The sequence below is a fragment of the Notolepis coatsorum genome, assembly GCF_963971535.1.
Source record: "Notolepis coatsorum genome assembly, chromosome: 1".
NCBI classification, from domain to species: domain Eukaryota; kingdom Metazoa; phylum Chordata; class Actinopteri; order Aulopiformes; family Paralepididae; genus Notolepis; species Notolepis coatsorum.
This window is the reverse complement of record NC_140165.1, coordinates 9559639-9631727: the sequence shown is the minus strand read 5'-3', so window position 1 is coordinate 9631727 and position 72089 is coordinate 9559639.

Genomic DNA, 72089 nt, shown 5'->3' with positions numbered 1-72089 from the left:
AGGTGGTTGGGTTGATACAATGTAGCCTACTGTTTTGTATAATGTGGAAATGTACAATAAAAATACCTTGATCAAAAACAAATAGTTGGCTACCTAACTTGCCACTTTTTGTTGTTTCTAAAGTGTCTTGTCAATTTTGGCCTAAGCAATTGAATGTACTACAGTAGGCTGTGGGGAAGTGTATCAAAACACGTTTCACACTCGTATTCACGCAGTCGCAGACTGAGGCTGTTTGAAGGGCAGGGCCACCTAGCACTTTGGTTGGCCAATTAAAATATTTAAGACACATTTTCGGTCAAATTAGTATTCTTGACCATTGTTACAAAGGATCAGATTAAACCGAATATATATATTTGTTGATTGATATATATTGCATAGTATTTGTATATCGTTTGATATCCCTTGTATATTCCTTGTACATATACACGGAATATCCCTTTAGCCCAGACCATAATATTTCATTCTCCTATTGGACAGCGGTCCACAGGCGCCAGAGCCATGCCTCCGGAGTCAGGTTCAAAGTCACCGTCAAGACATGTCTATGCATGCCCGGCCTTGCCCAGGGATACGCGACAGAAATGAGGTTGGCACTAGTTTGTTCGCCGTGCATATAAATATGGCGCAGGTGAATACAGAAGCACTTAGTCAGAAGTCAAGAGTTACCCAATAAGTTGAAGCCTCACCCACGATACTCCGTGCGGTGAAGTATGGCCTATTTGGCCCCAAATAGAGCATTGAGACCGCGTGCGAATTAATAACTGAATTGTCAGAGTTTGGCGCTATACCGTCGAGTGCGACATATTTCTATTAAGTCAGTAATAGTCTATTTGCGTATAGTGTATCGTGCGGCTAAAGTTCTACAGTGACCAGCATCACCAACGCTTCCTCGTACCAGCTAGAGTGCTTATCCAGGCTGGGCTGCTTTCATGGCGCTTTCACCCGAGGAGACCTAGACGAGAACCGTGTGGACATGTACACTGGATTAATCTACCCGACGACTACATAGCCCTTTGCGGCTGGATTATATTTGCTTTGGTCCTGTGATTTATGGAGCGGAGAATCGCCGACGCCTACACGTGTGGGATTTACCCTGTGAGGAGCCAAGTCGAGTCGGCGCCTCAGAGAGCCTGAGGCCGGCTAGCTTTCTTCACTGTGGAGCTACAGTCTACGGAGAACAGCTGTATTCGTCTGTGGATCAAGAGGCTATTGCACCGTCTCCTGTACTTGGAGTCTCCTTAGTCATCGTTGACCAGACTTTCTACTACCGACAGATCCTCTACCCCTGCTGGCTTACAACCAGGGGGACCCTTCCAGTATCTCCCGCTATATATTACTAGTGTACCATAGATATAATTCCCTAAGATTCAGGTTGTATAATTACCTCCTGCGTAACCAGAGAATGGACATTCATTGTTGATTTGCCTACGCACATTCCTTTGCCTTACAAGTGCATTCAAAGTATAATAGATAAGTATATTATGTACCTTTTGCTGCAATAAATACTTGATTATACCTTTGTGTGGAACCGATTCAATGTGGGAAGTGTTCGTCATATTTATATATCATGTACTGTATGGCCAGTAATTAAAGTACATAAAGCGGTAGTGGTTTAATGATACCATACTTATCAATACAGTCAGGGAATTGTACCCCTCAGTTACAACCATGTTGGCACCGGATTCTCAGTGATAATCCAAACAATGGCTCTGCGAGCTAGTACATAGCTATCAGTGAGGACTTACAAATCCATACCTTTATCATTATCTCCTCCCTGACTGTTGTTGCTTTGGACCCAATCTTTCAATGAGAAGCTGCCTCTCACAGCATTTTTCAGCTGCTTTTTAATGTTCAGTTTTCTTTCTCTCCTTGGCATTCTGTAATCATAGTATATAGGCCAATGCTGACCCCCCTTTTACGTTTACTACCACTCTTAAGTTAGCTTTAAAAACCAATTCACACTGAACTTTAAAGTCCTATGGGTAAATTTTGTGCTAATTATCCCTCAGAGAAGAATTTTTTGACTTCTGCCTTATTTCCAAATTGAGAACACGGGTTAGCATAGAATCAACTAAGCAAGGTAACTTTTTAGTTAGCTAGCTCCTTAGCTAGGCATCTACACTACTAGCCTAGGCTAAAACATGTGATACTGCTATCAATAAAAGCACTTGCAGTGTACATACATTAGTATTTAGTAATGTATCATTAGTAAATCTCAATGGACCTCATGATCGAAAGTGTACGTAACTATCTTCGTAACTACCTTCGTAAGAACAAACTTACGAAAGATCTCCGGAAAAGGTGTTCGTAAATGCCCATAAGTGTTCTCAGCTGTGCTTCCCTGAATGAAGAACCCCACTCATTCTTAAACTAAAAGTGCGTTCTCGTACACCTGTATCACTGTGCCTCCCTCCCCAGTGATATGGACCCTATGCAATTTGCATACAGGACAAACGGGTCCACCGACGACGCAGTCTCCCAGGTACTGCACAGCACCCTCTCGCACCTTGACCGTCAGAAGGGGGGCTATGTGAGACTGTTGTTCATTGACTACAGCTCAGCGTTCAACACCATAGTCCCCACCAGACTGGTGGACAAGCTGATCGAGCTAGGTCTGAGCTCCGCCCTGAGCGCCTGGGTACTGGACTTTCTGAGCGAAAGACCCCAGGCGGTCAGGGTGGGGGGTCAGACCTCCAACACCATCACCCTGAGCATCGGGTCCCCCCAGGGCTGTGTTCTGAGCCCCCTGCTGTACTCACTCTACACACACGATTGTGTGGCCAAGACGACACGGTGGTGGTGGGGCTGATCTCGGACAACGACGAGAAGGCCTACCGGGAGGAGGTTGAGGTACTGGAACGCTGGTGCCAGGACAACAGCCTGCTCCTGAACATTGGTAAAACCAAGGAGCTGATCGTGGATTATAGGAGAGGACAGCAGGAGACGCACACACCACTGATGATCAACGGGGCTACCGTGGACAGGGTGAGCAGCTTTAAGTACCTGGGGGTCCACATCTCAGAGGATCTGACATGGTCAACACACATAGACACAGTAGAAAAGAAGGCGAAACAGCGCCTCTACCACCTGAGACAGTTAAGGAAGTTCAGAGTATCGGGGAAGATACTCCAGTCCTTCTACTCAGGAGCTGTAGAGAGCATCCTGACCGGAAACATCACTGCCTGGTATGGAAACAGCACGGCACAGGACAAGAAGGCCCTACAGAGAGTGGTGCGCTCAGCCGAGCGTACCATGGGTATTGCACTACCCCCCCTGCAGGTTCTATACAACAAGAGGTGCAAATCCAGAGCCTGCAGGATAATGAAAGACCCTCACCACCCCAATAACAGCCTGTTCCAGCTGCTGAGGTCAGGCAGACGCCTGCGAACCCCAGCTACTAGGACAGAGCGGCTTAGGCTCAGCTTCTTCCCCCAGGCCATCAGAGCCCTGAACAATGAACATTGAGTGCTCAGAACATTGAACTATCCACACATAAGCACACATGAACACACACACGACACGCACGCTGTGCACGCTCACACACGAGCAGCCACTTAACACTTTAACATGAGCGGGCACACACTCATGTCGCACACACGCACACTTATGGCCAAAAGGAAAGGACACTTTAAAGTAGTTTCAAGTTCAAGTTTCAAGTTTCTTTAATAGTTGTCATACAGAAGTACAGAATACTTTTGTACAAAATGCTTCTTACTGTTGCGCTCCAGAGACTGTGCAAGACAAGATAAGTATGAAATAAAAACATAGTAAAATTAGAAGTAAAAAAAAGAGGTCACAGTGTTCAGTTTAGACATATGTACAATGTTCGATGCAGAATAGACGTAGTTACCATACAATATACAATACTGTGCAGTGTACTAATATACAATACTATATAGTGCAAGGCAGAAATGGAGAAATGGGACGAGGTGCAATTTAGGTACAATTCACAGTAGGTGTACGAGTTGTAGTGCAAATCCTTTATCAATAAATATAAAGTGTAAGTGTGTTTGTGTGATCTAAAGTGTGGAGAGTGGGTGCTGCAGTGTGTTGTTTGTTTGAGTGAGTGTGTGGGTGTGTGTGCTGTGTGCATTTGATGGTTGTTGCATAGTGATTATTGTTCGTTTAGCGATTATTGTTCGTTTAGCAGCCTGATGGCCTGGGGATAGAAGCTTCTTCTGAGTCTCTGTGCTCGCCTTAAGACTCCGGTATCGCTTGCCTGACCGCAGCAGTTCAAAGAGGCAGTTGTTCGGGTGGCTCGAGTCCTTAATAATTCTCTTCTATATTATTTATTCTATATATATTCTATATATTCTAGAATAACAGGAACAGTGTATTGCACTACCAAAGCTAACTAGCATGTCCCATATGCTCTGTAAATAACTATGTACAGATACCGAGATGTCACTCCATGTTACCTGCTACCTGTTTATTGCACAATGTTTATTTTTTTATTTCTTGATTCTATTATATGTTGTACCACTGTATTGCACATCGTTGCAGGCAAGACCACCCGCATTTCATTGTATACCTGTATGCCGTGACAATTAAAACTCTTGACTTGACTTGGCATACAGATATCTCACCAGCTCCTTATAGGGAATGCAAGGACTGTGTGCAAACTGATTCAACAGGTAGCGCAAACGCAATTTGCGACTGATCAAAATTAGATTAGATAAAAATGTATTGTCATTATGCAGCACAAGTACATTACAACAAAAATAAGTTTGGCATCTAACCAGAGTCCGTTTACATTTAGTCATTTAGCTTCATTCTTCTGTTTTGATTGGCTAGATGTATCTCCATGCCTGACTATAGAATATTTTGACATGGTTTTCTACGACAGATACAACGTTAAAAACTGAATTATCGGAACAAGTACCTCATGCAATGAATTCTATGGTCAGTGTAACTGAGGGGTTACAATACCCTGACTGTATTAAAGATTGTGATATATTAAACCACTACTAGTTATGTAATTTAATTACTGGCCATACAGTACATGAATATATATGATGAACACCCACACAAGAATACGGCATTGACACATAAAGTTCTATTGGAGGGTTATTTATTATTATTAAGCAACGTTAGGTTACAGATTGAGAATTAGGCTCGCGCTTGTATGGCGAAGAACATACGTAAAGTCAGTCAAGAGCATAAGTCAATGAGAATAGTAGGAATACTAGGATGGGTCTAAGCTGACGCCACCTGTGGTATAGCAATTATATGGGCCACACCGGTACCAGCTGGAGACACTGGGGGGTTCCCTCCGGGGTGTAAGGCCGGTAGGGGTAGAGGAATGTTCGGGTACAAAGTCTGGGTCAACGAGGAATAACGAGGCTCCAGATACAGGAGCCGGTGCATGTACTCCCTTGATCAGCAGACAAAGCAATAGTTGTAATCCAATATGCTCGATAGCATTGACGACAGCTAGCCAGCCCCTTCCAAGAGGCGGGCCCGAGTGGTGATCCTCACGGGGGTAAATCCCAAACGACAGTGGAATCAACGGTGCTCTTCTCCAGTGGTCACGGTCCCAAAGCAATATAATCCAACCAGAAATGGTTCTGCATTCGCCGGTGTCGATTCTCCTGTGTACATATCCAACGGTTCTCGCCTAGGACTCCTCGGGTGTGGGCACGGATTTAGGCCGCACAGCCTGGATAAGTGCACTAGCTAAATACACGACGAACCGATGGTAATGCTGGTCACTGAAGAACTGTAGCCGCACGATACACTATAAATGATCGACTATTACTTCACATTAGATTAAGTCGAACTCAACGTTACTGCGTTAAACTCTGACACTTTAGTATTCTATTCGCACGCGGTTCTCAATGCTCTATTTAGCTGCAAGGTTGCTCACTTCACTGCACGTTGACTCGTGGTGAAGGCATTAAGGTTTTGGTAAGACTGAATGAACTAAGTGCTGCTGTTTACACCTGCGCCGTGTTTTTACGTAAGGTGAATATCTAGTGCCAACCTCAGTTCTTGTCTCGTATTACTACGCAGACTCTGGGCATGTACCGACATGCCCGGAGTTGCCTTTGAACTTGCCGTTGGGGGCTTGGTCGTTGGCGCCGGGGGTCGCTGTCCAATAGGAGAGCGAATATTACTCTGGTTTGTACACAGGTAAAGGGATATTCCGTGTATATATACAAATAATATACAAGGTATATCAAACGATACATATATATATTCAGTTTAATCTGACCCTTTGCAACAGCCGCCTCCTAATTAGTCCGCACCTAATTAGTTAAAGCGAAGGCAGATTAATAGTCCTGTCAACTACTCAATGTCTGTTGTGGGGAGTAGGGCAGTCTACAAAGTCAGTGGGTCATGATCGTCATCAAGGGAGTCAGGGAGCCTTGGCAACTCTATCAGCCTCGCCACGGGTCGGGTGTATGTCCGTCCCTGGACAATAACTTCTGCCGCTCTGACCTTTCCGTCGGCACCAGTGATCACTTTGCTTACGCGGCCGGCCGGCCACACAGCTCGGGGTAGTGACTGGTCTATGATCATAACGACTGTGTCCACTTTTAAGTTGTCCCGGTCCTTGACCCGCTTCTGACGGGCTGGAAGGGATGGTAGGGAGCTTAGGAGGAAGCGGGCCTGAGACTGGTTGATCTGTGCTTGGCTGTGTCTCCACATCCTCTGTCTGTTCCTCTTGTTCGGTCTGTACCCCGTCTGAGGAGGGGCCGGTTCCGGCCGCCCCATCAAGAAGTCGTTTGGGGTGCTGGGTTCGAGGTCAGCTACGTCGCTTGGAGCGCAGCTGAGGGGGGTGGAGTTCGGAACTCCCTCTTCTTGGGCCCATGGTTCTCTCACAGGCCTCTCGTCTAATGTCAATAGCCTCTCAACGGGCTGTACGAGAGAGTGGCCGGTGTCGCTCACCTTTGTGTGCAGGCAGCGTGTAAACGTGGGTTGACTGTCAAGTCCGTAGAGGGGGCCCTGGAGCGTCCACCCCAGTCGGGTCTGAACCGCGACTGGGCATCCTTTGGGTCCGATGTGGGCCGCCTCAATTGGGAGAATGAGGTCCGCGTGGTCGGAGCCTATGAGCAGGGTCGGTGTGGCGCCGTCGATGAGCGGTATAGGTAGTTGACGTAGGTGCACGTACTTCGCCATCAGCTGTGGGATGGGGTAGGTGTACTGTGACAGGCCTATGTCGTGGCTGGTGAAGACGTTAGTGATGCTATACTGCTTCTCGGGCTGCTCGACCGCTGCTATCGTGAAGGAGACATTTTCACCCTTTATGGTCTTCCGGTCTCTTCTAATGGTACGGATTGTCATTGTTTCTTTGGCCCCCCGCAGGCCCAACTGGGCTGCGGCGGAAGCGAGAAGGAGAGTCTTTTCAGACCCATCGTCTAGGACGGCGTAAGTGTCCAGGACCTTGTCCTCGTAACTCAGGAGCACTCTGACCACTTTGATGAGCACTCGGGGGCTCCCGCTATGCTGGTCTATGTGGAGCACTCCTGTTGGTGGGTTGCCTTGGATCTTCTGTAGTGGTGCCGACTCGCGGTAGTCCGAGTAGCACCGTGACTCCCAGTGTCTGCTGTAGCAGTCAGGACACCAGGGGGCGGTCCTATGGATCTTCGGTAGTGGTGCCACCGCCTCGGTCTGATACATCACCGTGACGGGCCCACTTTGGTTTCCTGGCGGACGCTTGTTGCTGTCGTGCAGGACCTCCAGGTGGGCGCCGTCGCACCTGCTGCATTTCTTCTTTAAATGGCACTCAGCTGCCATATGGCTGTGCGCGCAGCGGAAGCAGCGGCGGTTGGCTTTGATCCACTGACTCACCTCGTCAGCGGTCAGCTTCTTGAAAGTGTCACATTGGGACAGCCAATGTTCCTCTTCACAGTACTGGCATACAAGCTTCCACTCCCCCTTGGTCGGGGGGGTGATGTGGTTCTTGTGCTGCGGCACTGACTCGGCCTGGTGCATAACGGTCACTGACCGGCGGTTATCGTTGGACCTCCGAGGTCCATCTCTAGGGCTAGAGTCACTCCACACGAATGTGTCCAGTCGTAGACTGCTGACTTCCCTGGCGAGGAAATCAGCTAGGTCTAGGAGGGATGCTTCTGGGCCGTTGGGGTCGCGGTGTTCTCTCTGCCGCCGAAAACGCTCCTTGGCGGGCTGGAGGGAGCTTCTCCAGTATTCGCTCCACATTAGAGTTTGCATATAGTTCATGTCTCCCCTTCTCCTTTTGGGACCCCAGCATCCCCACGAGGGATTGTACCTTGATAGAGAGGTCATCCAGTGCTCTATTGTCTTTGGCTGGGGGGAGGCGGTCGATATCTCTTATTTTTTGTATCACGTAGTCCCATATGCGTCCATAACGCTGGTCGAGGGCCACTAGAGCCGCGGAGTATGGGGTGCTTGAGTTGGAATATGCCAGCGCTATATTATGCGCTCTGGGCACCTTGAGATGCTTGAGGAGGATGGCATATTTGTACGACTCATCGGGGACGTCGGACATCATAGTCTCCAAGCACATGCGTAATTCCGTGTACTGTGCTCTGTCCTCGCGCGTAAAGTTTGGGAACGTCGGTGTGCCAAGGTACGATGCCATGGATGGCTGGCACATTGGTGAGCGTAGGGGAAGAGGCCTCCTGGGCGAGTCTCCCCGTACGTGTTGTCGTGGGTTGGTACTTGGTGGGTACCAGAGGCCGGGTACCCAGGTGCTGTTCCTCGGTGCTGACTGTACGTCAAACTCAACCGTGAGTTGGGTCGGGGGTTTGTAGTGCAGTGACTCGGGGCTGACGTCTGGGCTGTACTGGGCCTCCTGGTCCAGAGTACGTTGCTGCTGGTGGGCTTGACATTCCTCCTCTTCCTCTTCCTCTACTAGATCCTGGAGTCTTCTAGTCAGTCTCTCGGCTACGTAGGCCGGTTCTTCCCGGTGGCTGGGTCTCGTATGGACCGGTCGGGGAGGGGGCTCGGAGACGTAGACAAGATCCTCCTGTTGGCCGGGTCCCGGGTCGCTTCGTCGGGTAGGGGAGTCGGAGACGTAGACAGGATCCTCCTGTTGGCCGGGTCCCGGGTCGCTTCGTCGGGTAGGGGAAGGTGCCCTAGACCCTTGTCGTGATGATCTCCGGGAGCTCCGTGCGGAGAGAGGGGGTGTCGCCCTGGCAATCAATTGTTCTATCATCTGCGCCTGCAGCCGGTCGCGCTCTGCTTCGCGCTGGGCATGGGCGGTGTCGCGCTCTGCTTCGCGCTGGGCATTGGCGGCGTCGCGCTGTGCATTGGCGGCGTCGCGCTGTGCATTGGCGCGGTCTCTTTCAATGTTCTCTTCCGTCTGAAGGCGTCTCTCCTCCAGTCTTATGCGGTCGTCTTCACTCCTTTGTTGCGCCTGGAAGCGCTCTCGTTCGGTTGCAGAGTGTTCGCGTTCACTAAGGGCTTGCGCTTGGAGTTGCGCGTGAAGGCGCTCTCGTTCCGCTGCAGATTGTTCGCGCTCGCTTGCTTGTTGCGCCTGGAGGCGCTCTCGCTCGCTTGCTTGTTGCGCCTGGAGGCGCTCTCGTTGTTCGCGCTCGCTCGTCTGTTGAGCCTGAAGGCGCTCTCGTTCCATGGCAGAGTGTTCGCGCTCACTAAGGGCTTGCGCTTGGAGTTGCGCGTGGAGGCGCTCTCTTTCCGTGGCGGAGTGTTCGCGCTCACTAAGCGTCTTTGCTTGAAGCCGGTCGCGTTCACCCTGAAGTCGGTCTCTTTCGGTGGTGGCTGTCAGTGTGGCGATCAAGGCTTGCGCCAGTATCTTGTCCGCCTCGCTGGGGGATGACACTGACGGAGGTGATCGGCTTCTGACAGGGCTCGTTGGAGATCTGTTCTCCTGGCGCGCCCCGAGGTCCATCTCCTGGGCGCGCTTCTCTTCTCTTGGTTGTGTGTCGGGTTCTGTCCCTGGAGCGCTTTCTTTATCCTGGAGCGCTCCGGGGTCGATCCCGGTGAAGCTGTCTGGAGGTATAGTCATGTCATGTCCCACCTGGTCCCCCCCGTGAGCTGAGTCAGTTTGGTCTGAACCCACTGGGGTCTCTACTGGCAGGGTCGCCTGGTCGATAGGATTTGACATGCTTTGACTATCCGCTTTATCCGTATTTAACGTCTGTTTAGATAAGCTAGGTAGTAGAACGACAGCGTATTCCTCCAGATAGGGAGGTGGCTGACGTTTGCGCTGCGGGCGTTCTAGCTTGGGAGAGCCGCTTGGGGAGTGTTCACCGCTGGCCATGGTTAATATTAATATTATATTAAATATTACACTGATACCCTCCGGCTCGAAGGACCAATTGTAACTGAGGGGTTACAATACCCTGACTGTATTAAAGATTGTGATATATTAAACCACTACTAGTTATGTACTTTAATTACTGGCCATACAGTACATGACTATATATGATGAACACCCACACAAGAATACGGCATTGACACATAAAGTTCTATTGGAGGGTTATTTATTATTATTAAGCAACGTTAGGTTACAGATTGAGAATTAGGCTCGCGCTTGTATGGCGAAGAACATACGTAAAGTCAGTCAAGAGCATAAGTCAATGAGAATAGTAGGAATACTAGGATGGGTCTAAGCTGACGCCACCTGTGGTATAGCAATTATATGGGCCACACCGGTACCAGCTGGAGACACTGGGGGGTTCCCTCCGGGGTGTAAGGCCGGTAGGGGTAGAGGAATGTTCGGGTACAAAGTCTGGGTCAACGAGGAATAACGAGGCTCCAGATACAGGAGCCGGTGCATGTACTCCCTTGATCAGCAGACAAAGCAATAGTTGTAATCCAATATGCTCGATAGCATTGACGACAGCTAGTCAGCCCCTTCCAAGAGGCGGGCCAGAGTGGTGATCCTCACGGGGGTAAATCCCAAACGACAGTGGAATCAACGGTGCTCTTCTCCAGTGGTCACGGTCCCAAAGCAATATAATCCAACCAGAAATGGTTCTGCATTCGCCGGTGTCGATTCTCCTGTGTACATATCCAACGGTTCTCGCCTAGGACTCCTCGGGTGTGGGCACGGATTTAGGCCGCACAGCCTGGATAAGTGCACTAGCTAAATACACGACGAACCGATGGTAATGCTGGTCACTGAAGAACTGTAGCCGCACGATACACTATAAATGATCGACTATTACTTCACATTAGATTAAGTCGAACTCAACGTTACTGCGTTAAACTCTGACACTTTAGTATTCTATTCGCACGCGGTTCTCAATGCTCTATTTAGCTGCAAGGTTGCTCACTTCACTGCACGTTGACTCGTGGTGAAGGCATTAAGGTTTTGGTAAGACTGAATGAACTAAGTGCTGCTGTTTACACCTGCGCCGTATTTATACGTAAGGTGAATATCTAGTGCCAACCTCAGTTCTTGTCTCGTATTACTACGCAGACTCTGGGCATGTACCGACATGCCCGGAGTTGCCTTTGAACTTGCCGTTGGGGGCTTGGTCGTTGGCGCCTGGGGTCGCTGTCCAATAGGAGAGCGAATATTACTCTGGTTTGTACACAGGTAAAGGGATATTCCGTGTATATATACAAATAATATACAAGGTATATCAAACGATACATATATATATTCAGTTTAATCTGACCCTTTGCAACAGTCAGGCCTTGTGCTCTGAATGGTGATAACGATGACCTGACATTGTGATCTAGTATTGACTCACAGCCTACACAATCCAGAGTGGTTGAATAGATTTGATTAATAAAGAATTGAATTGGATTTAGATACATTTAAATAAATTGCAGAGCACTTTAGAAAGAGTCCATTCCTGCAATCTAAAATAGCTACTGCTATACATGCAGTGACCTCAAACTTATCTCTAGTAAACCACTCTTTTGGGAGTTGCATGTGTTTGGTTTCCTCAAAATATAAGTTTGTACAGTTTTATTTTATATCTTGTGGGTTTAGTGCTATATAGATCAACTGTGTGCTTCTGATCAAAACTCAATGTCAAAAGAAAGTTAAAGTTTTAATGTTTCATTAATCAAGCATCGCATGGAGAAATTGTGTACACCATACAATAATTTACAGGAAATGTATTTCTCACGAACAAGTGTATAAAAAGACATTGTTTGAATTAGTGATTATAAAAAGACACATTTTGACAAAGTCAAGGATTACAATTATGAGTCCATCATTTCTGCAGTGTCCTGTTTGTTGTGAGTCAGTCTGTGTGGTGCTGCCCTCTGTCTCTGAGCTGAAAGACTGCGGTGGTGGTGTCTTCTCCAGGCTCCATCTGATGCCGGGGAGCAGGTAACAGCCTCAGGATCCACTGGGTAGGAGCTTTTCCCATCCTCCTGCTTCTTTTCTGACTCCCAGCTTCCAGCCCACCTGCCTGACAGACCGTTCCTCTGGGGAGAAGTCTTTAGTGTCCAGGTTCAGGGAAAAGCTCCAGTTTGTATGAGACTGGCTGGATGGCCACAGAGGCTGGGACACGCTCTATCTGCAGAACTCCACTGAGTGTGTCTGACTCTTAACCACCAAAACGTGCAGACTACAACGTATGACGTATATCATGCCAGTTAGGGTACCTTGTGTATACTGTTTACTTTTACTCTTACTCATAATATATTCAGATTAAAATTCTTAATTTCTTATATTTATTGTAACGTATAATATGACCGAAAGGGCATACAGACCTTCATCTAGTTTATTTTTCTCCAATTTTTATATTGTTATTTCTATTGTTTACGCTGTTTATTTGTTCACATTTTATTGCCTATATTTATGTCTTTCTACCATTACCCTGCCCATACCTCCCCTCAACCCATGCTGCTATGATGCCTGAATTTCCACAAGGGGATCAATAAAGGAATATCTTATCTTATCCTAGTTTGTGGAACTGCTGCATCTTTCTCTGCAGTCGATCCCGCTGGCAGAGAAGAGGTGGGACCTCTGGCCAGAGACTGCAACATTACAATTACATTTAGTCATTTAGCTGACTCTTTTATCCAAAGTGACTTACAAGTTGTGTACAGCAAGTCAGCAGGAAGGGTACAACTCTGGCAGCTAAGTAACATTGTTCATCAAACAGTGTTGAACTTTGGTGCTACAGTCTTGGGTGCATAGTAGTATAGACAGATTAGCATAGTAGGTAGTAATATAGGCAAGGTAGATGACTTCATAGCAAAGTGCATGATAGTAAGACAGTACGAATGTTAGTAAGTAATAAAAAATATATATATATTTCAGATATTGATTGAAGAAGTGTGTCGGCGGTGGAAAACTGGGCGGGTTTTGTCAGTCCTGAATGGTGGGAAGATTGTTCCATCATTGTGGAGCGAGGACTGAGAATAGCCTGCTTCTCTTTGATGACCCCCCTGGAACTCGGGTGGGACTGGGTCTGAGGCGGCCAGCACATTTAGAGTGTAGGGGTCTTGGGGGTGTGTAATTAGAGATCATTGACCAGAGGTAGGAGGGAGCTGTTCCCCTCCTGCATGGTATTCCAGGTCAAGGACCTTGAAGCGTATTTGTGCGGCAATGGGAAGCCAGTGCAGCTCTCTAAGAAATGGGGTAACATGGGCTGACTTTGGTAGGTTGGAGATCAGGTGGGCTGCTGCGTTCTATATGAGTTGAAGTGGCTTGGTGGCAGTAGTCGGTAGACTACTCCTTCTGATGTTGCTCAGGAGGAATCGGCAGGTTCTGGTTGTTGCAGTGATGTGAGCAGAGAAGTTCAGCCGGTCGTCAAGGACTATATCTGTATGAATATATCTGTATACCAGAAACACTTCAACACGGTATATACTATCTAGGGTTTTAAAGTGGAGGGAGATTAATGCATATACAGACATAATTGTTGATTGTACCGGCGGTAGAAAAGCATGATTTGTTTGTATACAAGAATAAATGTTTTACCTTACATTTCTTTTAGAATGTACACTCCGATGGGTGTAAAACTAAGTGTCTTTTTCACCTTCTTAGCCAGGTTCCCTGGTCATTTTGTGCAACTATTTAACAATATCTGCCAAAAAGATCACACAATTTCTGTAATCTTATATCAAAAGCCAATGACTTTTTCCCTCTGTAAAACAAAATATTGTCAGTTCTTACATAGGCTTGTACTACTCACACATTCCAACCAATAATATGGCAACATATTTTTCAACACACTACCCCTCCAAAGCTAGCTAACGCCGGAGCCTTGTGGCCTCACCAGAAAAGTGATGCCTGAAATACTGATATGTGGCTTTTTTCAAACTTATAACAAAATGTTCCATCTAGAAACACAAAACTGCTTAGCTAACTCAGCCTTGTTGTAACCTAGATATTCACTGAAAAACCATTTACTTCATCTAAGGATTTATCCACTAGTTGCAAGGTCTGCACTTGATTTAATGCAGGCTAACACTAGCTTATTTTAGCCAGCACATAGAAGTAGCATCGTTTGGCCTAGAACTCACCTCACCCCTGCCCATTTTGACAACCTAGGATGGCTTAGAGTAGACGACAGAGTACAGCAACTTGCAATGGGTCTGGTCTACAAGATACACACGACTAAGGTACCCATGTACATGTCAAAATACTTCCCAAAGGTCAGTGAATACCACGACCACAACACCAGAGGGAGCTCCACAAATCATGTTAAACCCAGATTCGGCTCAAACAAGGGACTAAACACGTTTTGCAATTATGCCACATCAATGTGGAACGCCCTACCCACAGCTGTAAAGGAATGTAAATTACTACCCACTTTCAAAACCACTCTCAAAGAGCATCTACGGGAGACTGCAATTCGAAACTGGACCCTGTAAATGTCCTAACCAAACCCCCTCCAATGTACAGTAAATGTCCTAACTAGGGATGCTCTATATTGGCTTTTTTTACCTATACCGATATTGTCCAACTCTTAATTTCCGATACCGATATATGCAGGGTCCCCCCCCCCCCCCCCCCCATTTTTTTATAATTTCAGGTAATTAACATTACATATCTCTTGTTGTGGAATTAACACAACATTATGCATACTTTTGACAATAAATAAAATCTGAATTTGTTCTTACTTGCCTGGGTAAATAAAGGTTATAGAAATGTAAAAAAAAAATTAAACCGATACCGATATTTTCCGATATCACATTTTAATGCCGATATCGGCTGATAATATTGGTAGGCCGATAATATCGGACATCCCTAGTCCTAACCCAATAATACACGAGACCCTCTTCTTGGGACCAAGTAAGGTTTCGTCGATAATCCAATGTACAGTTACCCCCCGCCTACCCAACCACCCACCCAACCACCTCCAATGTACAGTTTCCCACCCCCAACTACCCAACATCCAATGTACAGTTTCTTCGTCAAATGTACTCTCTTTTTTAGACTCTTTTTTGTATCACAAACGATACTGTATTTGTAAATCTGGTATGTCATAAATTTATACAGAAGATGTAGCAGTATTGTCTATCTGTATGTCATGTGTGTCATATTCATATATGTTATGATGAATTGAAAATGGGGGACCCTGATGTAAACAAGACGAAAGTCTTTCTCTGGTCTGCATCCCCTTAACAATTGTGTTTATTGAGCTGTACTGTATTGTACCTGTAACCGGGGGGTTACAAAACCCTGACTGTATTAAAGATTGTTTAGATTAAACCACTACTAAATATTATTACTTGCCAGACAGTACAGTTAGTTAAATATGGCAGACACTCAATAGACGGCACGGGGACAAAGAGATAACGTTTACAGTATTTTAATAGCAATATCAATATACAACTGAAATTAGTACGTTGCTCTTTTATGGCGAATGATAGTAGAATGTCAGAGTATCAAAGTCAGTGGGAATGAATAATTCCTAGGTTAATAATACTCGACCGGAACGCTGCATGGAGTGAGATGGCGATACAGAGCAAGCGAGGGGTATAGCTGGAGACTGGTGATTTCCCCCACGGAGTGGTAAGCTCCAGAGGAATTGAAGAATAGTCGGATACTCCTGCTGGTCACTGAAGAAAAAGGGGTCTCGTACGGATCCAGTCTTTGTAATCCAATTGCTTGATAGCAGGGTAATAGCTCTTAATCCAAAGCCCGACGGCAGTGATGATAGCTAGCTAGCTTCGTCCTCGAAGCTAGCCCGATGCAGGTCTTCAGGTGTAGTTAAATCCAAACTCCAATGGTATTAACTATGCTCTTCTCCACGGTACTTCGCTTACACAATTCACTATAATACACCAACAATGGTTCTACAATATTAGGGTCGTATCTAAGGAGCTACTAGCTATCCGTAATAATACACCGCGGGTAGACTTCCACTGCTCACATGTCCAATCGTTCTGCTGTTAGGTTACTCCACACTTCACCTCGTGTTCTGATACTCGTTACGTTAAGTTCACACTACAGCTGCTTGCTAGGTTAGGTTCGCACTTCACTTCACTAAGGTTCACGCGCTTCTCGTTACTGCTGCACACTACGGCTGCTGCGCCTTCCACAATATATACTCAGAGTGATTTCTAGAGCGCAACCGAATTACTTGACCAGAATCAATGCGCTGGCCAAGGGCATGTCTCAACTTGTCCGGACACGTCTTTGAACTTGTCTGGGGGGCGCGACTGCTGGCGCCGCCAGTGTCAAGGGCAGTGTCCAATGAGGCGAGCGAATAATGCTATGATTCAAACGGAAGCTTAAAGGTATATAGCTTATATATATAAATAATATACAAGTTATATGAAATAATAAACGTAGATTCTCAGTGTTAATCTGGCCCTTCAGAACAGTACCCATTCTGCAATCTGTTAATAACATGTTCAATCAATCAATCAATGGCTAACCGTCCTGCCATCTAGCCTGCACAGGAGTCTGTCTGAAGCACACACATTGGTAAGTAGCAAACAAAGATGCCTCTTGGTAAAAAATTATTTATGAAGTAACTTTTACTTACCATGGTGGTGTGTTGGTCTTGTCTCTCATCATGCAATACATTCCTGACAATGTCACTCAAGTAATGTTAGGGAAAAGATGATTGTCTTTAGTAGCCAGAAGCTTCCCTCCACTAAATGAGCCTCACTGCTCACGCATGGCAATACATGTGTGTGTGGTTCGAGGCTTGTGGTTAACCCTTTCACTGCCGCACTACCAAACGGTTAACCCTTTCACTGCGACAATACACAGACGGTTAACCCTTTCACTGCCGCACAACAGCCGGTTAACCCTTTAACTGCCGCACTACAGAAGGTTAGCCCTTTACTATCACACTACCGACGGTTAACCGTCTTCTCCGGAGAGAGACAAGAAGATATATTCCAGTTTCCTCTCTGTGCGTTCAGTAGAAAGTTATCTGGCTGCACGTTAGCCTAGCTTAGCACAATTAATGGAAGCGGACAGTGCCGGTTAGCCTAGGCATTGTCCAACTAACACCTCTCCCGAAAGCTAAACGGCACTGTCCGCTTCCATTAATTGAGGATCCAGAATTATATCAGTTTCTATTATCATTTGTGCATGACAGAGTGGTAGAAACCATCTGGTCAATAGGAAGGTGGTTAAAAAACAGGCTGCTTTTGTATACAAGAATTTGTTCTTAATTGCTTGCCTGGATAAATAAAGGTTAAATAAAGAAATATGAAACACATAGTTACCCATTTAGCTTCCATACAGCATATTTGCAGCTTACAAGCAGAATACATACAATTACAGCACAAAACTGCACAAGCTATACATGATTGCTGATGCTGTAAAACGTTTATTTGCATGTACTTGCATTGTATAGGGCCAGAGACAGCCGCTGTCTGGTGAACGTCTTCATCTAAAACTCTACAACAGACATAAATTAAGCTTTGGACCCCTATTTGATTAGATTTAGTCTCAGGGACCCACCAAATACTTTGTTGTTGGATGTGACTTTGTCCAGAATTCTGTAGCTGAGATAACTGTAGTAAGTGAAACCTATGATCAGGATAATCAGTATATACTGTATTCGCTCATTGGGCTCATTCATTTTTCTGGGGATCCCCTGGAACCCCTGCAAGGACCCCATTGGTCCCCAGACCCCTAGTTGAGAACCACTGGTGTAATACACAAAAGCCACTTTCGTGATATTAGCGAAGAGTCTGGTTCTAGAGATAGCTACCAGCAACGGTGTGGAGTGACATAAAACAAAGTACATGGGGGTTCCTATTAAGTATACTGCTTAGTATAATTACATGAGGTTCCTATTGTTTATATTGCAAACTGTGTTTCGGGATGGGTTCTCTTTCTTCAAGTATTTTATTTATTTAAAGGGGACATGTCTTGCTATTCCTTGCACTATTTGGGCAACTTTACACAATTCCTGTGACTATGGAACACATCTGTAAAGTATTTTTCAAAAAAAATGCATTGTTTTGTATTTCTAATGAAGTACTCAAAAGCATAATTTTTCCACTTCAAGATTTCAAGCTGTTTTTGGATGGGCTCCGCCCATAAGCGCTTTGAGTGACAGTCACCCACACAGCGTGATACATACGAGAGAACGAGGGAGGGAGAGGGAGGAGAGATGCCTCCCGAAAACATACACACACAGTTGGGTTTGTGTGTAAATGCTCCGAGACGAGGGAGAGAGAGGAGAGATGCGTCCCGAAAACACACACACGCAGTCGAGTTTGTGTGTAAATGCTCCCGTTGCTCCGTATCCCTCTCTCCCTCTCTCTGTCGGCACCCGTACAACCCGTTTGAGGAAGTAATTCCACTCGCTCTGTTGTTGAGCGAATTGTTGATTGTGGGCGGTGACTACAAACAGTGCCTTATTCACGTCAGCAAAACAATCAAATCAGAACGGCTTAGTTGAGTGAGGGAGGATCTTGTGAACTCGAGACTAGACTGATGAGTCAAAATGAGGATTAGCGATACAGACCACATTGATACCCCCATTGCTAGGAAACAATGCTAAACACTGGAAAAGGCAATTTTTAAGACACTGGACCTTTAACCTTTATTCAACCAGATAAAACATTAAGAACAGGTTTCTTATTTACAATGTTGATCTGGTCCAAGAGGCCCCAACAGGAGTACATATATATATATATTAAGGCTGTCAAATATATCGCGTTAATATCGCGTTAACTCCCGATTCTATTAATGCCACTAATTTTTTTAACTCAAGATTAACTAAAAAAAAAAAAAAAAAAAAAATTTTTACTAGACTTCACTCAGGTGTATTATTGATGCTCTCATTGATACTATGTTTGTTTCTGAAGTGTGTGTGTGTGTGTGTGTGTGTGTGTGTGAGATATAGAGAGAGAGGGGGGTGAGAGAGATGAGGAAAGGGCAAGAGAGAAAGAGAGCTGGGAGAGTGTGTGTGTGAGGGAGAGAGGGGGGTGTGTGATTAATCAGCCCTTGTGTGTGTGAATGTAACAAGGTCCTAACGTTTTCTTTCCCCTATTATTTCATGCACACTTTATTCATTGTTTTAAATTATTATTTTCTTTTAAGTTATTTTGTGCATCACTCTGTTTTGAATTTGATGCAAATTTGCAATGCATGAGGGTCATCCTTTTGTGTTAAATGGCTGCACAAAGCAAGCATTTGTTGACTCGCATGTTGATAAGAGTATTAAAACTTGGAACTTGAAAAAGATCTGTTTAAGGTAAAATAAAAATGCGATTAATTTGCTATTAATCGCGAGTTAACTATGGACAATCATGCGATTAATCGAGTTAAATATTTTAATCGTTTGACAGCACTAATATATATATATTGTAACAAAGGTAGCAGACAGGGGTAGGTGGAAGGTGCAATATGGTTGTACAAGTAATCAAACAGTCAAATAGCTTTAGCTCCCCGCTGGGCAATGGCCAGGGGCATTTATTTAAGTAAAACAGAAAATGAAGCAAACAACAAAATCATACCGGCTCCCACTGGAGCACAGGTCTAACTGCCTTCACTGTAGTCCAGTCCCTAACTAGGCCGGGCTGCTGTCCGGCTTACCGGGGGTCAACTCACGGTTGTCTGTTTCTCCCAACAGCTCTCTCACTCTCCATTCCAAGACACACACTGAGGCTCTTTGTCTGTTCTCTCTGAGAGGTACGCTGATTGCAGATTGAGAGACAGCTGTGTGTGTGGGTCAGCATGTGTGAAGCTGTCAGTCCTCTTCTCTCCACTGGGAGGAGCCAACAGACAGGAACATAGCAGCCATCAATCACCATTCCCCTCAGTTAACTATAATAAACTTGATCCAAACAATCTGATGGCCCTTCCTAAACTCTGGGCCCTGGGTTGTCAGTTCCACTTCTACTCCCCTGGTTATAATCCACATACTATGGAGGGTAGCGCAGCGGACTAAGCGTCTGCCTACCACCGCAGAGACACTGGTATCGAATCCGGCTGTCAGCAGTGCCTCCGGCTTGGTCGGTCGTCATACTGACACAATTGGCAGTGTCAGCGGGTGGGAAGCCGGTAGGTTGTATCCTGGTCGTTGTAAACAGCGACTCCTACAGGTCGGTCAGGGCGCCTGCACAGTGAGGGAGGGAACTGGGGAAGGTAGTGAGAGTCCTCGCTGTCAGGTGAAAAGAGGCTGCTGGCTGTCTCCACATGTATCGGAGGACGCATGTGATAGACTTCAGGGCTCCCTAGACCGGCAAGTGGGGGGCAAATTTACATTTACATTTACATTTAGTCATTTAGCTGACGCTTTTATCCAAAGCGACTTACAAGTTCTGTACGACAAGCCATCAGGAAGAGCACAACTCTATCAGCTGAGTAACAAATGTTAGTTAGGGTTAGATTTTTTTTTTTTTGCACGCAACGACTAGGAAGAGGAGGGGGGAATTGGCATAAAGACTAAATTGGGATGGGAGAAAAATACAGAAAAACAGGAGGAGAAAAAGTAGATCAAAAGAAAAATGCAATCACCACCAATGAATAGATGTTGGGTTTCATACCAAAACCTTTAGGCTATTCATTTCTTAGGTGAAAAATACTTTCTCCACACCAAACCATGATGTGCAGAGTTTCAAAAAGGTTTCTTAGGGTCACAGTAGTCCTTCCTCATCTCCTCATCGTTAGTCCACTGCTGCCCCTCCTCCAGCTCCTGCAGGGCAACAAGCTGCGATGAAGCAGCTGTCTGAGACAAACCACATCAACATACATCAGCGGTATATGGAGTTTGGAGGTTAAAACTGTGGTTCTCAAACTATTTTGGGTCAAAGCCCCCCCCCCCCATCTGAGATCCATGTTCCATAACACCCCCTTATCTGACGTCCATGTTCCATAACCCCCGCCTATCTGACGTCCATGTTCCATAACACCCCCCCCCATCTGACGTCCATGTTCCATAACACCCCCCCATCTGACGTCCATGTTCCATAACACCCCCCCCCTATCTGACGTCCATGTTCCATAACACCCCCCCATCTGACGTCCATGTTCCATAACACCCCCCTATCTGACATCCATGTTCCATAACACCCCCCTATCTGACGTCCATGTTCACAGAATGTAGAGCTATTATTTTAAAATGTAGACTGCTTATTTTAACTTATTTACCTTTAAGAGTAGTGGGTGATGGGAGAGTTGTGTTGCTCTGAGGACCTCTTGTGTCTGCTGCTCTCTGCTGGTGGAGAGGTCACTGAGACCTACCCTCCTCCATGTCGTGACCTCTTGTGTCTGCTGCTCTCTGCTGGTGGAGAGGTCACTGAGACCTACCCTCCTCCATGCCGTGACCTCTTGTGTCTGCTGCTCTCTGCTGGTGGAGAGGTCACTGAGACCTACCCTCCTCCATGCCGTGACCTCTTGTGTCTGCTGCTCTCTGCTGGTGGAGAGGAATGTTTATGGGTCTCTTTCTTCCAGGATGGCTGCCTGTAACATAGCAACCTTTATTTTGTGCATGAGACAAGGGTTACTATGTGCAAAACAATGGCTGTTATGTGTTGATTTATGAGAAATATAAACAAAAACATAATTTGAAGTCCTGCATTCCATACTGGATCTTGAAAATGATTCACAGTAGAAAAGCAATATTGTGGCAGAGAGGGGGATGAGAAGGAAGCTAGCTGCTATCCTGGAGAATCCCTCCCACCATGAGCTAGTCAAGATGAGAAGCACGTTCAGTCACAGACTCATACCCCCCTGACACTCAACTAACCGCCTCGGCCAGTCCTTCATACCAGCGGCCATCAGGCTCTGCAACAGTGGGCAGGGACCGCTGCCAGACATCCAACTACTAGGAACCTCCATCACTGAGTGTGTCTGACTCCCAACTAAAAGGACAATATATATAACGTATGATGTATATCACGGCATACTTACCTTTACGCATACTTGTGTGTATACTGTATACTTCATCAGAGCATATATTTAGCATTTTAGCATTTTTTGATTATATGTTAGATTAGATTTAGATCATTGGATTATATATATTAACTATATTTATTTATTGTAAGGCAAATATAACTGAGAGGGCGTACATACCCTCATCTTGCACCTTGTTTCCCATATGCGCATGTCCAGAGTTAATTATATTGTTATATTGCTTACACTGCCTTTTTTATTCTATTTTTATTTCTCCACTGTACTATAATTCTATGACCTGTACCATGTCTTCCACTACCTGTACCTCCCCTCCCCCATGCTGCTATGATGCCTGAATTTCCCCAAGGGGATCAATAAAGGAATATCTTATCTTATGCTTTTCCAGTGTTTTACCTACTCTACCACTGCACAGAAATTAGGCCTTTTATTTTGAAAGTGGTTACCAATGGTTACAGGCAGCCGTTCTGTAAGAAAGAGAACTACACAAACATTCCTCGCAAGGCCTCTATTCCTTTCACCCAAAACTCTTGCTCGGCAAAGATGGGAGATATTATCAAATTGTATATTTAAACCGGTATAAATAGTACTTGTATAGAAATGTGGCTATCACAATCTCAATTACCATGTAGCAGCTCACTTTGTAGTGGAAAAACACCCCATTTCCTCTTAGATATCATATATTATAAGTATACGGTGCAGCTCAATAAATTAGAATATCATGGAAAAGTTATTTTATTTCAGTAATTCAATTCAAAAAGCAAAACGCTCATAGATTATATATTCATTACACACAAAGTTAAATATTTCAAGCTTTTATTTGTTTTAATTTGGATGATTATGGCTTACAGCTCATGAAAGCCCAAAATTCTGTATCTCAAAATTACACAATCTTTAAAAGTGGTGACATACATACTATATCAAGTTATAGACCTATATCATTGCTACCTCAATTTTCAAAGATACTTGAAAAAAATTGTAAATAGACTTGATGGCTTTATTGAAAAATATGGATTATTGAGTGACCATTAATATGGTTTTAGGAGCAATAGATCAACATCCTAGCAGTAATAGATTTTGTGGAAAATATATCGACAGCAATTCATGAAAAACAACCCTCAATAGGTGTATTTATTGACTTACGTAAAGCATTTGAGTGACACAATTGATCATTCCCTGCTTTTACAAAAAATGGAACGGTATGGAATAAGAGGTGTCACTCATCATTGGTTAAGTTATTTAGATAATAGGTTTCAATATGTAAATATTAATAATACAGAATCACATCTTAGAAGAGTAACTTGTGGTGTTCCACAGGGTTCCATATTGGGACCCAAGTTATTTATACTTTATTTAAATTATATTTTTACAGTATCGAATATTTAGAAAATTGTTACGTTTGCTGATGATACTAATTTACTTTGTTCAGGGGAGGACATAAAATAATTATTGAAAACAGTAGAAAGGGAATTGATAAAGTTAAAGAAATTGTTTGATATAGGAATAAGTTGTCTCTTAATGAAAACAAAACAAAATGTATGGTATTTGGTGGTGTTCCTACCGACTGAAATTAAACTGAATTTAAATGGAACCGAAATTGAAAGAGTATATGCAACAAAATTCTTAGGTGTGATTATAGATCACAAACTCTGTTGGAAGCCACATATACAATATATCAAAGGTAAATTAGCCAAATCTGTTGGAATTCTGTACAAAACAAGGGAGCTGTTGAACCAGGAATGTTTGCATATATTGTATTTTTCACTTGTTGTGCCATACATGTCATATTGTGTTGAGGTCTGGGGGAATGTTTATATAAAACAAATATAGATCCTATTATTAAACTACAGAAAAGAGCTATTAGATTAATAAATAAAGCTAGTTACCTTGAATCGACAAATCCATTATTCATAAAGTCCTGCACATTAACATTTGTAGATATGATTTACATAAAAACCTTGGAGATAATTTTTCGTGCTAAGAGTAAGAACCTACCAGCTTGTATTCAATGTCTCTTTCAAACAAGAGAAGGAAAGTATAATTTAAGAGGGTTGTGTATTCTTAAAACATGTAAAAAGGTAAGAACTAATGTAAAAGCTAGATGTGTTTCAATCTTGGGAGTTAAATTGTGGAATAGTCTTAGTGACGGGTTGAAGTTGTGCACTTCTCAGGGGAGATTTAAAAAGGTCCTGAAGGATAAAATAATTCAGGAGTACAGTTTTGAGTAAAACATAAAAAAAAATCTTTTTCACTTTGGCGACCGATGGGATGCGTCTAATATAGTGGTTGAGGACCAGGGAATGTAAACAAACGTGTGGGTTTTTGTACAACTATATCTATGCTTTATAGTGTTGCTATCTGTCCATTCTCATTGTCAATTGAGTTCATAAACCGTCCCTTCAAAATGGCTTAAAGAAAAAAATAATGCATCGGTAGGTTGTCATTTTATAGCGCCGTGAATATAAGCTTTATCGCAGATTTTGTCTCATATATTTTCTGGAAAGCTAGTTATGGAGCTAATAGCTACTAACGTTATATTCAACGGCATTTCCGTTTTATATATGCTAAAGAAATAACACAAACTGCATTTGATCCGGGCTGTCCCAGAGCATGTATGCATGAAAGGGGGGGGGGTCGTGGGACGTCGTTTAGTATTATTGATTACCAATACAGTGTCCGTGTAACTAGCCACATTCACAAATCGACTGCTTGCGTGTCACAGCAAGCTCTGATCCGGCTGTAATTTAGGTGAAAAAGGTCTTACCGTGAGCCCGTCGGATACTCCCGGGCATTTCCCCGTTAACGATCGGCATCTGGTAGATCGATATGTCCATTGGCTAATGATAAATCCCATTATTCCATGGTGAAATCTGCGATTCAAAACGTAATCCACAGTGCATTGTGTTGGTTTAGGATCCGGCTACGATGAAACTGAAACTGAATGAAAAAAAAATTTGTTTTTCATTCGCCCACAGGGCATACTGCAGTGGAGCGATGGCGCCCCTAAGAGGATCTGGCCGGTATTGCATGTTCTCGATTCCACAGACTAGGGTAGATCTGCAGAGCCGGTCGACGACCTTGAGCCGGTTATTAAAATGGAATAACGGCAATAACAAATGCCACGGCTATATACGTGCCTCTGGTCCACAACGCATGGCACCGAAACACGTATATACATTTACATTTTACATTTAGTCATTTAGCTGACGCTTTTATCCAAAGCGACTTACAAGTTCTGTGCGACAAGACAGCAAGAAGGGTATAACTCTATCAGCTGAGTAACAATGTTCATCAAAGTGTTGCGTGTTACAGTGTAGGTTAGTTTATTAGGACAAGTGCATGACATTAAGGTTAGTCGGGGTTAGATTTTTTTTTTTTTTTTTTTTTTTTTATCATTTCAGATAATGGTTGAAGAAGTGAGTCTTTAGTCGACGGCGAAAGATTGGACGGGATTCGGCTGTCCTAACTGGGATGGGTAGTTCATTCCACCATTGTGGGGCAAGGACTGAGAATAGGCGGCTTCTCTTTGATGACCCTCCGGGAGCTTGGATAGGAGTAGATCTGAGGCGGCCAGAAGACGCAGAGCGTAGGGGTCTTGAGGGTGTGTAGTTAGAGACCATTGACCGGAGGTAGGCGGGAGCGGTTCCCTTTGCCGCACGGTATGCTAGGTCGAGGGCCTTGAAGCGGATACGTGCAGCAATGGGGAGCCAGTGCAGGTCCCTAAGAAGTGGGGTGACATGGGCTGACTTCGGTAGGTTTGAGATCAGGCGGGCCGCTGCATTTTGAATGAGTTGAAGAGGCTTGGTGGCAGTGGCCGGGAGGCCAGCTAGCAGTGCGTTGCAGTAGTCGAGGCGGGAGATGACTGTTGATTGGACGAGGAGTTGGGTGGCTTCTTTTGTCAGGAAGGGGCGTATCCTTCTGACGTTGCTCAGGAGGAATCTGCAGGTTCTGGTTGTCGCTGCGATGTGAGCAGAGAAGTTCAACTGGTCGTCGAGGACAACACCAAGGTATATATACGTGGACGGTCCTTAAAGTAAAAAGAATGAACAAAATTAAATTATATCTTGCGGCATATTTTAAGTTTTTCTTTCTTATATTAAAGTATATTTTAGTTTTTAAGAATTGTAATGGATGGGCAAAAATAAGCATGTGCTTCAGCCTATTCCTTTTTTCGGTCAGTGAGTTTGGATTTTGTGTGTGAGCTTACTTTGAATATGTACATTTGTGATTTTTTCTTTTCCTTTTGAAAGTCCACACATGTGTGTTTTTGATTTATCTGTAAACAAAGGCCGAAAATAAACTATTCATCATCATTGATCATCATCATCATCATAAGCCCAATACATAATTATTTTCATTTAGAAAGAAATGTCGGCCTTCTGAAAGGTATGTTCATGTATGGTTGGGGCTCCTTTTTGATTGAGCTGCACCTGGTAGAAAGGGTCTCCCTCCCTAGAAGGATTGGCGATCTAGAGAATCTTTTATCTAAGAGGGAGAACTTCTATATTCATTATTTTAATATTCTGTCTCCTTATGGTCTATGGTCATGTCCAGCTTCTTATGAAAGCCCTTTGGGTTCTGATGTTCAGCTGTACAATGGTTCCATCTACAATATATACTGTTTATTTTGTAATATTCTTCTTCTCTCTGTGTATTGGAAGGGCTGGTAGTATTCTTAACTAGCCCACTAGGGGGCGTTTATTGTTTTCTTGCACTCCTCTCTTGTCTCATGATTGATATGCATTACACTATGCTTATTTATACAAATCAATTTACTTAGATCTATTGACATGTTGTGTACCCCCTGAGCCACATCTTATATGAGGCTGTGACAGGGACATTGAAAGCTGCTGTAAAGCTTCATCTTATATGAGGGTGTGACCGGGACATTGAAAGCTGCTGTAAAGCTTCATCTTATATGAGGGTGTGACAGCAGGGACATTGAAAGCTGCTGTAAAGCTTCTTATACAACGGCATGCAAATCTCTCGATTCTGGTTGGCTGAAACAGTCATTTTACACGTATGTATTGCGAATAGTCCACGCTGGCTGGTCCTAGGACCCGCCCACAACCGAATCACTTCACATCACTCCGCCGGATCACAAGATGGGGACAATAATCTTTAACAATGATAGCGTCCTAACGACTAAATATGAAGCGATTCTGTCACGGCGAATGTCTTAGTCATTTAAACAATGTTGGATGATGTAATTGTTGGTTCATGAGTCAATACAGAACAAAAGAAAAATCGCGGATTGATTGATTGATTAATTTGCGATTTTTTTTTCAATTTCTTTTTCCTTGCCTCTGACTTCAGCGCTGGCTCTAGTCTCCACCCACCGCCACACACCCCCACACACACACACACACACTCCTGTCTGCAACAGCGGGGGAAAGTCAGACTGAGAGAGGAGCAGCTGAGTGCTGCGCTGTTTTAAGTGAGCATGGTCTATTGAATTGATTGATTGGTTGATTGCTAATTTTATTACTGTACGCCTGGTTTCCAACTGGTTAAGTTTAGGCTAAAAAAATAAATAAATAAATAGGGCGAAGAAAACTTTTTTTTCCTATAGGGCAAAGAAAACTTTTTATTTTTTTTTAAACTTTGACCAGTCAGCTGGTTCTTTTTGCGTTTATCGCTTTTTTCTGGTCAAGTATGACCGACAGAAACAGGTTGAATGGGGGTACAGATGGGGGGAAAGACACTCTGAGAAAGTACGGCTTGTCCGGGAGTCGAACTCGCTACCCCAGATCCGTGACGCGCACGGTTGTCCCCGACGCCGAAATAGCGTTCGAGGTACGCGGTGAGCTACTGGAGCTCCCCCAAAGAAAACTTTTTAATTTGTTTTACCTACTTTCTATAGAAGCATCTAAGAATGAAGTTTTATAGAAAGTAGGTCTGCATCCCCTTAACAATTGTGTGTATTGAGCCGTACTGTATTGTACCCATTCTGCATCTGGTAATAAAATGTTCAATCAATCATTCCAATAATACACAGTTGGATGTGTTAGTTGGTTGGATGCACTTCCGAGCTGCTTCCACATGAGGCAACTTCTCTCAAACATTCCAATAATACACAGTTGGATGTGTTAGTTGGTTGGATGCACTTCCGAGCTGCTTCCACATGGAGGCAAATTGTCTTTTTTGTAGTTGTGGGAACTACTTTTTCTGGCGGATGGTTTTTTCAATAAATCTTCGATTAATGTGTGTTTATTGTATAGCAATAAGGTTGGATGAATCTGGCAGTTGTATAAAAGCTTTACACCACTTGCAGTCGTGATTTGTGAACAATAAACCATGCCTAGGGGGGTCTAACAACCCTCGGCTGCGCCTCAGGCCTAACGACCACCCCTAGGCATGGTTTATTGTTCACAAACCACTCCTGCGCGTTATGTAATGCTTAAATCTTATATGAGGGTGTGACAGGGACATTGAAAGGCTTCTGGATCTTTGCTGAGTGCTTTGGTCACATCAATAAGCACAGGAGCACATATTAAATGGCGGAGAATGTTCAGCCAGTACACCAAGAATCATCCCTTGATGTGACAGTCTAACATATTATTTATATAAGCCTAAACTTAAATCAACTGAATCAAAACAGCATGCTCATAAGACTGAGTAGACAAAATATAACATATAAGGCTATCCCAGTTGAAAGTGCATGTTATAACTAACAACTGAATTTAAAGATTAGATTAGCCAATAGCTCAAACAGTAACCCTGATGTATGACCGCCCAGCGGGGCTGCCCACGGGACTGTGTGACATAATTCAACAATTCAGATCTATCACACAACGCGAAGTCAAAGAGAGACAGACATCCATCAGCTTTTAACTTTAGGGGCATAAACAGCCACAACAATACTTTTTTTTTAATCTACTTTTTCTATTTTTCTCCCGTCCACAATTTTGTATTGTCCAATTCTACCCTCCCCTGTCTCGAACGTTGTTAGGCCATGCCTCCCACAAGCCGGCTGCAATGTGGACGAAGCCTTGCATCACGTGTCCCCTCTGGTACTCGAGGAGGCAGCCGTCGCATCTTTTCACCTGCACAGCGCAATCTCTCAAAGGCGAGGGTCTGCGTGGGACGGACACGCCGCCCTCGTCACTTCCTGATTCTACTGCGCAGGCGCACCAACCGACCTGTAGGAGTCGCTGTCCACAACGTCCAATCCCCACCCACCAGCTTCCCACCCCCTAATACTGCCAATTGTATTAGTATGAACGACCAGCCAAGCTGGTAGCAACGCCGAGAGCTGGGCTCAAACCCAGCATCTCCTGCGTTGGTGGCGAGCGCCTTGCCCACTGCGCCACCTAGCTGCCCCTCCACAACAATACTTAACAAACTACATACATAGTAGCTTACTACAAAAACCTAGGGGTCCGCAAAGACGACTTCAAACTGGAAATGGTAACAACTGATGAGGTACTCAAAAAACTGAGCGCCCTCCAACCTAACAAGGTCACTGGCCATGACAACATCCCCTCCAAATTCCTCAGAGACGCAGCAGCCGCCATCACCCCAGTCATCACACACATAATAAACCTCTCTATAAAACAGGGACACGTCCCCAAGGACTTCAAAATTGCGAGAGTGACCCCTCTGCACAAAAAGGGCAGCAAATTAGACCCAGGCAACTACCGCCCTGTTTCTATTCTTACCTCCATCTCGAAAGTCATGGAGAAAATAGTCTACGAACAGGTCGAAAAGTACCTGGCGGAAAAAAATCTAATCTACGAATTCCAATCTGGCCTCAGAACGTCCCACTCCACTGACACATGCCTCCTCTATTTGAACGACCACATCAAACAAGAGGTGGACGCGGGCAAATACTGCGGCATGGTCATGCTGGACCTACAAAAGGCCTTCGACACTGTCAATCACTCCATTCTGATGGACAAGCTAAAAGCAATTGGTTTTGATAGCTTATCAGTGAGCTGGATGCAATCCTACCTGGAGGGGAGAGAACAGATGGTAGAGGTAAACGGTACTCTATCCCCCCCCCCTCACAGTGAGCTGTGGTGTTCCACAAGGAAGCATACTAGGACCGCTACTCTTCCTAATTTATGCAAATGACATGTCGTCAGCCTGTGACTGCAACTTGTTCCTGTTTGCGGACGACTCAGCCCTGCTGGTCTCTGACAAGAACAAGTTGCAGGTTGAAAAAACCCTCAGCACGGAACTAGGCAAAATCTGCATATGGCTCGCTGATAACAAACTATCATTACACATAGGCAAAACAGAGTCCATTCTCTTCGGTTCAAATAACAAACTCAGCAAGACCGACGGCTTCTCAGTTACAGTGGGTGACAATATTGTCACAAGGAAAGACGAAATTACCTACCTGGGTTCCATCCTAGAGGCAAATCTTTCCTGTGACAAAATGGCATCCAATGTAATAAAAAAAGTCAACCAACGAACTAGATTCTTGTACCGGATCTCCTCTCTGGTAAACAAGAATACCCTGAAGACTCTGGCAGGAGCACTCATTCAAGGGTACTACGACTATGCGTGCACCTCATGGTACCAAAGCACCTCAAAGGCGCTTAAAACAAAATTACAAACATCACAAAACAAACTGGTCAGACTACTACTTGACCTGAACCCCAGAACCCACCTCACCCCTGCCCACTTTGACAACCTAGGATGGCTTAGAGTAGACGACAGAGTACAGCAACTTGCAATGGGCCTGGTCTACAAGATACACTATACGACCGGGGTACCCATGTACATGTCAAAATACTTCCCAAAGGTCAGTGAATACCACAACCACTACACCAGAGGAAGCTCAACAAATCATGTAAAACCCAGATTCGGCTCAAACAAGGGACTAAACACGTTTCGCAATTATGCCACAACAATGTGGAACGCCCTACCCAAAGCTGTAAAGGAATGTGAATCACTACCCACATTCAAAACCGCTCTTAAAGAGCACCTACGGGAGGCTGCAATTCGAAACTGGCCACCGTAAATGCCCAAAACCCCCACCACCTCCTAATAGACAGTCTCCTCCCCACCGCATGTATATATTCCCTCCCCGCCGTATGTATATTTCTCTCCCACCCACCCACCCCCTCCTAATGTACAGTCCCCTCCCCATCATATGTATACTCTGTCAGGATCTAGGGGTAACAGTACTGTATATTTGAATACCGTTTATGTCACAAATGTATCAGTACTAAATACCTATATGTCCCTATGCCATAAATGTCATGTATGTTGTGTATGTCATAAATGTCTATATGAATTGAAAATGGGGGACCCTGATGGAAACAAGACAAACGTCTTTCTCAGGTCTGCATCCCCTTAACAATTGTATGTATTGAGCCGTACTGTATTGTACCCATTCTGCAATCTGTTAAATAAAGTTTTCATTCATTCATACATCCTCTGGCCTCGGGCGGATCTCACAGCTATGCCCGCACAGTGCAATACTCCAATTCAGCCATTGGGTGGGTGGCGCTGCTGAGCGGTCCTGAGGACCTGAGAGCGCCGCTCTGCGGCTCTGCAGCTGCATGCTTCTCGACCGTTTTGAGGAAGTCCCGCCCCGGCCCCCAGCGGAAACACGTCACGGCCCGCGCTCTTTGTGGAGCTTCACCTCGCTGTAGCTGCTAATGTGCTATAATGCTAACCTCTAATACTGAACATATTAGAATGTAGAGATCGTGTAAAGAACGGACTAACTGCAGCTGCTGAATATATGTGAAGTATTTGAATGGACTAAGGAGCAGTATGAACTAGAGTAGAGTTTGGTCACCACCTTGAATGTTCTGATGTCTGAACGTGAGATGAAGAACCACAAAGCAGGTTTGTTAAATTGATTGATTGATTGAAAAGTTTATTAACAGATTGCAGAATGGGTACAGTACAGTACAGCTCAATACATACAATTGTTAAGGGGATGCAGACCAGAGAAAGACTTTCGTCTTGTTTACATCAGGGTCCCCCATTTTCAATTCATCATAACATATAATATATTATGACATACAGATAGACAGTACTGCTACATCTATACATTTATGACATATCAGATTTGCAAATACAGTACTGTTGTGATACAAAAAGTGTCCAGAAAAAGAGTGTATATACATCTGACGTAGAAACTGTACATTGGAGGAGGTTGGGTGGGTGGGGGCTGTACATTGGAGGGGGGGGGGTTGGGGTAGGGGGGGACACACACACTGTACACTGTACATTGGAATACTGACAAAGCCATACTTGGTAATTTACTGTACAACTGGGTTAAGACATTTGTAGGGGCCAGTTTCGAATTGCAGTCTCCCGTAGGTGTTCTTTGAGTGTTTTTGAAAGTGGGTAGTGATTCACATTCCTTTACAGCTTTGGGTAGGGCGTTCCACATTGATGTGGCATAATTGCTAAACGTGTTTAGTCCCTTGTTTGAGCCGAATCTGGGTTTAACATGATTTGTGGAGCTCGTATTCACTGACCTTTGGGAAGTATTTTGACATGTACATGGGTACCTTGGTTGCGTAGTGTATCTTGTAGACCAGAAGGTCTTTTGGACATTATTCTTACACCACTTATCAACAGGGATATGCTTTGAGGTGACGTTATTTCACAGTTGTCTACCATTCAATGATCTATCCAACAGCTAGACCAGCGTTGCGTCATTGTGGACTTTGAACAGTGAATAAGAACAACAATAAGATGCCCGGTATGGTTCTGTAAACTATGATGAGTCGCTCGCAGTCAAGCAGCTGCTTTCTAGACTCATGTTAGAGCTACTTGGGTAACGTTCCAGACCAGAGCCCATTTATTATAACACTGTGGGCCACGATGGTAAGTCTAACATTATTGCAGTTTGTGTGTAAAGTGACAACAACAAAGACCGTCGGTCATCATATAAGATATCTGACAAATTTAGGAGGTTCATTGAAAATGTCCGTTTCAGTTTAGAAAGTGATCTGTGATGATGAGTGTATCAGAGTGTAGTGTGGGTTTAGATCATGGGCCTTATTCAGGTAAACATCTGGAACAACCCCAACCACCTCCCTTTCTCACTTAACATCAAACCCTAGTTTCTAGGTCAGTGCTCACCCTAATTTACAGCCTGGGATTAACCAGGTTATGGATATTTAAGGAATTCATAATAATAGTTCCACAAGATTCTTTGTATTTGTAAATGTCACATTATTTTGATTATTACGTATATACAGTGGTGGAAGAAGTACACAGTTCCTTTACTTAAGTACAAGTAGGAATACCCAGATAAAATAGTATTTGATATTGAATGTGTTTAAGTATCAAATGTAAAAGTATGCATTCTACATTATGTTATGCATTCCAGTGCTTGGGAGCATCCTCGAACCATTGACCTCTAAAGGTTAAAGTGGAATGTGGTCCAATTATGCTGCTCTGATTATGTTCAACAACTCGACATTTGAAAGTATATCATCATCAATTCTTGCCATGTTTTCTATGCTCTGATACTTATGAGTTCAGATAAATATGTTGAAAGATTTGCAATACTTGACAAAATACTCACGTAAAGTACAACTACCTCAAAATTATACTTAAAGGAAAACTCCAACATTTTGGGAAATTAGCTTATTTGCCATCTACCCTGGAGTTCCGAGTTAGACAAGAAGATACATACCTTTTTCTTCTCTGTGCATGCAGTAGGAGTAGGAAGACATTTGGAACTAGGCTAATGGAGGAACCTACTTCCAGTGACTGACGCTAAGCTAGGCTAACGGTCCGTGTCTTCCTACTCCTAATGCATACACAGAGATTGATTGATTGAACATTTTATTAACAGATTGCAGAATGGGTACAAATACAATACAGTATAGCTCAATACACACAATTGTTAATGCAGACCAGAGAAAGACCTTCGTCTTGTTTACATCAGGGTCCCCCATTTTCAATTCATCAGGACATATGACATACAGATAGACAGTACTGCTACATCTATACATTTATGACTTACCAGATTTGCAAATACCGTACTGTTTGTGATACAAAAAGAGTCCAGAAAAGAGAGTATATACATTTGATGTAAAAACTGTACATTGGAGGAGGTTGGGTAGGTGGGGGAGGGGGGGGGGTGGCTGTACATTGGAGGTGGTTGGGGGGTAGGAGGGGTGGGGTGGGGAACACTGTACAACTGTACACGCAAAACTGTACATTGGAATATTGACAGAACCATACTTGGTCATTTACTGTACATTGGAGGGGGTTGGGTTAGGACATTCGGTTAGGGTTGGGTTGTTGGTTGAAGAAGAAGGATATGTATCTTCTTGTCTAACTCCAGGGTAGATGCCAAATAAGCTAATTTCCCAAAATGTTGGAGTTTTCCTTTAAGTACAGTACTGTTGTGGATAAATAAAGACCTAATCACTCGCAAGCATTCTGTGAAATCCTCTTGAAACATTCCACCCCTCGGTGCATGTGGTCCTGTGAGCAGCAGAGGGCAGCAGCGACCCGGCCAAGGTGATGGAGGCTCTGCAGAAGAGGGTGACGAGACAGGAGAACCTGCTGCACGAGTGCAAAGACCTGGTCCGGACGCACAAGGAGCGCAGCGCCCAGCTGGGCAGCGAGAACGATGCTCTGCAGGAGAGACTGCAGGAGCTGGAGAAGATGAAGGTATTGATGAGGCTTCCATATGAATGTGCAAGTCTTGACTGCATCAATCTGTGGAGTTGGAATCAAAGTTTATGTTTTATCTTATTCATAACAATCAACATAAAAAAAAGTGTTTTAATAATAAACCTGTTGTAAGATCTTTATTGCATATAGTCAGTCATTGCAGACTGATTCAGTCCCATCACATTTGTATTCCTATTGGGCTTTAAATTGCAATTAATTGAATACACTCATACTATGACCAAAATGTAAGTAAATCTTCCCCTAAATAATCTGAATGAAATACATTCTGGGCTGAATGGTGACAAGCCTGTTCATCACCCGATGCACTGCAGTAACTCCCGGCCTTGTTCACTTCACACCGTGTCTCCCACGTGAAACCACTGCACTTTGATCCCGGAGAGCCCTATTTACTAGACGGCGACGACGCGCCGGTGAACTACGTTTGATTAGAAGAGGTCTTGACTCTTGAGGTGCTGCTGCTCCAACAGTGTGTTTAGGCTAAATGATGTTATGCTATAAAAAAATCATGCGTCGCCGGCTTCACGCTCCACCGATGATGTTGACTCCATTATCCCACGTGATGCGGTGGAATGTGGCGGGGGTCTCACGAGAGTCAGAGCCTCCGGATACCCTTGGACGGACTCCAGCGGCTCGTTTCAGCTCGTGTCATGTCCGCTCTACGCTGGCCTTGGAGGGGCACAGTTTATTTCCTTTTTTAATATTTTATTTCAAATGTTTTGCTTTGGTTGGGACGACGGGGGGGCAGTTTAGTTTGGCCATTGGCGCTGTGATGTTTTACAGCAACTGCGTACTTGCGCGGGGCGTTCGATTGGAACGGCTTGTGATAACAGGCAACAGGTCCGTGTCTGTCTCAGTGATTATTAGAGTAGTTACAGTATGTGTTCATGTGTTGTGCACATGTGCGATTGTCATGGTGTTTTTGTGTGTGCGTGTGTGGGGTTGCATCGTTTTATGTCTTTCTGTGTGCATACTGTAGTTTGTGTGTGTGTTTGTGTTGAACCAGGGCACTGTCTGGGAACAGGGTCCTTCCTGTGTCAGGAAGAGCTGAGGTTAACAGGCGCTGAGCCCTCCTAAGCAGCGTGCAGGCAGCCCGGTCCTGCTGGCCTCTGCTCATCCTCAGCCTCCCACAAACAAGCCTGTAAAACAAACCAGCTGTTTACCATTCAGACCTGCACCTCAGCGACGGTGGAATTTATCAAGTGCGGTTTCCATTTATAGTTGTTATATAAGGTTTCATATATATATATATATAGTAGCCAGAATATTGTATTGGACAGTGTCTCTCACGTCATTGTTAATATCAAATGTGCCAAGTATGTCGATTCTCCAGTGTGGGATTTTGGATGATTGTCTGTAGCCTAAATTATAATGAATAGTCCTATATCCTTTAGAATCTTTGACCGACCTTATCATCAGATGTCCGTGGGTTCGGTAGAAGCAGTAGCCTCACTGCAGCCGTAGATCAAAGAGGGGATGTTAAATAAGCCTCTGCGTTTCCTCCCTAGTAACCGCTGGTTACACTACAGCCGTGTCACCGAGGCTTAAGCTGCTCCAGGCCGCCGCCGCTAACCTGGGCTGTAATTTGGGTTGGCATGTTGGTTTAGCTGGGCTTGTACCGAGTGTATGTAGATTGCTGCCTCGCGGCACCGGCCACATGGGTGGTATAGCAACCACCCTGTATGTTAAAGACACTAAAGATTTCTTGCCAATGCGCAGCAGCTTCCCCCTAATTTGATTTAAAGGGCTATTCTGTTGTGAGAAATTTACCGACGTGCTTTCTTGGCTGCATTGGGCCCCCCCCAAGAACCCCCCTGAGATCTCTTATGAACTACAGATGTTATTTCCTTATCTGTTATCAACTGTACTAGGCTAGAGGAAAGGTGAAGAAATGGAGGATGAGATAGCTCACTGACTAGACTGCTGATGTCACCCAGTGGAGTTTCTCAGCAGGCTGATGTGACCAAGCATTCGAGACACTGAACACGTTGGTAAGGTTTGTGTCCGATTTATCACATGTCCCCCTCACAACAGAATAATGGGATTCTTGTTGGTGAAATGCCTCTTGGACATAGCGATGGATTAATTGGTCCTGGATTCTTAAGAGCCTCATGCAAACCGGCTCACTGTAATTAGGGATGTCCGATATTATTGGCCTACTGATATTATCGGCCGATATTGGCATAAAAATGTGATATCGAAAAATATCGGTAGCTGCATCTGACTTGATCATTAATTCATTATCCACACAAAAAAGGATCATGGTAGTTTGATCTTTTCAGTTTGACTATGTTACTGGTCATGGTAAAAGTCATGTATCTCCCTGGTACCACTTTTGTACTTAATGATACCATGGTATGGTGGCATCCAATTTGAATCATGATACAGATGGTAATATGGTATTTCCACCATTCGTTGGTCACTATACCATGATCACTTTTTATAAAGGTTGGAAAGGGCTTCGAAACACTTTATACCTATAGTTCTATAGACTTGGTGCGATTCAGGGGTGAAGTTGCAACATGGTTGCATTTTTCATTTGGTTCGGTTAGCTTTCACACTGCACTTTGTCAACCAAACCTTCTAAACAAAGCCATGTGATCATGCAGGGCAGCTTTTTATTGGACATAATCCCATACCTGCCAACTTTATGCTGTGAAAAAGAGGATTCAAACTTCAAACTGACGGGATGAGCAGGAATAATTAAACATAATGTATGAAGGGGATACAATGTGTAATGGCAATTTTTCATTTCCAATGTCCTGTTTTCTCTTGCCCGTTACTTCACAGGTATGGTAGGGAGTGATCTTACGCTTAGACACAGCAATGATGGATGTCCAGTCGTGATTCCAGGTTTAGGGGTGTTTATTGCTGAAGTTGCAGTTGTACATTCAATTTATTGCCAGTGTGGGTTCTGTAGGAATTATATGGTATTCTATATTTATTTGGTATTTCTTGGCTTCTGGTTGCTGAGCTGCAGCTTCTGTTACTGAGCTACTGTTACTGAGCTACTGTTACTGAGCTACTGTTACTGAGCTACTGGTAAGAACGGTGTGCTCCTCACTACCTGTGTCCTAGTTGATTACTGCACCTGTGACCCTAAATACCTAACCAGTGCTGTCAAATCTAAAACCCGCCACCAGGTGTCCAATAATAATATTACAAATAATAAAAGAATATGCCACCATCATAATGGCTCCTACACAATGGTTCATCAATATAATCTGGCAACATTAGAGTTTTCTGATCTTTTCCTGCCTTTGGTCCGATTTACTTTCACACCTCAAACAAACCTCACCAGGGTTCACTTGCAAGCGAACCGAGACCAACATTTTCAGGGTGGACCCGAGTTCACTTGTTTGGTCCACACCAGAGTTCGAATGAGCTTTCACACCACCCAAAACCAACCGGATTAGGAAATGAACCAGGGTTCAATTAAAGCAGTTAGCTGTGAAAGTGACTTTAGACTGTAGGAGTTCAGGAATTTTGGGTAGGCTATTTGCTAGTTTTGAAATTATGGTATTGAGCTTTCCAATACCAGTTACAATGTGATAGGCACTGATGGGAATAACATTGTTATAAATAACGGCTTTACTTTTTTCAGTAACGATTAATCTAATTATCGTTGCGGGACTCAAGACACACGTCCATGTGTAGCGATCGCTGCCATAACTCAATAATCTACATGATTTGGGCTGTTATTATTATTATACAAACCGGAAATTGATCGCCTCGATCCCCATCAAATAACTGGGATCTTTTTGCTCCAGTGTCATCGCCCAACGGTAAGAGTAGGCTGCCGTGACTTTCAGCGTTTTTGTTTATTATTATCCATGCAAACTGCTCTGATCTATATATCACCCATACTACATAAATCATCTAACGACGATCACTGAATTATAAACGACCCCCCCCCCCCCTCCCTCCGTTCACCCGCGCATGATCAGTCATAACGTTTAGGACCATGTACAGTTGAAATTTTTAATATAGCGTGGATCGGTATCAAACGGCATTTGATAATCTATATATTAGTGTTGTCAAAAATATCGAAGTATCGATACTGAATATTTAAAACGGTTTCGATACTCATTTCCCGAAATACCGATACTTTCTGCAGTATCGGTACCAGCTGGCGAGTGTTCTACCGCAAGTTGTTGACACGCTGTTCAGAGCACGCTTGCCCCTCCGCCTCCTCCAGCCCTCCCCCTCACAGAGCCGTCTTCAGTCAGTTTGTAAACAAACATTTTGTGGATAAAGAAAACAGCAGAAGTGCTGTTTGGAGGTACTTCGGGTTTGAAGTAAACAACGAAGGACAAGCTAAAGATGCCACGATGCCCATTTGCAAGCGGTGTTACAGAGCAGTGCCAACGCGGATCTCCATAAAGAAATGAAAGAGGTTCGTGACAGCTGCTCTTTCAACGTCACTGTGACTAAAGCATTAAACCATTAACTCTAGTTTAATACATGATACTGTAATAAATACGTGAGTTATACCAGTAGCAGGAGAAACTGCTATGTAGCAGGGAAACTGCTATTTATCCAAATGCCCTGAAATAACCAACTGCACAACCGGGGTACAAGGAAATGAAGGAATAACAACTTTATTTCATAAAAGTACCTATACTAAACGATTATACAGAGGACACTGGATCTATTAATTAAGAGGACCAATTGGGTACCGTAGAGCTCCTATTATACAACACCCTCTTATATGAGGCACTGCAATTACAAAACACGGTGTGTCTAATCCCACGCATTAAACACCCTCGGTAAGAGGCACAGCAATTGCACACACCACGGTGTGTTTAATCCCACGCATTAAACACCCTCGGTAAGAGGCACAGAAATTGCACACACCGCGGCGTGTTTAATCCCACACATTAAACACCCTCTGTAAGAGGCACAGCCCTTGGAACAAAAGGCCTAATCAACCACGGCACTTCAGACACCCTCTCGAAGAGGCATTTGCAAAACACATCAAACCATAGTAGTTAATTAAGGAACACTCTTCCGGCAATAATTACCCCCCCCCCCCCCCCCCCCTCGTCTTCCCATGTCCCTCCTCAATCAGTCATACTCAATATCCTACCGGCCTGGCTATACAATAAATAGGGCATAAATAGGGGATAGGAAGGAATAGCCTATATGCAGGTTAAATTAAGAGGCACGATATAATACAGAGAGCATAACTATAGGATACACCAATAACACCATATACAATACAATATACCAATTTACACAGTAGGCCTATACAGTTATAAAAATAGATCATAATACAAAATCCTATACTAAGTGCAATGTGGGTAACAGTGGACTTAACTCGCCGCACGGCGCGACCCCCCCGAGGGTCGGTGCTTGGACCCCGTCCAACTCTCCGGGCGAATGCTCCGGCGAACGGTGGTCTACCAGGTTAGTTGACTTGTAACCTGGCAATCGTACCCGGTGTCCGCGAGGACGTTCAGAGTATAATGTCTTTAGGAGCGAGGTAACTCAGTACCCTCTATGTCCCGTCCCTATCTGTCTCCAGGAGGGTAAGCCTCCCCTCCTCACGCTACCGGAACCTATGGACGGCTGGCTAAATTGTCTTCATCGCCGGTGGATAACTCTCCACGATCGACCCCACCCCCCGGGCCCTAACAGAGTCTGGTTACCGCTTGCGTGCTCCAACCCCGATATCTGAGTCCCACTGGCTTATCAATAGTCTCAGCGTCTCATCCCCGCACACAATCAGTAACACCTGAGTTCAATAATGACAGCCACTTGAGTCCCTGCTCCTGACGTCATAACTCGGCCCATTCACATCACAATACGTTGTCTACTGATGGCGCATAATATCAACAGCTGATTCGTTGTTAGTAACGTTACAGCTATTAGCTAACGTTAGCTACTGCTAGTCGTTCCTCCGTTAGCTCCGTTAGCTTCGCTTAGCTGGCCACCTTTATAATTACTGCATGGAAACGGAGTAACGTTAACGTTTAAACGTTACGTCGAGGTCATACAATACTACAGTCGACATAAGGCTAACGTTACCCCGTTTCCATGAAGTGTTTAAATAGCAGCAATCTTGTTGAAAATGTAACGTTACTAAATGCTCCGAGCATAGCTTCGGAGATCTCTCTCGCTCTCTCTCGCTCTCTCTCTCTCTCTCTCTCTCTCTCTCTCTCTCTCTCTCTCTCTCTCTCTCTTCTCTTTCTCTCTCTCTCTCTCTCTCTCTCTCTCTCTCTCTCTCTTTTATCTTTAAATAAAAATTGAAACTGTTACTAACTGTAATACAAACGGTTCAGTTTGTCAGGTACATGCAACACAGATTACAGTGTTTACATCTGTCTGCTTGAGAAAATACCATGTTCTGCATCGAGGTCATACAATACTACAGTCGACATAAGGCTAACGTTACCCCGTTTCCATGAAGTGTTTAAATAGCAGCAATCTTGTTGAAAATGTAACGTTACTAAATGCTCCGAGCATAGCTTCGGAGATCTCTCTCGCTCTCTCTCGCTCTCTCTCTCTCTCTCTCTCTCTCTCTCTCTCTCTCTCTCTCTCTCTCTCTCTCTCTCTCTCTCTCTCTCTTCTCTTTCTCTCTCTCTCTCTCTCTCTCTCTCTCTCTCTCTCTCTCTCTCTCTTTTATCTTTAAATAAAAATTGAAACTGTTACTAACTGTAATACAAACGGTTCAGTTTGTCAGGTACATGCAACACAGATTACAGTGTTTACATCTGTCTGCTTGAGAAAATACCATGTTCTGCATCTGCAATAAAAATGATTGAAGTGAGATGAACAGTTATTTTTAAATGTGTGATCTAAAGATAAACAAAGGGTTTTAAAAGTGTTATATTTATCTTCTCTTATAGTACCAGAGAGAAGCTGAGGAGAATCAACCAGCAACAAAAGCTAAATTTGTTTAAAAAAAAATATATATATATATATTTTATTTTTATTTATTTTTTGGTATCGAAATGGTATCGAAGTATCGATACTTTTCAAGGTATCGTATCGAAGTCGAAATTCCAGTATCGTGACAACACTACTATATATGCATTTATGCCTATATCTCACGTTCTAGGAATTACTGCAGAAAACGATAACATATTTGTCATGTACAAAGGTCTGATGACCACACAGAACAGTAACTGGAGCCGGCTGCACATGAACAAAAAAACAGCCCCTCTCAGTAAATGCTTTTAAAGCACAGTCCCGGGCAGGTAAAGAAGTAAACACAAGACGTTTTCCAAATAGTAAATTATATATTTATGGTGATAGGGATTAAAACCTCCACCATAGTGCTGGGGAAAAAGGGTAGGGGAGGACAAACAGGATATACATATAAACAAACAAATACTTAGCAAAATAATAATACTGTGTCAGTCATGGGACACAAAAGAAACCACACGGTATCACTTCCAAGTTCAGCTAGCTGAGAGGGCAACCTCCTCACTCCACTCTGAGACGTGGCAGTGATTCAAAAGAGGCGCCCCGTGTGTGTGTCATCTTCCATGCTATATCCACTCATCCAACTGACTGCCCACAGGTGCACCAAGCAGGTGCAATCAGCTCAATCAGGGGGATGAGTGGTATCTGGGAAAAGGAGAAAGAAACAGGATTAGAAGATGACGCATCACACAAACAAAAATAACATAACACATACTAAATATACTAACCTGATGTTACATGGTGTTAAAAATATGGCAATAATGATAATGAACAACCCACGTACGTGACAATATTTATATTCTAGATGGTATTTTTGTATGAATGTGTGAATGAAAAAGTAAAACGTTCCTATATCCTGAACGATAGATAATCGATGTTGAATGGGCCATAGTAATGTCAATTTAGCAATAGAATTAAAATAGTTATAGCCCTGCAAAGAAGGTGAACATCTCCATAGACTTACAATGCTGGCAGAGAATGGTATAAGATGATCAAACTCTGTGGCAGTTAATGTGTTAACTCTTTCTGCGCCAAAAAGGAATAATCTCGTGTTGCGTCGCTGTGCGGGAGCTTAGAGGACTGTATATAAATTTCACCTTAGGGGGTTTGGTAGGATGCCTTAACTGCTAAACTAATTGTACCAAATTACACAACTGAGTGAATAACTTAAAAGGGAGTCACCTAGACTAGAAAGAGCGAGGAAATTGTTTGAATCATAATGCCATTTTTTATATAAACAAAAAGGGGAAAAACATACATACAAATATTATTATCACTTTACAACATTCCTAATTAAATACTATAGCTAAATTTAGATGGGCGCCCAAATGGTTCTATTAAAGTGTTCTGGCCAACGTTGCCGCGGTTACCACTGCAGCAGAGGAACAATTCCCTCTGCAGTATGAGAGAGGTGGAGAGAGTTAGTAATCCTGGTGGTGAGAAAGAACCCGGATGGGTTCTGTAACGAGGAGTAGTCGACCGCTGCGTGGTGATGAGGGCGGGAAGACGCTGCTCGGTCCGATTGGCGCCACCAGTCTGCTCCTGTTGACCAGATGCTCCGCTGTGGTGGATCCGAGTGTCTCCCTCCGCTCTGTAGTGCTGCACGGCGACAGCCACTGAAGACACGCTGGTCCCCTCTGTACAACAGGCTACTGCTAGTGGCTACTACATAGGACTGGTTGTGTCCTTTTACAGAGTCCCTTCGGCACAGACCCTATCTAAATGTCCTCTGGTCTGTGCTATATATTGTCTGTTATGTCCAGTATAGAGCAGCTATCAACGCATTGATTGATTGATTGAAAAGTTTATTAACAGATTGCAGAATGGGTACAGTACAGTACAGCTCAATACATACAATTGTTAAGGGGATGCAGACCAGAGAAAGACTTTCGTCTTGTTTACATCAGGGTCCCCCATTTTCAATTCATCATAACATATATGACATACATGACATACAGATAGACAGTACTGCTACATCTATACATTTATGACATATCAGATTTGCAAATACAGTAAAATTTGCATGAGCATCGGGCTACGTTAGGTATTAGCTCCGAGCTAGCTAGCTTCGGCTAACTGCTAACGATAAATGGGGAATACTATAGTCCGCTGTAATGTGCTAATCCCAGACGTTTACTAAACATCGAATTAGCTGGTTACTAAAACTCACTCTCTCTTGGTGGAATAATGTCCGCTTGGTAAGCAACTTTACATCCTTGGTCACCGTCAAACTATAACGTTATGTGACTCTAACGCTGGATGCATTTCTCCCGTCTCGTTCTCTACAAGTCTGGGCAAGTTCAACGTCAGTTCAACCTCTACAGGAAGTGACGCACTTGCGCTGGAACACTACCACCTCTGGCCCACTAGATGGCAGCACTGTCATATAACATGAGTTGCCAGCAGTAGGCAGACAGTAAACATTATGTGGTAAATAATAACTTAGCTCCCACATATTAAACAGGTTGGTGAACTTAAAGGGGGATAATCTTAGGTCTATTTTTACCTAATTGCAGACCCTTCAGCACAGTCGCCAACGCTTGAGTGCCAAAAACAAGATATCTCGTTTTTAGTTCCTTTGATATTTTCCCTTTGATCCCCATTCTAAACACTAGCTCGGAGCTCCCTGGGTCTCCCTGGCACAGCTGCCTACGTTGGAATTGCAATGACGATCAAATCCCGCCAGGTGGCAGTATCGCCTACCTTTTGAACTGGGGATATCCGTTGTCTTCCAGTACTGACTTACCTCCGTCTGCTTCCGGAAATAAGTCATAGCAATCTGTGGAATATCTGGGGCCTCGGACCTATTCTTTTCCGTATGGTAGCCATGCCCAATATACACGAGTAATTGCGATCCCCATGGGATCGACTGGGATTTATTCATTTAGGAGTACCTTCTGACTGAGGTAAGGTCTATCTTAGGTAACCTGCTGATATTTTTTTTACCTAAACATGCTTCTGTACCGATCAGTGTCGTATTTTACAGGACCTAAAACATGCTTTTAGGTCAGTGGCCTATGCTCCGCAGGGAGTGCAAAGGCTTAAAGGTCCCATGCATTATAAATGGCCTTTTCCAGTGATTAGCATTGTATCCTAGCAATTGGGGATTATATCAATGTGGTCTGTGTTGTTAATTATCATATTGACTCATCAGTCTAGTCTCGTGTTCACGAGATCTTCCCTCACTCAACTAAGCTGTTCTGATTTGACGGTATTGCTGACGTGAATAAGGTACTGATTTGTAGTAACCCCCCGTCTATAGTTGTAGCTAGGGATGTCCCGATCCGATCACGTGATCGGGATCGGGGCCGATCACGTGATTTTCCAAAGATCGGGATCGGCAAAAAATAAAATCGCGATTTCTTTTTTCTTTTTCTACTTTTTTTTTTATTCAACAAACATGACCATGTTCACATTTTAAACTCATACTGAGGCCTTAGTTTTGGTTTTAAATTGCATATCATCATTCATTTATTTATTGTCACACAGAGCAGAAGAATTTTGCCAAAACAAACCAATAGTATCCAGCTCCAGAACGGCAGACCAGCCACACTATCGGACCCAAACGCATTTCCTTTGATTTAATTATACATCAAATGATTTATGTCAAGGATTGGAATGCCTCTCTTGAATGAAGTTAACTTTTCACCTGGATAATGTCAACATTCAGGGTGAATGTAATGTGAGAAATTGGGATTTTTTTTTATCGGATCGGGAAAGATCGGTATCGGTAGATACTCAAAATCACATGATCGGGATCGGATCGGGAGCAAGAAAATGTGATCGGGACATCCCTAGTTGTAGCGCATAGTGTAACCCGACACTTCCTCAAACAGGTTTTGACAGGCAGAGAGAGAGGGAGAGAGAGAGATAGAGAGGGACCGGCGGGACCGTGCAGAAGTGTGTGTAAATGTGTGTGCGTCATCTCTCCCTCGTCGGCGCATTTACACACAAACTTGACTGCGCGTGTGTCAGGGACGCATCTCTCTCTCTCTCCCTCGTCGGAGCATTTACACACAAACTTGACTGCGTGTGTGTCGGGGACGCATCTCTCCTCTCTCTCTCTCTCGCTTGCTCGTTCTCTCGCTCTCTCTCTCGCTCTCTCTTGTACGGATGTATCACGCTGTGTGGGTGACTGTCACTGAAAGCGCTTATGGGCGGAGCCCATCCAATAACCGCCTGAAATCCTGAGGCTGAAAAATTATGCTTTTGAGTACTTCCTTAGAAATATAAAACAATGCATTTTTTTGAAAAAAAAACGTACAGATGTCTTCCATAGACTTCCATAGAATTGTGTAAAGTTGCCCAAATTGTGCAAGGAATAGCAATGCATGTCCCCTTTAAGTAAAACATGCTTTTGGTAACGATCGCAGTTTCAAGTTCAAACGATAGATCTCGCAATCTATGAAAAAAGACTGGATTATTTTGTAAAGGGCGATGTTTAGCATGGAATAGTGCACAAACTACAGTATGTAGAAATTAACTTGTTAGTCAGTGTTGGACTATGAACAATGCCTGTCAAATGAGCCATTATATACTATTGTCTCCATAGCTATAATGCAGAACACACGATGGGTCCGCAAACATAGCTAAAATGGTCAATAACGCTGGAGCCATTGAGTAGAGATGAGAAAACAGCGTGGCGGTCAATGAGTTAAGTGTCCATTTTATTATAATATTCAGATTTATCATAAATAATTGAACATGTATTTTATGTTCCGTTAACTCATTCCCTGCCAACAACGATTTAATACGTGTTTGTCCACCAATCGAATAACGCCAACCATGTGTATATATATTTATATTATATATATATCGTTCTTTCTTTTATTCGCTATTTCCATTCATAAATCATCCAGGAAGGCTGTGTAACCATATGGAATGACTCGGAGATCGCAAAGGTACAATACCGCCGCCTGGTGGTATGCGGCCGATGTTGCACTCCCTTTGTGACTCTGTGTATGTGGCTGTGTATCATTGAACTTCATCCGGGCGGAGTTTTCGAGTAGCCTGGAACGAGGGGTCTACCCGATCGCATTTAATCGCTTTCGCAATAGTCACTTTCTCAAGTAACTAGTTACTTTTATAATTTGTAACTGAGTAACTAATTTAGTAACTTTTTGGAAGAAGTAACGGTAACTAATTACTCTTTTAAAGTAACCAATACTGGTGATATGACATCTTTTTGATATCTGTGTAACGGTTGTGACATCGTCACCTGAAACTTTGATGCCCGAGGGAGTTTCGAACCCGGGTCTCCCACGCCGCAGGCAACAGCACAGGCCGCTATACCAAGAGGTGAATTCACTGCTTTGCAGCATGTCTATCGGTCTTTTGAGGATGAGAGTGAGTTTAACCCATAGCACCGCTACTCACCACAGCCCTTCGTGAGTGCGCTTCGTGGTACCATCCGTTACACTTACCCTCCTTAAACTCACTCCACTCCACCCAAGGCATACGGGTCACCTTAACACTTTCCGTACCGGAGGTTGGGTGCCCCAGAACCCCGTTGCGTGCCAGCCTCCACTTCAATGATAGAGCTCTCATATTTGCGAACGCTGGAATATTCTGGAATACACAAAAAACTGTCATTTTACTTATCCACGCTATAGAAGCGGGCTGAAAAATCGATTATCTCATTTCCTGATCAGCACACACACACGCACACACACACACATAGGGCACACGTTGATATCTCTGTGAAAAAAGCTCTGATTATCCTAAGACTGGTCAAATAGATTCCTTACCTCAGATCAGATGTTCTCTAAAAAGATTATTCCAATTCCTGATCGCCATTCCAAATATCGATCGCGTTTATTGATCCAACGCTGGGTGGTCGAAACACAGATTTCACGCTGTTCTGAGGCTCCACAATGAATCCGATCGTCTCGGGTGACTTGCCTGAGAAGTAAAATGTGGAAGCAGGATTCCCCCCCCCCCCATGCGTTTCATTCAATCCATTCCAAAGGGGTGCAGTACCACAGGGAGAGACGATAAGGGGCGGTATTTTCCCAATGGAGCTCAAAGTGTTAAACTTCGATGCCCCGAGGGAGTTTCTAACCCGGGTCTCCCACGCCGCGGGCAACAACACAGACCGCTATAGGGAGTTGTATTGGTTACGTAATTTTAGTTTTTTCTTGTTCCACTTAACACTGTCCCGGCCAACCACGTATAAATACGTGTTTGGGCGCCATGCTTAACACTTTGAGTGCCAGCATGATTTATCGCTTGAATGCCAGCCATTTGAGACTGATTTTCCGATATTTCATGATTTTCGCGGCGCTATTTCTATATTCTGGCTATGTGTCTAATACGCCCGTCGCTTATCAATGACTTGCTTGCAGTCAACACGTATGAAACGGATTGTTTTTTCATCTGTACATTTCCGTTTTATACCATTTTGGAAATTTCCAGAAAAAAATTTATATTGCGCAGGAATCGCCCTTTAGTCGAATACACAAAACACATAATTTTTCGGCCTATTTATGAATCATTTTCAAATAAACGCTAGATTATCGATAGTATATGTGTACTTATGCACGCTAGAGAAGCGGGCTGAAAAATCGATTATCTATTTCCTGGTCAGCACACACACACACACACGCATACACTTTGAGATATATGTGAAAAAAAACTCTTACCCCAAGACTGGTAAAATAGATTCCTTACCTCACATCAGATGTTCTCCAAAAAGGTTATTCCAATTCCTGATCGCCATTCCAAATATTGATCGTGTTTATTGATCCAACGCTGGGTACTCGAAACACATAATCCATGCTGTTCTGAGGGTCGGCGATGACTGCAATAGGCTCGGGTTACATGCCTGAGAAGTAAAATGTGGATTCCGGATTTTTCTTTTCGCATCCATTTTCATTGAGTCCAATCCAATGCATGCATTACCATCCGGGAGACGATAGGGGGCGGTATTTTCCCTGTTCGAGCTCAGAGACAGTCCCAATGGTAACGTGAGGCTAGATTGATGAAAAATGTATGGAAATCGCTAATAAAAGAAATAACGATTAAATAACGAGATTTTTCATCCTTGGCACTCAACGCATGGCATCAACTAACGAGATTTCTCGTGGCTGGCACTAAGTGTTAAAGGGCCAACCACGTATATATATGTGGTAAACTAGTTTTAGCTTTTATTGCATTTTAATATCCTACTCAATGCCACGGAGCGGCACTGCAGATATACCCTACTCTTGGGATTCGGAAAAGTGCATTACCGGCCAGATCCTGGTAGTGGCGCTGTCTCGAGAATGCAGTGTTCCCTGTGGCAGAACAGATGTATCTTTTTTTCCAGTCTGGGCTACTTTTCCTGTTAGCCTGAAGCTATAGCTTCCCCAGATCGCGTGGAATACTTATTGCAACGCCGAATTCAGTATGCAGTAAAGGAATATAGCATCAGCCAATGGACATATCGATCTACCAGATGGCGATCAATAACTGGGAAATCCTTTTTGCAGTCCAACCGGCCACAGGTAAGAGCGATTGAATGCCACCATCGGCGCCAATGTTAACGTTAATATCGCCTAATCTATGTTTTAAATTATGGCTATGTGTCTAATCTGCCCGTCGCTTATCAAAGAATCATTTTCCAGTCAGTGTTGTCAAGGCAGATTGGTTTTTTATCGCTTCATTTCCGTTTGAGAGTATTTTGAAAAGCACCCGTTTTGAGGTGAAAAACAGCCCATTCTGTGATAATCGCCTTTTACTGGAATATTCCAGAACGTTGATATTTGTCGGCCTATTTATGAATAGTTTTCAAATAAACGCTAGATGATCAATAGTATACGTGCACGCACGCACGTTTGAGGCGCGCGCTGATAATAGCCGATTCATTTCCTTATGGATTTTACAGTGAAACTGCTGGAGCACATATAGTGGAAACGCTTATATCTTCATGAAAACGAGTCTGATTATCCTAACACTGATAACATAGATTCCTTACCTGACATCAGATGGTATCCAACTGGTATATTCCAATTCCTGATCACCATTTGAAAAAATCGATAAGTGTATAGATCTAACGTGTATACAGTAGAACTCATGATCCGCGGGGCTCAGAGTCCCCTGAATGAACTCTGGTACTCCGGCTGCATGGGTGAGAAGTGAAATGTGGACTGGAATATTTTTTTTCCCCCATCCATTTTCATTGAGTCCATTCCAAAAGGGTGATTTACCATCTGGGAGACGATAGTGGGCGCTTTTTTCACATCTGATCGCCGGCGGCCCTTGGGTAGGCTATGGTAGGCTCGCGTGATGCAATATGATTTCAGATTTTCAAGATGATTTTCAAAAAAAGAAAAAATCAGAGAAATCTTGTGAGTGGCTTTCAACGTAACTATTGTAAACACGAGATTAGCCGTGAGTGGCTATCAAAGTGTTAATCGTAAAGGTAGCAAAATAACGTTTATGTTTTCCTTCGCTGGGAAACTACACTGCTATTTGGTGCTGCTGACAGACGTCACCACAGTGTAGCCTCCTGCCTGTAGTCACAGACCTAGGATCAGATTTCCCTTACATTCCATAAGCTTAACAATTCGTACAATGGGAAAATAACTGACCCTGAATCTGTGGCTAGTATCTCTCTGGTGATCATAACCGTCCATCAAATACCATATTTGTATTTATATTTTAAATCGTATAACGTTATTTCGCTGCATATTAAATCACTGTAAATACTAATGTAAATCATTGTTTCGTTGTACATATTGTGTATAGTTTATGTAACTGAGGGGTACAATTCCCTGACTGTATTGTTAGATATGATATTTAATACCACTACCTCATGTACTTTAACTTCTGGCCACCCAGTACAAGATATAAGTATGATGAACACTTTCCCACCTGATGAAACGAACCAACACAAATGTACCAAATCGAATATTTAATACAGCAAAGGGTGTATACAACATTCACTTAATTACATTTATGATTTGAAATATTGAATATGCACTTTTATGGCAAATGAGTATTCGTAGGTAAATCAACATTGAATGTCCAATCTCTGGTTGCGCAGGGAGTAAGTATACAACCTGGAATATTTAGGAAACGATAGCGATGGTACTTAAATGATTATAGCTGGATACACTAAGGGGGGGGGGGGGTCCCGCTGGTTGTAAGACAGTAGGAGGGGGGGGTTAGAGAAGCCGCTGGCGGTATCCCATCTGGCCGACGGTGTCTTGGGAGAATCCAAAGTCTTGGACACGGTGCCCACAGAACCTCGGGCCGCAGACGAATACCGCTGGACCCTCTGTGGAACGGTATCTGCCGGTCCACAACGGAGAGACGTGGTGCGACCTCACGTGTAGAGCGCCGCCTCACCTGGAGTCCTCTCCGGGGGGTAATTCCAACACTCGGCAGTGTTGGCCTTTATCCATGGAATAATCAAAGCACACAAAGCATAATCCAAGAGCCGTGGAAGGCTCGCCGTCGTCTGGGTAGAGTAATCCAATATACAGGTCCAATCGCTCTTGACCCGGAGCTCCTCGGATGCAATCACCACTAGGGGTCTGACCAGCCTGGTTAAGCGTCCAGATAACGTCAGGAACGATGGGGGTGCTGATAACTGTAGAACTCTAACCGAACGATGCACCATACATAAATAGACTATTATTAGCTTAATAGAATACGTCCAACTCGACGGTATGGTGCCAAACTATGACCATTCAACTATTAATCTACACAATATCTCAATGCCTATTCTGGGCCAAGTAGGCCTTACTACACCGCACGTGCGTCGTGGGGAGGCTTTTGCGTCTGTCACTCTGTTGGAGGGTAAAGAACTGGACTAAAAGAAAGTTCTACTTTACGAGCGCCATATATATATGCGCTATGAACAAATAGTACCATTCGTATTTCGCCCGGCATATTACTGCGCGGAACCGGGGGTTGCCTCGACATGTTAGGCGGCACGATTGAACTTGGACCTAGGGGTATGGCAACCTGGCGCCAGGTTCTCGTCCAATGGTAGAATGAAACTATTATGGGCTGTTTAGTAGAAACGGGGATATTCAATGCATATTGTACAAGTAATATACAGGGGATATCAAACGATATACAAATACAATTAAATATATATATATAAATAAATATACATATTCGGTTTAATCTGATCCTTCACAACAGTTTATAACCTTATTGTTTTTTACATGACGTTAGTAGCTAGCTAGCTTGCTAGCCGGCATTCCCGAAACTCCTAACATACCCCGATTTAAAATGGTTCTCTCCTCTTTGTATACTTTTGTCCTCACAAAAAGTATTCTGCCAGGGAACTTATGGACACGACGGTAGTAGTAGTTATAATGTTTTTGAGCTTGGCCGTGATGTCTAGCTAGCTAGCTTGCTAGCCGGCATGATGCATGTGTGCCAGCGTTTCCGTTAGCCGGTAATTACCGGTATTTGACCGGCAAAATCTGTTGAAGTCCGACATATTTAATCTCTCCGGTCTTAATGTCCGGTGAAAATAATTCCCTGAGTCTAAGCACAATTTGATTATTTGAATTGTATTAAAATAGGCTAAAATTAAATAGCCTATGCGATGAACGAAACAATCATTACATGATTTGTTTCATCGTTGCTTCTAATATTGACAACGACGTTGTCAGCGAGAGCTTAGTGCTGGGTGTGCGGACTTTTGTGAAGCTGCAGAGCCGGAGCAACAGCAGCACAATGCAGTACTCCAGCAGTACTCCAATTCAGCCATTTTCAATTCAATGTTGGGTGGGGGGCGCTGTTGTGCGGTTCCCAGAAAAGAGCCAATAACAGCTGAATCTGCTGCTCTGCAGCGCCATACTCTCGCAAATAAGTCATTGGGAGGTGGAGAGAGAGAGAGTCGTCACGCAGACCCACGATAATGTTGCCGTCTCTCTCTGCCAAATTTCTCAGTTCTTCGCTTGATATAATTAATACAAATGTCCAATATAACGGAATTCGTTAGCTCATAAAAATGTGATTATAACAGACTGTTGTTTATTAATGTCGGGCGACTGCCCACAGACACCTATTTGATTTAAAGTCGGCAGCAGCACGAGTCTCTGGACTTATTTTATTTGGAATATAATGACTTTATACGCAAAAGTAGCCTAGTTTTAAGTAAAAATATTATAAATCTACATGCCTTGATGATGTCATTCTTTTGTTTTGTTGTCATTCTTTTGCCTATCAATTGTTTTTAAGCTCAATAAACTCTGACCGGAATGTCTCTCATTTGACCGGTAGATTGAAATCTACCGGACACTGAGGCCGGCAACAATTTTTTCTAACGGAAACCCTGATGTGTGCAGTGCTTGCCCCACATGTCTGAGAAGAGGACCTGCACATTTACTCGTTCCCGAAACTCCTCTACATGCCCCCGATTTAAAATCGTTCACAACAGTAGACACAATGCTAACGTCTAGTACGTTTAGCGGGGTAACGTTAACGTTAGCTAGCTAGCTAATATGTATCAGCTTGCCATGACGTGAGGTAGGCGACAGCTGCCTACTTAACAACAGGCTGCCTACTGGTAAATGTAGTTATTTTTTTACAACAAATTAAAAACCTTATAACTACCTTTATTTCAACCAAAAAAGCTTAAACAATAATGTTAGTGATAGAAGGGAACTCGTTTTGTGCAAAAATGGAAAGCTTGCCAATGTTCATGCGGCAGAATAGCCGATCATCCATTTTCCCAATGATAAATCCCTATACGGGTGGAACAACCAGTGACGTCAGACTACACCTCCCTATACCAATAACAGGAACAGTGTATTGCACTACCAAAGCTAACTAGCATGTCACACATGCGCTGTAAATAACTATGTACAGATACCGAGATGTCACTCCATGTTACCTGCTATCTGTTACTGCACAATGTTGTTTCTTCTTTTGATTCTATTATATGTACCACTGTATTGCACATCGTTGCGGGCAAGACCACCCGCATTTCATTGTATACCTGTATGCCGTGACAATTAAAACTCTTGACTTGACTTGACTTGAGGTGAACTCACTGCTTTGCAATGTGTCTATCTGTCTTTTTTTATTTTAATTTCTTTGTCTTTTTCCTCTTTTCCGAATTCTTTTTCCCATCCCAATGTTATGCCAATTCCCAATCCCCTTCCTGGTCGTTGCGCACTCTACCCCCTACCGTCGGTCCGGGAGGGCGGAGACTATCACATGCTTCCTCAGACACATGTGTACCCAGCCCACCGCTTCTTTTCACCTGGCAGCGCGGACTCTCACTGGGAGAGTGTAACGTGTGGAAGGTCACACTACCTCTCCTAGATCCGATCCTTTCTGTGCAGGCGCCCCGACCGAACTGTAGGAGTCGCTGTTTACAATGACCAGGACCCACCCTCGCCGGGGTTCCCACCCGCTAACACTGCCAATTGTGTTGGTATGGACGGTCGGCCAACACGGAAGCACCACAGCTGGATTCGATCCCACTGTCTCTGTGGTGGTAGACAGACGCTTAGTTCCGCTGCGCTACCCGGTCGCCCGTCTATCTGTCTCTTGAGGATGACAGTGAGTTTAACCCATAGCACCGCTACTCACTCCAGCCCTTCGTGACTGCGCTTCGTGGTACCATCCGTTACATCTGTATCAAAATATATCTTAAATTATTTCCAAATAATATATGAATATCTGGTTGATTTCAAATAAGTGGTTAGCTGGCAAACCAGTTAGCTGTGCACACACCCCTTTATTACAATCCAAACAAATACGATAGTATCGCAATACTAAATATATCTCGATACGCTGAGTATTGCGAATGTCTTTTTATTTATTTTAAATTTTTTGATCACATTTAATTTATTACCTTTTTTCAACTGCAAAGTAAAACTTTGTCAACATGTTTTATCTAACAAAATAAAGTTCAGTCTGTTCATCTCACTTCAATCATTTTTATTGCAGAACATGGTATTTTCTCAAGCAGACAGATGTACAGTAAACACTGTAATCTGTGTTGCATGTACCTGACAAACTGAACTGTTTGTATTACAGTCATATTCCAACTTAACTGAATGCACATGTGTGTGTGTTGATCTACTGTACTATTACAGGTATTGAAATGAACAATGCAACTTACTTATACAAATATTTTTTAATTTTAATAAAAAAAAATTATGAATCATTAAATATCGATACTTGTCGTCCCTGTATCGATACAGTATCGCCACGCTCGTTCTCTGCTCTCTCTTTGTCTGTACTCACCTCAACCTGTTGCAAAATATCATAGCGCAGACGCGTATTCCGATCCATGCAATAATATTCACGGGGTATATATTGTCATTTGAAACAAGTTACCAAAATGCATTGTCCCGTGGGATTATGCCTCCCCGCGGCGAAATTAATTAGTCTCCCCCTGTCTCTCTCTGTCTGCCAGTGCAGACTGTGGGTGACTGTCACTCAAAGCACTTTGCGAGTATGGGCGGAGCCTAGCCCAAAACAGCTTGAAATCTTGCAGTGGAAAAATGCTGCTTTAGTACTTGATTAGAAATACAAAACAATGAATTCTTTTGAAAAAAACCTTACAGATGTGTTCCATAGACTCACAGGAATTGTGTAAAATTGCTCAAATAGTGAAAGGAATAGCAAAACATGGGACCTTTAAGAACAGTAGAATATTCGCAAATGATTTGTCAGTCATGCACATCCCTAGTATTGATAGTATAGTATTAGCCATGCCAGGCTAAAACAGGGTAACAGGATTGGGGGGGGGGGGGGGGGGTTCCCCAATGCCAAGAGAGCATGTGATTTGATTAAACTCCAAGCAGCATAATACCCTGTTTGGCCCATCTTGTACCCCAGCATGTGGGGAAACTTGGCATGGCCAAACACTAGAGCCATATGAAATCCGCGATCACGGAATCGCGGACGGAATCGCGGAATTGAGCAATAAAAATGGAATCAACTGTAAATAATTTTTTTTTTTTTTTTTTTATAATGTTGTGGGACTTGTACAGCAATTTGTTCAACTTTGTCAGTGCTGTAAAGTTTAAACCTTTTTAAATCTTAGACAAACAAAACACTTTGCTTTCATGAAATATTGTAAGCCGTCATTTGAGGCGTTATAAAAGCAGCACAATGAACACAAATCTGTCAGTGCCGAGTCCGACCTCATCTTAAATAACAAACAGCATTGCTTGTTGTAATTAACAAAGACAGGCAGAGTTGATTTTGCAAAAAAATATATATATATCATTTATATTTTAATATTTTTTAATAATCAAATTTTATTTTCATATTCGAATCCCATGCCCATCGAACGAAGCTTCGAAGTATTTAAGACAGCCCTATTAAATGGACTGTTATATCTTATTAAATTGTGGACATTTATTCATTCCCACTTATTAGACACTATTTCTGATGGTAAAATGAGCGTACAAAGCAAAATACAGAATTCTGAAATATTAAAATGGAAAAAACGGAATTTGGAAAAAAATAAAATGGAATTTGGAAAAAAATCAAACGGATTTCATATGGCTCTACCAAACACTTGTCTGACTTGTGAGTTAATCGGATAGTTTGGATTTTTGGACAGTAAGTGGTATGAAATACTTGCTAGTACTAGTAGTATAGTTGATGCGATGCCATTAGCTTAACTCACAGAGTACCATGGGCGGAGTTCTGGCCTGGTTCTGAGTGATCCGGGAAGCTTCAGACAGGCAGCAAACGAGGTCATGAGACAAAAAAGTTATTCCACACAATAACCTGCAGGCAAAAGTTTTAATCCTCCACAGCAGAAAACATGTCCTCTGCTTCAGAGTGACATGATGTGTTGGAACTAGTCTCAGTGTGACTGGTATGTGTGAGGGCTATATGTTTGTGCCCTGATCAGGCGCTCCTAGTGTGATGTGTCTTGTCTAGCTATAGTTCCCTGTAGGGATGCCCCGATCACGTTTTTTGCCACCGATACCGATCGTCGTGAGCCATATCGGCCGATACCGATCGTTTTTGATTAAAACATTTTTAATTTAATTTTATATATTTTTTTTATTTTTTTTTATAAAATATATATATTATATAATTAGACTTGTACTTGTATTATCTGCGAGACATCGCCACCACGCAACAAGCTCCACTGTCTGTGTGTACTCTAGTAGCCTCCAGCTACGGCCAGGATTCGTTTGTTGATGTCAGGAGCTATTGGTAGCTGGCCGGCTAGATACCGTTCGGTTAGACAATGCCTCATCATGTATTAAACTAAAAGTGAATAGTTGACTGGGTCATTTTGTAACGGTAGCTAAGCTAACGTTAGCTCAGGGAGACGCCGTCCTCCCGTGTCCCGTCCCACTAGACTACTAGACCCGTGTTTACATGCGTGCGGGAGGGGCTGGAGGGATGAGCAGATGCCGCACCACCCGGTGTCTGAGACAGAACTCAGCGACAGCGAGTGAGATCGGTTTTGACGATCGGCGAAAATAAAGGATTATCACCGATCACCGATCGCATATTTATACTGATTATCGGCCGATAATGATCGGTGGCCGATCGATCGGGGGATCCCTAGTTCCCTGACATGGTGTTGTAGTCCTTATCGTTCTCCCCTCAGCTGTGCCCATTTGCAAGTAACCCAGGTGTGTCTTGTCTCGTCTCGTCATCCTCTTGTATAAGTATTCTGTCTTCCCTTTCGTCTGATGCTGATCCTGTCTGTGCAGTCTGTTATCTTGTTTGTCATTTCTGTATATTTCGTTACCCCAAAACCATGGTAATTATTTCATTAAATATTATTTGTGATTACTTTGGCTACTGTCTCCTTATTATGTTACATTGACCTGACATCGAGCCTGCTGATTGTCAATGATAACGTAATAGTGATGTAGTCACTAAATGCTTCAGAGTGACATGTGTTGGAACTAGTCTCAGTGTGACAGTCACTAAATGCTGGGTCTTGTAGCATAGAAAATGAGGCACGCTGTTTTCTGCTGTGGGTGATTAAAACTTCTGCCAGGTCAGAACTCCGACCACGAGACTCTGTGTGTAAACTTGATTCATACCACTTGATGTCCAAAACTCTGAACTATCCCTTTAAGGTGACACTCTCATCAAGTACCAGTGACAAGACATGTCTAACATCAAAAAACAACACTCAGGCAAATATGTCAATCTACAATTACTCTGGGGAGAGTGAACGTTGTACTTTGCAAGACTCTTATTGTCGCTGTTTTTATCTGGTATTTTTAGGCCACAGCCCCATTGATATCCAGTACAGTGGAGGAGATGGCGTCTTGCAGTCACCTCTCTCAGTTGGGACTAAATGAAGTCTACTTGGGGGACTGCATTAAAACACCAGGACTTAAAGAAACTGTGAATGAAGGAGGAGGTAAGGCTCTAAACGGTAAATCCATCTTCAGCGTTCATACAGATGCTTGAAATAAATGTTTTTCTATGATTCTCATTACCATCATTTTCAAGGTGACAATACTGTGATGCATCTGAAGAAAATCTCCATATTCCAATAAATCTAATTTTATTTTAAACCTCACATATAAACACAAGTAAATCTATAAGATTTGCATTATATCACCAAAAGAAATGTCCCATCAGTCATTTCCAGCCATTTCAATTTCCAGCCATTTCCAATTCCCCATTACTACTAAATGGACCTGTGTCCCATTAAAACAGTGGTCACCAACCTTTTTAAGCCCAAGATCCCTGACCTCTGCCTTGGTGAAGGCAAGATCTACCTATTGAAGCTCTGAGAGAAAAAGACAGCCAAGATTGTACTTTAAACTTAATTACTTTTATTTGCCTGTATTCTAATTACATGCAATGCTTTGGTCCAACATTAAAACGTCAAAGTAGAACTGTGATATGTACTCTCATATTATTAACATTGACAAACATATTTACAATTAGCATTTTATAAAATAGAACTGTAATGTGTACTTTCTCAGTCAGTGCTAAGTGCAGTCATCTTATGCAGCATCACTTTTCACATCAAAAGTAGAAATGTAATGTGGACTCTCATATTATTAACATTGACAAACATATTTACAATTAGCATTTTATAAAATAGAACTGTAATGTGTACTTTCTCAGTCAGTGCTAAGTGCAGTCATCTTATGCAGCATCACTTTTCACATCAAAACAAAAGTAGAACTGTAATGTGGACCTTCTCCTATTAACATTGCCAAACATATTTACAATTAGCATTTTATAAAGTAGAACTGTAATGTGTACTTTCTCAGTCAGTGCTAAGTGCAGTCATCTTATGCAGCATCACTTCTCACATCAAAAGTAGAACTGTAATGTGGACTCATATTATTAACATTATAAAATGCTAATTGTAAATATGTTTGTCAAAGTAGAACTGTAATATGTACTTTCTCAGTCAGTGCTAAGTGCAGTCATCTTATGCAGCATCACTTTTCACATCAAAACAAAAGTAGAACTGTAATGTGGACTTTCAGGGAAAGTTTAAAAAAAAAATATATATATATATATATATAATATTTTTTTATTTTCAGGGAAAGATCTACAGGGAAAGTCTCAAAGATCTACGTCAGTCGATCACGATTGGTGACCACTGCATTAAAACACAAGAAAAAAATATATATGTTACAAGAAATGTATGTCCCATGATGTTTCAATGAAAAGAGAAATTCAAAGTACAGAGATTTTACAGGGAATATTTCAATCCCGAGACATTTAAAGTGCTCCACCATAAGTATGTTTGCAGGTAGGATGGTAGCCTTCGCCAGTTGATCTTAAAGCCGGACAGGCTGCCATATTCTGAAAATGTGCATATCTGTGATATCAGAGATTTCTCAGCTGCATAATAATGTGGCAGTTGATGTGGCAGTTGGCACCAGGCCACACAGTGGTTGGCGCCCAGCCTCAAAACGGCTTAAGATCTTGAGGTAGAAAAATGCGGTTTTTAGTACTTGATTAGAAATACAAAACAATGATTTTTATTTTTTTTTAAACCAGGTGTTCCATAGACTCACAGGAATTGTGTAAAAGTGCCCAAATAGTGAAAGAAATAGTAAAATAGTTCCCCTTTAACATTTTTTAAATAAACATTATTTTTTTAAATGGCTAAAAGTGATTTTGTAATTTTGCAACCGTGGGTCTCACAGGGTACGTTTAACCCTGTGAGGCCCAAATAAAAAAGATATTAGCAACTTCAGAGGCCAGAGGGTGAGACCTATAAACACATGAAGGGTGCCGTGACTGAAAAAAAAGGTTGAGAAACGCTGGTATATGGTGTGGCTCTTTGTGGTACCACAGTCATTTTTGTGGCTCTTAGTCTCTGACTGGTTGGCCACCCCTGGTGTAGACTAAGGCGTGAGCACGGGAGACGAGGTGTAGTCAAGGCAGCGTGGCGCACTAGAATCCTGGGCCCTCATTTATCAAGTTTTCTTAGAAAATGTTCTATTTCCACACGTAAGCACAGAATTTAGAATGTGTGCACGCACAAAAAAACGGGATTTATCACACGTGCGTACACAGGTCCTACGCACACCTGTCATGATAAATATCACCTTGCTCCTACGCTGAGGCTCGTGCACACTTTCACGTATTTGCATACCAAAACCGCCCCGATTAACCATATACAGTAATGGAACACCCCCATGAAATGTGGAAAAATGGACTAAGCCGAGGGAAGCGTGTTATGGAGAAATATGTGACAGGCTGACAGACGTGTACACGTACGGTGATGTCGGATATGATATCTATTAACCATTGCTGCCTGGGCAACGCAAACACTAATAAAGACCGTGCTGGAATATGACTGCCTTTTTCCGTTTTGTTCGATTAATACCCAGGGATTAAAGTTCTCCTCAATTTTATTCCAAATTGCGACGGATTTTCCGTAAATTTTCTACCTGCTGCTATGATTTCTAGAGGCATACAATCTATTTTGATGTCAGTATTGGGGTAGCCTATATAAACAATAATACGAGAGCATATACAAGAACAATGAATCTCACTGCCATGTATGATGTAGCCTATACGCCATGTGTAGCCTGCCTATGTGATCAATACAAACATGAACTTGAATTCCATCATGTTTGTGTGCGGGAGCTCACAAGGCTGTTGTCACAATGGGTGGTACAGTAATAACAGTCTACAATATCACGATGGACCATGCCATGTAGCCTATGTTCTATTATGACATGATCTGTGACGACAAATGTTCTAGAATGTTTGATTATGACATCATACTCTGACAGCATGCCTATGTGATCAATAAAAACGCGAACTTGAATCCCATCATCATATTTACATAGTCTGTCCACTATGTTTATTACTTTGTTATTCCCCCCCCCCCCCCCATCTATGTAAAGCGACCTTGCATGGGTCTCTTGAAAGGCGCTATATAAAATGAAGCTATTATTATTATTATTATTGTTGTTGTTATTATTATCATGTCTGTGTGCGGAGCTCAGTGAAGTTTCAACGGAGCGAAGTAATCTATTCTAACCAACAAATTGAAGTAGAAAGCATTCCGTTGTGGCCAATCTTATTTGGAAACATGACACAAAATAATAGTATGTCGCTTTTTATTTGAAACAATATTTAATGGCGTTTGGAGGTGGGTGTTCTGCGTCTGCCCCCCGTGCCAAACAAGCAAGCCAACCTCTTGTTCCCGCATGAGCCCGTTATAATTACACTACTGTCGCTATTTTACAATGAACTATAATGAATTACGGTTCATACAGAACACGCGCCAGTAATGGAGTAATGCACAAAAGCTTATTTCCGCGTTGAAATTAATGCATGAACTGAGGAGCTCATATGCCGTCCGTCTGCAGTAACGATCTTCTACCACGGGGCGTCAGCTAAGCATGCTCCGAGCTGTGCGTAAATATAAGCACAAAGTCAAGTTCACGTTCAAATTGATAAATCCCACACTGTGCTTAAAAATGGTCGTACGCACGGGTTAAGCACATATCTGTGCGTACGCAACTTTGATAAATGAGGGCCCTGGTGTCTACGAGAACGAGGACAGGCCCAGGAATCCAATGGGGCACAAGAGACACTGATGAGGAAAGAGACACAAGGTCAGAATGGCACAACAACTGGATGCACAGCAAGGTAGTAAACCTGTAAGTCTAGAATCTCAGGTACATACCGTTAGGACCTAGAAGGCACTTCAGACTCAAGGTTTGCTGGTTACAGACGGCGATCTGTACGCCCCTGCGCCTTCAGTGCACGTTCTGATGTGGAGGGCTGAGCATCGCACACTGAAGAACTTGTTGTTGACTGACTTCCACTTTCCTTGCATCCACACACTGTCAGCTGTACACATGTGGATTGTACAGGTTCCTTGGTAAGAAGCATGGGGGCCAGCTGAGCATACCATTCATCATCTGCCAACCACAATTGATTGGTGAGGGCAGTTGTGGATGTGTCACTAGTGACTGTTTCCAAACCTTCGTTTGGTAGTGGGCCCTCTTGAGGTGCATTGACAATGCATCTTCTGTTGGTGGTAATGTATCAACATTGGCTTTAAGTTTTCGAAAGAGAGCACAGCAAACTTCTTGTATCGAGTTGCTGGTTGACTTAAGGTCATAGAGCTTACATATGAACTGGTCTGCCAAGGATAGGGAAGTGGTACTTGGTACTTCATCCTCACCAAAGTTGTGGAGAAGATGCGAGTACTGCTGGAACACTTTCCATTAGGGGTGTAACGGTACGTGTATTCGTCCCACAAATTTACGGTACAACCATCACGGTGCGGTACGCGTGCCATACCGCGAATACGCCTCAGCGCAAACACACCAGTCGCACATGCAAGAACAGTGAACGGCACACCGTCACAGTCGGGATACAGACTGCGAGCGAGCGAGAGAGAGGGTGAGAGAGAGACAGAGAGGGAGAGAGGGACACGGAGCACCCCACACACACGGCGCACGTGGGGAAACACACACGCGCAGTGGGGAGCGCGCGCAAAACGCTCCGCATCCCTCCCTCTCCGACTTCAGTTCAGAGTGGCGAAAGTGCACGAGAAAGGCACATTTTTGGAACAGCTGCAGGGTCTTTTCTTGTTCGCTCAATAACGTTAACCAAATGAAACCAATGGAAAGAAACACACGCGTCGCCGACACACACACACGCGCGCCAACAAACACATCAACATTCTCCCCCCCGCCGGACTCACAGGCACAGCTCATCAAATAAAAACATACTTTGATGGGCCGATCATCTGAGCTCCACTGTGTTTAAATCCAAATAATCCTCTGCCATTGTTGTAAGTAACAAGTCATCTGTTCTCTAGTCTTCAGTCTCGTCGTGAAGTTAATTCTCTCTGGAAGTGAAACTGAAACTTGGACAAGGATAAGCTGTTAAAGGGGCAGTAGGCAAGTGGATGCCTGAACACAGAATGACACCAGTATCACTGACTACCACGGCAAGCCTATAGAAAAGTATTCTATTTAATAATAATTATTATTATTATCATAAATATAATCTATACATTTTTTTTTTTATTATATAATTATTATAAATATTTTGTTTCTGTTGTACCGAATTCGTATCGAACCGTGACCCCAATACCGAGGTACGTACCGAACCGTGGCTTCTGTGTACCGTTACACCCCTACTTTCCATGCTGTCCTTTTTCCAATTCCGGTGAACTGGCTCATAGTATCACATCCAGGCATGCGTTGTTCATGGGACGGGGTAGCACGGTGTGCAAGCTCACTCGCTATTTGCATATCAATAGCGCCGGTCGTCAGGTGTGTTAAATACGTTCTCAGACACATTCACACCTAACATGTTGTGAAGACGTGTTACATTCCATTCGTAGAGGCAATTAGGCACTGTCTTTAGTCTGTGCCCAAGCTTGGGGACATTAAATGCGCATTCGCGGGAGCGCGCGCACGCGCCGGGAGCGCGCGTGCACGTGGTGCGTGTCACCCCAGATGATTTCAATAACGCACCACTGATCACATCCAGTGATGGCATGAAATGTTAACAGACCATCGAGCATCTAATTTGGTAGTGTGATTTGATGGACTTTGATCAGGGAACAAAATTAACTTTTTGACTTACCAGCCATTTGGCTGGTAGATTTTAAAAACTACCAGCCAGGCAGATTTTTTACCAGCCAAAAATTATAAATAGCTTTTTAGTATATCGCCATGTGTTATTATTACTATATAATACTCATGCTATTTTCAATTAATATCATAAACAACATAAGGAATATTAGCATCATTTTGAGTGGACTGAAGGAATGAGTCACCGTTAATAGTTTTAAATAATTTATTGAAACATAGAAGTGGGGTCGACACACACACACACACACTGTTTCAACTCACCACCCCCGCATCATATTGTAGTCTAGTAGGCCTGCCGCGATAAGCAATAAATCGATTAATTGCCGCGATAATTAAAATGAATGCAATGATTTTGACGGGCGCGATTAATTGCTATTTGCGCGTTTGTTTTAATGAGGCGGACCCAGTGCCCCTTGTCAGTCACTGTCCGTGTTGGGAGGCGGGCCGCTGGCTTTACTACAGAGCACAGCACACTGAGCACAGGAGCTCCGTGGGGCTAACGTTACCCCTCATTGTGTCTATTCTACTAGCATTAACGTTACTCATACAAACAGAGTAAACACAGTTTTCAATCAATCAATCAATAACAACATTAACGAGACCCTCGTTGTGTCTATTCTGCTAACGCTAACGTTACCTCTCATTGTGTCTATTCTACAAGCGTTAACGTTAGCTGTAACGTTACCAGTCGCGTCTATTTGCTAACGTTAGCATTAGGTAATAACCGGTTTAAAATGGATGGTGATTACCTCACGTTGTGTCTATTCTACTAGCATTAACGTTACTCATACAAACAATCAATAGCGAGTTATATTGATCACGCTATGTACGATAGCCATGCTAAAACGCTAGCACAACATTAGCACCTAACCTAACAACAAGCCTTAACAAGTCAGCGATCTTTTTGCGAGACTAAACTCTCCACTCGGTGGCAAATTGTGTTGATGTCGGTTTTGTTTAATCAATAAATGAGGCAGATTACACAGTGACTGTATCCTTTGTTTATTGCACTTGTGCCTGCTGCAAACATAATGCTTATGAAATCCTAGAGACGCGTCTCTATTCTGACCAATCAGTGGTCTGCAGTGTTTCACGTGACTTTTCTGGTACCCAAAGTACCTGATAATCGCAACAATACTTCCGGTCCGGTCGGTGGGCTTCAAAATAAAAGTCTAAAACACCGGAAAAGACGGAGCGGTGGGCTTCAAAATAAAAGTTTTGGGAAATAAATTTCTCCAAAAAAAAAAATTCTCTAACCGGTCGCAATAATATCGCTTATCGCGATATTTTCGGGGGCAATTAATCGCCCAGCAAAATGTGTTATCGTGGCAGGCCTAGTCTGTCTTCAAACTTCCACTCCTCTTGAAACTTTTTTATATTTGAATATCAACATTATCTGTCCATCCTCAGTAATCCTCAGTTTACTATAATATACTCCTGTCCTGAGTCCTGACTAGTGACTTAATCGTCTTTCCAAACGCACGCACACACACAGAGACAGGGAGAGTCCCCCCCCCCCATTTCCCTTTCCTCAGTCCCCACTGTCTGCTGTTCTCTATGGCTCTGCCGCTGATCAGGATTAGCTTGTTAGCTTACGCTAACGTAACGTTAATTTCGGGCGAGAGAAAAAAACACAGCAGACTTATTTCGAGTCGCAAAATAGGCGCACTGCTGTGTAGCCCTGCTCCTCGACCTCTGCTTGACCGCCCTGCGCCACAGACATTAGCACGGACTTGGCGGATATGACTCGTCGAGTTGCCACAGGGTTTTTCAAAATAAGAGTATCGATATGAACCGAGCGTTGCTAGCTGCCGGAGCCATAGATATTATGACTGGAGCTGCGCTTGGGGCGCGAATGAGACCTGCGCAGGATTTTCAAAATAAGAGTATCGATATGAACTATTTTGTTACACGCCAGGTGGCGGGCAGACCTCTCATTGTTACTCGCCAAACCTTAAAGGGGAACTATCTTATAAATGGCCTTTTTCAGTGTTTAGCATTGTTTCCTGGCTATGTGGACTAATATTAATAGGATCTATGTCTCTAATTCTCATATTGGCGCATTCTTCCAATTCTCCTCTCACAATATTCACCCTCACTGAACTGAGTCATCTGAAAATGTTCATATCTGTGATGTCAGAGATTTCTCAGCTGCATAATAATGTGGCAGTTGGTGTGGCAGTTGGCACCAGGCCACACAGTAGTTGGAGCCCAGCCTCAAAACGGCTTAAGATCTTGAGGTAGAAAAATGCTGTTTTTGAGTACTTGATTAGAAATACAAAACAATGATTAAAAAAAAGAAGAAAAAAAACTTACAGAGGTGTTCCATATACTCACAGGAATTGTGTAAAAGTGCCAAAATAGTGAAAGAAATAGTAAAATAGTTTCCTTTTAAATCTGCCCGCCATTGGCGGTTGGCGGGTACTTATTTTGTTCCCTTTGATGTAGCGTGGTTTCTTAGCTGTTTTCATCCAAACTTCTTGGCTTAGTTGGTTTGCAAATACAAGTAGTAGCAGCAACACATCTGTGTCTCGGCACTGAATGATGAGCCTCTGAAACCCTTTCATTGTTGCATCAGCTGCATGTAGTAGTATGCATGTATTGTATCCGCTTCTTCATATGTAGCTTGTAGGGGAGATAAATCAATCCCAGCTGCTGACGTGACTTTTTCAGGATCCTCAAACCCTCCACTGATAACAATTTCCTCATAATAAAGCTGCACATGATTCTCAAGCTCAGTTGAAATGGGTAAGGTTGGCTTTGTTTTCTTCCATTTCAAATGAACCTATTCCAGTTAGCAGGTAGCTTTACATCTCTACTCACAATTGTGCAAACCTTTCGCTGAGTAGTGCTGCGTTTTGTTCTTGTTCCACTCTTGATGGAGTTTTGTTAGTACCGATCAAACACTATATCTACTCTGGTGACGTTGCCATGTAGATTAGATGCCACTCTCTGTGTGAACACATCTGCATATCAGGGTTTCCGTTAGAAAAAATTGTTGCCGGTCTCCGTGACCTGCAAGATTTCAACTACCGGACAAATGAGATTAATTCCGGTCATAGTTTATTGAGCTTTAAAACAATTGATAGGCAGGCTCATGTCATCCTCAAGGCATGTAGATTTATAATATTATTACTTAAAACTAGGCTACTTTTGCGTATACAGTCATTAATATATTCCAAATAAAATAAGTCCCTCGATACTCCGTGCTGCTGCTGACTTGAAATAAAATAGACCGCGTATGTGGCAGTCGGTCCGACACTAAACAGCAGTCTGTTATAATCACATTTTTATGAGCTAACGAATTCCGTTATATTGGACATTTGTATTAATTATATCAAGCGAAGAACTGAGAAAGCAGAGACACGGCAACATTATCGTGGTTTGCGTGACTACTCTCTCCACCTCAATGTCACGCGGTCGAAAAGGGCGCTTGTCTATTGGACAGTGGAAATGTGTGTGTGGCTGCGATCCTGTGTGTGCGCGCGCGCGTGTGTGTGTGTCTGTGTGTGTACTGCGGAGCCCAGATCAGCGGAGCCGAGTTTTGACATGGCATTGATCCATTGTTCTATTGAAGCACATTATTACCACCATCCTCTCGCTAAACAACTTGTAGACCACGGTGTTTTTATGAGTGCCCACAAGTAGCCGTTTTAATAATATAATAAGCCGCGCGCCTCGGTAATAATAATAAGCCGCGTTTTTTCTTCCTTCTTCCCAAGATGCACAGACATAGATAGAGAGATAGATAGATAGATAGATAGATAGAGAGATTAGATGCAGTGTGCTTGTTTTGCAGTGAGTGCTGCGAGCAGTGGTAATAATAATCACTTCCTATATTTGGTTCGCGTTTGGTCCGATGAAGCGAACAGAGACCTACGTTTTTAAAGCTCTCGCTGACAACGTCGTTGTCATTATTAGAAGCAACGAGGAAACAAATGTAATGATCGTTTCGTTCATCGCATAGGCTATTTAATTTTAGCCTATTTTAATACAATTCAAATAATCAAATTGTGCTTAGACTCAGGGAATTATTTTCACCGGACATTAAGACCGGAGAAATTAAATATGTCGGACTTCAAGAGATTTTGCCGGACAAATACCGGTAATTACCGGCTAACGGAAACGCTGCTGCATATTCCCCGAAGGTTGATGCATTTTGAGGTTTTCCCATGGCTCTTATAAGGCCATTCCATCAATGATGGTGCATGTTCTCATAACAGATGGACTGAGCTCTGTTTCCTTTGCACCAGCTTGTAGTATGGTGGCTAAGTCTGCTTTGTTTGTAGGCCTGAGCACTGAATCTGTTGTGGCAAGTGACAGGGGGACTGCACACAGTTCTTTTTGGAGAAGCTCATCCATGTTGACCTCTCTGCCACTCTCCATGGATACAATGATGCAGCGAAAAATATCCCGGTCAGGCTTCACACACTTGGATCTGAGTTGTTCAAGCTTGGTATCTGTGCTGTATAGGCTTGAGAATGTTTTCGGTTTTCTCTTGGTGAGACTGGCGTGGAAGTCTGTGTCCGTTGTGCCCAGTCGGTTTTTCACCAACTCAGTGATTGTTTTTTTGCCAGACTCAGCAGCATGTGTAAGGTCATTCAGTATATTTTCTGAGGCAACATCACCAGTTGTCAGGGACACTAAATCATACATATGCTCTTGTTGGAAGACGTTGTATCTCTGGAACTGATCAACAAGTTGAATGACAAGTTGAATGACATCATAATAGATACATATCCACTTGTTAAGGTCCTATTGAGTTCCGAGCGTGAAAACAAAAATAAAACGGAGCGAGTCGACTGGAAAGAAAAACAAAAAACAACACAATCCCCCATTCCCTCCCCCATTCCCCCTACCGGACAAGAATACTTGTCCGGTATTGATCAAACATCAGTTGGTCAACCTTGACCGAGCACAGCAACCACAACAACATTGTGTTGTTGTCAGCCGAGCGTACCACAGGTATTGCACTACCACCCCTGCAGGTCCTATACAACAAGAGGTGCAAATCCAGAGCCTGCAGAATAATGAAAGACCCTCACCACCCCAACAACAGCCTGTTCAAGCTGCTGCGGTCAGGCAAACGCCTGCGAACACCAGCAACTAGGACAGAGAGACTTCGGCTCAGCTTCTTCCCCCAGGCCATCAGAGCCTTGAACACTGAACTCTCCACACACAAGCACACATGAGCACACACACAACACACACACTGTACACACTCACACACTAGCAGCCACTTTAACATGAGCACACACACACTCATGCTGCACACGCTCACACTTATGGTCACTTTACAAAAGGAAAGGTCACTTTAAGAATAGTATAGTATAACTTGAGATTGTATAATATAGCATTGTATAGCAGTGTACATAAAGACCCAGTGCCTCATCCGTAGCTAACAGTGTATTACACTACCACAGGACCTAGCATGTCCTACCATGCTCTGTAAATAACTCATGTACATATACTGATATGCCCTACTTTGTTTACTTGTTTTATTGCACAATGTCGTTCTATTGGATTCTTATTATATATTACTATTGTATTATGCACAATCGTTGCGGGCAAGACCCCCCGCATTTCATTGTATACTTGTATGCCGTGACAATTAAAACTCTTGACTTGAATTGAAAAAATTATGTATCTTAACCATACTAATAACTTGTAAGGTATATTGTAACAATTTAGAAAAAAGGAACCCACTTCACTCAACTGAGAGAAGAAATCTATGCAGAGTTCAATGCGAAGTTCAAAGTGCAGACGATAAAAGCAGGTGCATTAAAACACAGCTTGTCTGAGTTAAACTTGAGAAAAGGGCAACATGCGTACCCGTCATTGAGATAACGCAGTGGATACAAACCTTGAGCGTTATCATTCAGCCGGAGCAAAAAAGTCATAGTAGACACGTGGCAACGGTAATGTTAGCTAGGAGAGCTGGGCAACCAGCACGCCTTGAGCTTAGTTTAATCAGGCTCAAGGCCTGTTATATCCTGATTCACGTAGGTAGCTCCGCCGAGAGAGGACCATCCCCCTCGACCGGCAGATACGTTAGAACATATTTCGTTTGAGTGAAACTTGTGAAGCACAGTTCGTCCAAGTGCAGACTTTTAAAAAAGACAATATGCATAACAGTCAATGCGAAGTTCAGTGCGAAGTTCAATGTTCAGACAATAAAAAGGCAAATGCGTTAAAAAGCAAAGGGCGGTTAGGTGGCGTAGCGGAGATTGCGTTCGTCACCAACCCCAGAGCTGTGAGCTGGATTCGCCTGTTCGAATCCAGCTCACAGCTCCGGGGTTGTCACCAGCTTGGCTGGCCATTCACACTAATACAATTGGCAGTATTAGAGGGTGGGAGAAGCTGGCGGGGTGGGTCCGGGTCGTTGTAAACGGCGACTCCTACAGTTCGGTCGGGGGGCCTGCTAAGCGCGGATAGGACCTGAGAGGGATAGTGTGATCCTCCCACACGCTACGCCCTCTCAATGAGAATCCGCGCTGCCAGGTGAAAAGAAGCGGTGATTGGCTGGACGTGTGTCGGAGGAAGCACGTGGTAGCCTCCACTCTGCCAGATGATCGGACTGTGGGGGGTAAGTGCGCAGCGACCAGGAAGGGATTGGGAAATTGGCATACGACTAACATTGGGATGGGAGAAAATCGGAGGAAAATGGAGGGGAAAAAACTAGATAAACCTTGAGTGTTACCGTTCTGTTGGACCGAAAGGCCGTGGTAGGCGAGTGGTTACGTTAGCGTTAGCTTGGAGAGCTGGAAAGTTAACATAGCTCGCGCTTAGCATACCCCCCGGTGCCTGTTGCATGCTTACCAACTGTCCGTCTGCAACACTACTATCACCAACATCTAAGAAGGGTGATCCCCCCTTGAATGGCCCTTCTAAGGTTTCTCTCCTCCACACTGCCTGTGGAGCTTTTTTCCCTATTGTTAGGGTTTAGTGAGTTTTTCCTTACCTTCGCGTGGGGTATGTCTGGGAGTGCTTGCATTCTTTAATTTTTAATTTAAATTTTTTGCATTCATCTAAAAATGTTTGGACCTTATGGTGTTCTTGTTCTGTTCTTGACTTATTGTTATGTTTTCTTCTTGACTTGTTTAAAGAAGACCTGTACGGCCCATGTGGACATTAACGTGTGTTGTCGGGCCTTATAAATAAATTTGATTTGATTTGATTTGTATAAAAAAAGATGGTGTCATGATCAGATTTACAGAATGGGCTAAGAGCCTGTGATTTATACCCGTCCTCAAATTGCGAGTAGCAGTGGTCTAATATATTCTCACCTCTAGTGGGACAAGTCACATGCTGATAGAATTTCGGCAAAACTTTTTTAAGATTCGCCCTGTTGAAATCTCCTGTGACAACAATAGCAGCGTCAACGTTAGCTGTTTGGAGTTTATTTTAGGGATGCACCGAAAATTCGGCCACCAAAAATGATCGGTCGAAAATGGTTAAAAAGGCTCTTTTGGCTTTCGGCCAAAAGCCAAATATAATAGTATATACGTCCAAATCATGTTGTTTATCGAGTTATTTGCAACTGATCGCTGTCCAGTGTGTCGAGCTAGAGTCCCGCTAACGATAGCGAGTGCCCGGACCGAATATGGATGAGCACCACTTCCGGCGCGTCACTTCCTGTTTGGGCGATCCGCCGATCGGCCACCAGATGGCGCTCTTGAACCGTTGGAGAGTTGAGAGGAGATCAACAGGAGATCCCAAGTCTCCGTGGGTAAAATATGATTGCCATCACAGATTTTTGAAATATTGATCTTACGGCGTCATTGGCAGATTACGCATGGCGGAGAATGACGTGGGAACACGTCATTGGCGAATAAAGGGTTAATGCACATTTTGTTGTATGCAAAGAGAAAATGTTTAAATTGTACAATCTTTCAGCAGTCAGTCTGGAATTAATGTATGCATTCAAAAGTGCTGAATAAATATTTTATGGGCCCATAATGGTGATTATTAATATTATTTAAGTTACATTTTGCCATAAACATGTCTTTTGCCATAATCAGGTAGCCAAAAAAAATAATACAATATATATATATATATATATATATATATATATATATATATATATTCATATTAATCATTTTCGGCCTTTCTGCATTCGGTTTTCGGCCAACTGTTTCCTATTTTCGGTATCGGTTTCGGCCAAGAATTTCCCATTCGGTGCATCCCTAGTTTATTTACCTCGTCCTGTAGCTTTGAAAGAGCTTCTCCAGTATTTGTTTGAGGTCAGATGTCAAAATGACTGATGTTAATTCTCTCGAGGAAGAATGGTCGACACTTGATGGATATGTATTCCAGGTTTGGGGAGCAGTGGT